We start from the raw sequence: 72,089 nt of genomic DNA on the forward strand, positions 1-72,089 counted from the left end.
TGCTCTGTGTTCTGGGAGATTTTTGTGGAAAAAAATCAGGTGCAGCCAGTCAGACTCATACAGTAGGTAGGAAGTTAGGGATGGGGAAGGAGAGTTGGGTCAACTTATGACAATGTTAGAGATGGAAGCTTTAACCCATCAAAAGTGGATTTGGGAACCTGTTTAAGTAACTGTATCCAAAGGAATTTAAAGCTGCCTGAGGAAATGTTTTCACACAACAATCTCAAGTGGCAGGTGTTTGTAGCATTTTGGCCAGAACTATTGCCTCACTCTTCTGAAAAAAAATTAGTGGGGACCAACAGACTTTCTAACTGCATATGTGGGAAACGGGCATCATACCAATTGTACTTCAAACATAAATTTTGGTCCTGTATCTGATGATTCTCAAGGTCATACTTATGTCAGAACATCATATGTTCTGGATGGAGGTTGAGCATCTGCCCATGGTAGGCAGCATGAACGTTATGGTCAGAGAGCAATCTTCACACAGATAACTTGAGATTATTCCATTCTTCTCTTTACTGTCCTCTTGCTATGTGGGGATGCTTAAAACTGCCACAGACATATAGACACACAACACAACACAACACAACACAACACAACACAACACAACACAACACAACACAACACACAAACAACATGATTTTAGGACTGAACAACTTGAACACTGACTGACTCAAACCCTGACTACGTGTGCCTTATGGAAACTCGATTAACTCCAGTTCCTTCAACTTTATTCAGTGTCCCAGGTTATAAGGGATGCAGACGAGACAGAAGTAAGGGGAAGGGTGGCGGGTTCTGATCTGTTAAAGAGAGCATTCAAAGCAATCGAGTTGATATCTATGAAAACACCCTGGAGTGGGTTTGGTGTTATGCTATGCCTAAAATGTAATTTGCTGTACTTTATCAACCCCCTACTGTGCCAATGTTTTCTTTGACTTTTCACTCGAAATTCTCAAATGACATGATGGTAAAGATATGCACCATGGGAGACGTCTTCCCAAAACCTTACTGGATCTGACTACAAATGAAGGAGACAGGATAACAAACTCATACAACTTAATCACTGGTCTTTCTGATCATAATCCAATCATAATACACTAGCTGCTAGAAAGGTGACAAGATCAGTCAAAATCAAATGGAAAAGATGCAACAAGCAACCCAGATCCAATTTACTCACACATTAAATTAAATATTTTTTTCATGGCTTTGCCAGTGACCTAAATATGTCTGCTCTACTCTCCGAGCCACAATCTCAGATGAAACAAGGAGGCAAATACATCAGCCCTGCTGGAATGAACTGCTGAGAGAGTAGCTCAGGAAGCACAAGACAGAGGATGATAAGGAAGACGATGAAATATTGTGGAAAACCAATCCCCTCCGTGGAATGTATCAGTGGCAGAGGAAGTGGCTGACGTCAAGAAGTCCTACCATTAGCAAGAAAAGGCCAGCTTGAAGGACAGCACAGAGGCTCTGATCATGGCAGCACAAGAACAGGCCCTAAGCACCACATCCATAGAGGCAGGGGTCTACCACAGCAGGCACAACCCAAGCTGCAGGCTGTGCAAAGATGCCCCATAGACAGTTAAGCACATAGTACCAGAGTGTAAGATGCAGGCTGGGACAGGGTACAGCGAGAGTGTATAGCAATTGGGCACTGATGCCTTCAACCATTATTATCATAGGAAGTCCAATTCACTAAAAATGTAGTACTTGAGTAAGTGTACTAAGGATGTCATTTACAAAAGATGCGGTGCAGTAGGTGCAGTAAATCAGGACAAACCAACATTCTCATTTCAAATGTATTTTTTGAGGAAAATCTGTAAATCGAAATAGATGAGCCTGGCATTTGTAATCTTTAATCCTTTAAATGGCAAGATTGCATCATACAGCTTATCAAATAGTAGTATGAAACCTTGTTTTATTATTTTATTACTTTTTATTTACTTTATTGTCCAATCAATGGCCTCTTTTTTCATTATGTTTTAATCATTCAGAATCAGCATATGAAGTTATACAGCAGCACTTCTTCCTCAGCACAGTATTTTGAGTGTTTTTACAGTGCTGGATGTCTGAGCAGGTGGCCAGTGTTTTCTTAGTGACTGGACAACATTGACTCTGTTTGGGTTGGGCTGGCTGAGAATGCAACTCCCTGTTGGGGGGCACAGCCAGGACAAAGGGAGGGCTGAGGCATCTCTGCTGGTGCAGCTCAGGAATGATTTCTTGGAAAGCAAAGTGTCACAGTATCTGCTTTTATGCAATTAATGTTTTTAAATAAAGTAACATCCAGTTTATAATCCATTCAAATGAACACTTGGCGGGTATCCATATAAGGCTACTCAAGCTCATTTGGTACGTCAGACAGTGACAGAGACTAGTGAGATGTTGAGGAGTTAAAGATTATCAGAAACCTGGATCATGGTGGCCTACAGGGTGTGAAATGTCTGTCTGTGTTTCATGTGAACATCATGCTCTGAATATGATCAAAACAAGAATAAGACTAAAAAACAAACGGTATACTTCTGATTATATCCCAGACAAGAAATAGAATTGATTCTTCTTCTTCTCTTTTACATTTAAGGCTTTAGTTCCCTCATGTCCACCTCAACATGACCAACACTATAAATATAGAAATATCATATAAAAGCGTAGTGCTTGAATACTTGTTCAAAAGTGTCAAAAGTGTTCAGTCTTCGACAGAGTGACCCTGTTGCCCTGTGTGAGTTGAGGTTAATTCTGCCATTGACAGAAGTTCGAAAGTTAAGAGGTCTCCAGTGGGTTGTGGTGAAGTTTTTTTTCCTTGCTCACAAGCTTTTACAAGTACCTCTGACTTTGTTAGCAGTGGCAGCTGGTTCTTCCTGTGCAGCAGATACAGCTCACTGAGCAGGTTAGTCATGAATAAATGTGTGGCTGGAGAGGTGTGTTCCTGGTCACTCCTGAGTGCCCCTCTGAGCTGCTGTCTCCTGCCCTGCTGCCCCTGCCTGTCCTCCACCACCATCACCTCACCCCTGCCCATCAGACAGCCTTTCAAGTTGAGAGTGGTCCCTGGTTGGTAGAGGGTGGAGGGGTCAGGTTTCAGCAGCAATCAGCCAGCCGTTGCTGCCCATAGAAGGAGCTGTAGCCTTAAGAGCGTTTTAATCTTGTGTTTTTGGCTTGGTTGCTGCGGAAGATGCTTTGTAGAGGAGGGGAGGGGTGTTCCTGACTGGAGAGCCACAATCAAGAGAGGGGTTTAAAGGACTGTAGTGGAGTTTTAGTTGAGTTCCAGCCAATCTTGATAAGTCATACAGCATTGAGGGTTGCACACCAGCACTTGCTAGTAGGAAATGTGTTCCTGAAACCTGTTTGCTCTTTACTCTCTATGTGCAAACAGTTGCTGTGTAAGACATAGTTTATTACTTGAGTGCTTTGAGTGATTTAAAAAGTAAAGGTACTGCAATCCAATATTAGTACACACCTTTACCTATTTTACTGGTAATGCTTTTGAAAGTCTGTCTTTTTTTCTTGCATGCACTGATTTTGGACTGTTCATCCACTCACAGAGCTTACTTTGATTTATGGTGTGAAATTTTTACTGGGCTTCATGGTGTGCACAGCAGAAACATTTTGCCCAATGTTGTTTTTACACTGAATATCTCCATCTCAATTTAAGGGAAACTGAAGACATTTTTTACTTATACATCTATGGACAAGAGCAATGTGTAGCATTCAAAAATCAGAACATTCTGTATTTTACCTCTACTTTCAAGACAAATAAATGATAAATCATCTGGCAATCATATAATTCAATATTCAATTCAATTCAATTCAATTCAATTCAATTCAATTCAATTCAATATTCCTTAATTATGTTATATAAAACAACAACAACAACAAAAACCATCATGTAATAATCTTTGTAGAGCCAGATCAGACGTGTTCATCTGTGTGGTGGGCCACCAGCTCGCTGTTTTCAGCAACCAGAATGAAGTTTGTTGATGTCCAGAATCTCTTAAGTGATTATATTTCCTGAATCACAACTTTATTTACATGATTACTGTATATTTTATTTAATTCAATTCAATTTAATTCAATTTTATTTGTATAGCGCCAAATCACAACAGAAGTTGTCTCAGGACACTTTCCATATAGAGCTGGTACAGACCAAGCTCTTTTATCTACAGAGAACCAACAATTCCCCCATGAGCAAGCACTATTTGAAGAAAGAGACTATCATGGATGCACTGGTGGAGGGAATGTTCTGCAGATCTGTGGTACGCAAAGTCATTCACATTGACCAGAGCAGGAACTTGGAGTCTCAGGAGATTGCAGCCATGTGCGGAAAACTGGGAGTCCACAATGCCAGACCCAAACTGAACCCATCTGTGGGGGGACCCTGACCCATACAGAACTGAAAAATGTGAGACTCAAACCCTACCGGGAGACATAGACCCAGTTGGCACCGATTTCACAACTGATTGCTATTAAGTTAACATTAATTTACAAAGTATCAAAACAAAGCTTTGTGTCTTACCTAATGTAACATTAGTGGCCTTCCCCCCTGTGCCTGGCCAATAATCCATCCTCCTTTCCAAGAAAGTTGGTAAAATACATCCAGGTTTTCTGTTATTTCTCCTGCTGATTGAAACAGCATGGCTAACTCCTTTTTCATCTTAAAAATCCACTTGCTGTCACAGTGACAGATGACAAAACTGACTTATATAGAATCAGCTTTGAAGTTTTGTTGCATCCAACACAAATCCATCTGTTTGTTATTTTGAATTGTAACTAGGATTTGCTTGTTGCCACAGCTGCTCATGTTAGCAATGCTAATTTCCTATCATCTGCACTATCCCAGACAGTCTGTTGCAGTTCTTGTGGTTTTTTTCACCTTATGTCCTGGCCTGCACTTTTTCACTCTAGTCTTGCAATGTTACAAGTTACATCACGCACACACACACACACACACACACACACACACACACACACACACACACACACACACACACACACACACACACACGTTGCGTTTATATTACTTACATAGACTTACATTCATTTCCTGGAGCCTTATTCTAACCTAACCATAACCACTATTTGCCTATTCCTAACCCTGTACCTAACCTAACCTTACCTAACCCGTAACCCTATCCTCAGTCTGCACCCTAAAATTTAATGATTTACATTAAGGGGACCTGCATTTTGTCCCCATAAGGGAGGTCAGTCTCCACAATGTGACTGTGTAAACAGATTTTTGTCCCCACAATGTGATAAATACCTAGTCACACACACACACACACACACACACACACACACACACACACACACACACACACACACACACACAGCACTGTCATGACCAGTGTGATCACAGCTTGGTCTTCTCAAATGCACTGTGTCACCACTGTGTTATGTTCAGCTAAGGTATAAAGGATTGTTTATTGCAGTAACTGAGTTTTCCAGGATCCAGTGAATGTGTGGTATGCTTAGAGGAGCTGAAGCATGTCAGTCATCTCAGCTGCAGTGATCTGTGTGAGACAGAATACCTGTAATTAGCAGCGTGTGGGATGACGGTTGTTGTTGTTCCTGCTAGTTTTGAAGAGTGTTAGTCTATGAGAGAAAGCTCAAGCTAAATGCAAATGCAGAGTCTATAGAGAATGCTCACATTTGCTTATGTAGACACTGCAATCATGTCTAAAAAGTTATGTGTCCGATACGTTCATTGTTTTATGCGTTTCATTGTCTCTGTATTGCACTCTGACGATGACAATAACGTTGGATCTAATCTAATCTAATCTAATCTAATCTAATCTAATCTTAATGTACGGCCGCCCTTCGGGTCTGTGGATCATTTCTTACATTGTGAACTTATGAAAGCCGTCGCTGAGTTGATTTTAATGCGACAGTAAGCGATCGTATGATGGAGGAGGGAATATGACACCGCGGGCTTTTAACACACACACACACACACACACACACACACACACACACACACACACACACACACACACACACACACACACACACACACACACATCTGGAGGCGACGCTTCAGTCGGCTCACACCTGTCCCGCCACAGGACGAACGGCAAGGCAGCTCCGCTCACTGACAGCAGTCAGCTCAGCCCCTCAGATCTGCTCTACGGTCGGTGCTGTCACTCTCTGACAGTGTCTCCTGCCATGAGGAGCACCGAAATCAAGACTGCGCCACTATGCCACAGGATATAACCGAGAAACCAGCGCAGAGCTCCGCAGAGAATAGCCAAGTGTGCGTGGATTACTACAGCGCTAGAACGCCAGCAGTTTGCTTTTTACACTCACGTCCATGATCGGAAGAGCGAACAAACTCCACAGAGGTAAGACTATTGATGGCAAATGTGCCGTATTCTAAACTGTCATACACTGACCTGAGTTCAGCTTCAAAGTTTCCGAAGCACGTCAACGCCAATTTAAGAAATAATCTTTTTCAAGGTTTTTAACAGCTTCTTTTAGGACAGACATGCCATTGTATAAGCTGTGACAAAAACACACAAACGAAGCAGGATACTCAATAAATGGTCAGATATCGAGACATAAAAACTGCAGTTAAATTAAGTTCAATTGCAGCTTCTCAAGCCGTAACTAGTGGTGGTCGCTTTCTCGACACCTCCTCATCAGTGATGCAAAATGCATTCAAATCATCATCTTATTTTATTCAAGAAACATCTTGTAGTTTAGACAGTTGGAGATAGCTTAATTGTGAGAGACATTTTGCTTAAGGGTTTAGTGATACAGAGCCTCTCCAGCCATATTTTCCTGGGCAGCTGTGCATAATCAACTGTACATTTATTGCAGAGATGAAAATGACATAGTGTGTAATCACAACAATTAATACAAAATGTCGAATTTTAATATTTTGATCATCATTATACTAAAGTAGGTGTTGCAGTGTGGAATGAGTTTGTTATTAGCAATAACTTCTGCTTAATATGTGAAATGACACGAGAAATCTTAGGCACATCTGGACCTGCTTTATTTCTTCTTTTAGATAACCTCTTTCTGCTATCTTCACCTCTGCATCTTCCAGCATGGACATACCACACAAGAAGGAAAACTGAAAAGAATTTTTTTATTTTACCATTTAATTTCTAGAATGTAAGCATTGTTTGTATCTGATGACTTACATTTTTACATTTTGTAATAGATTATAGATAATAACTCTGCATTGTCTTGAGACAGCAGATTTTGATTAAATGGAAGCTGAGAATCCATATGGAACAACATTACAGATAAAGATTTGTTGGACTGAGCTTCAGTTTAGCAATAACTTGCTTCTCTATCCAAGAGTCTGTTTTAAGTACATCACTGTAATGTGTTAAGGTAATATTTAACAGCTGTATTTATTAACAGAACCAGAATCCATTCGTCAAGAATATTACTGTACAAGTGGGAGGAATTTGACTTCAGATGCTTTCACTTGATAAGCTTTTATTTGGACAGGGTCACATATATTACATAAGTGACAAGCAGACTGGCAGGCCAGTTTTAAAAGTGCCACATGATTTTCTTTAATATCAATACACCATTAAAACTGTATGAATTGATATTTTTTTTAACAATGATGATTCAAAACACTATGTGTATCAGAGAAGGCTTGTAGGGAATAAGCAACCTCTGTAGCTTTAGGAGCTTTTTCATGTCTTCGTAGTTTATTGTTTTGGTTTTATACACCATGAATTTATTGCCATGGTTTAATCTCATTATTCAAGCCCTTTTCTGGCAGCGGGCAGCTGCTTTCAATAATCATGCTATTATAAACCCACTGTACATCACCCATCCAACACCAAACAGCAGCAATGGTAGATGGGGGAATCATTTTCGAGATGTGCGGTGGAGACAGGAATCAGATCAACAGGGTTTGAAAATCAGGTCTTATTTTGGAAAAACACTAAAACTAAAGTAGCCTACTCCTGCTGTAAGACAGCTGCTGATCATCATCACCATGGTCTGAATAGTTTACCATAATACGTTTTCCAGTTCATTTTAAATTTGTGTTTGAAAATAGATTCATTCTGTATCTTTAAGACCATTCGTCAAAGTAGAGTGAAGGTGTGCCATGAACCCATACTGTATACCACTACTACTAAAACCCCCAATTCCAACAATGTGTAAACAATAAATTAAACAGAGTGCAATCATTTGCTAATCCTTTTTGACACATAATCAATTGAAAACAGTACAAGGACAATATATTTAATATTTTACATATTTAATTTGAATATAAATGTACACACACACAACTAAAGACTGGGAAAGTTGTGGAATGTTCCAAAAACACCTGTTTGGAACATTCCACAGGTAAACAGGTTCACTGGTAACAGGTGATAGTGTCATGATTGGGTTTGAAAGAGGCATCCTCAAAAAGCTCAGTCGCTCACAAGCAAGGATGGAGCGAGGTTCACCACTTTGTGAACACATGATTGTAGACAGGATATCAGTACATGTGCTCAGGATCACTTGCAAATGATAACTTGCTACTGATACTAACCCCAAACCCTTCCTCTGTTTTGGGCTTCACCAGCTTCTTGAGAATCTGGCTCTTTACCTTGGTAGTTACTGATGTGTCAAACAGCCAGTAGATAACTATGAGTGTCTGCTATTTGGTGCTGACATGTAGAATACAGAAGGTTTGTGGTATGATGCATTCATTGTAGTCATCCAAGTGTTCCAAAAATGTCAGCCTCCTAGTTATAATTCAGAGGCAGAGATATCAGAAAGTTATGGCAAATATTTTAATCTCCCACTTAGCAAAAAGAACTACAAAAGTGTCAAGATACTTTTTGAAAAATTGCTGCAAAACCACCATTGCTGGCCGTGGCATCTAAAAAAAATCCAAAATTGGGACTGTTTATTTGTATCTATTTTCACTTGTCAAATATCATACCTTTATCACTTGTTTCACAAATAGAGTAAATTTAAGCTTAGTTTCTATTTATCTGGTGTGATTGAAGCTAGCAGTGGGGCTAGCCATCTTGGAATAGTATGTAAACATTTTCCCTTTCTTCCCATGGCACAAATGCAGCATAAAAGGGATTGATACTGATCCGCACAGTAAATGTTGCTAAAATCACGCACTAAGTAAATGGAAGCTAAAAGTGCATGCACATAGCAACAAAAATAGAAATTCATTTTCAATGATTTTGACAATGAAAGCTCTCACATTACTAAACTCTGTGAATAAATTACAAAATAATATACTTAAGCATGCTTAAAGTATATTTGAATATCGCAAAGTATGTTTCCAGTACATTTATATAAATGTGTACTTTTTTTTAAATACATTTAAAGAATACTTTAACAAATATACTGTAAAACTAAAACACTATACGCATAATAGTGTACTTCACATTAATTTATATAGATTAAAAGTATATTAACTTGCTTTGCTTTTATGAGGTAGTCAAATGTACTGTATATTTTTACTGGCTAGTCTGTATCTATCTACTTGTCATTCAGTGTGGCACATACAGATACATAAAAGCATGTACATGTTACGACCCCCTAAAAAGGCTCACCCAAGGAGGTCTAACATAATAAAAATGAGGAGGGTTTTTTTTAGCAGCAGCCAAAAATAAGTTTTTTAGTACAAATAAAAGCAGTCAACCAAAAAAAACAGGGAAAAAAAGGGAAGAAAGGAGCTCCAGACCAACCCACATAGCGCCGTCGGATCCGGGATCCTTCCTCTACCCTACAAACATAACAACTAAACCCTCAAAGGAAATAAAGCCGCGAAAACAGGACTACTGGACCCATCAGAGAAAAACGAACTGAACACAACATATCAACACAACTGAAATCTGCTGCAGCTCCTGCTGCTTCCCAGGAAGGAGAGAGAGTAAGACAGGTCCCGCAGCGCCTTTTAAGACCTGCCCCCAATCAGGAACCCTCAGTCTCCACCTTAAAAGGGGCGGAGCAAAAGAAAAAGGTTAGTCACCTTACAGCCCACCACCAGCTCCAGAGGAGTGCATAACAACATACAAGGCCTACCTCATACATAAACTTATTTCACACTTCTGTCTCAACAGACAATGCTAGGTGTCACATTTTTAAAGCTTGTTTTACTATCTTATCATCTCCAGAATGCTGTATCATGCTGTCAATGACAGGAAAAATAGGAAGTGACCAGTATTTTCCAAGAATCAGACAATAAGAGGTGGCAGATATTAGGACAGGCAGGCATCCATGCATATCTGAGGACATACGTGTACATCCTTAGTTTTAAAATACACTTATGTGTGTATGTATGTATTTTTATGTATACTTCAAAGTGTAATTTACATTACGTTATGAATGCATTTAGCACAGTCAGGTATATGTAATATAACTTAAGATGGACTTTTGTACAACTTAAATACTATTTAAGTGTAATAAGTACAAAATTAGTTGTTCCTACTTTGCACATTTTAAGTACACTATAGTCTGGATGCAAGTATACTTAAGTATGCTCAGTATACTAATATTTAGAATATTTTAGTGTTTGTTTTTTTTAGGGTGGGCATGAATGTGAATGCCCTCAAGCTTGGGGACTGGTCATCTGAGGGAGGACAATAATTATAATAATCCCTGCAATGTAGCTTGTGACCCGTCTACAGAAGAGCAAGTCTGCTGCATTTCCAGGGTTTGTAGCTCTGTGCCTGAACATGGCACGGAGAAGGAAGGCTTTCCAGACAGGCATTATGCCTACCTCCAGCCAGGAATGCATTCCTCCTACTGGGCCTCATACTACAGAGGACACCACTACAGAGGACAACACAAATGATGCTGATGCTAATGTGCTGTCTCATTTTGCTCCTCACTCTATTCTGCAAATACACTTATTACCCGGTGCAGCAAAAATTGTGGGCCTATAACCCCCCATGTCTGATGGAGAGACTGGAGGCTGGAAATGGTCACAGGTGGATGTTTCATTGAATCACAGAATCACACTTAAGGGAACTAGAGTACGCAGACTTTTTTTCATGTTTTCACAAATGGTAACTGCCATTGTGCACGAATCTTCTGTCACAGGTAAATGGGCAGATTTGGCACCCAAACCCAACTGCTCTGCACTTGTGATTCTGGCCTCTGCAATCTGTCTCTCAAGAACAAGACTGCAAGCAAGTCACTGAGCAATGCTACAAGCCTGTCCACTGCAACTTATTACCCCCTGGAGTGGAGAATCTTTTCAGCAGCCTATTCTGTACCACTTATGTTACATTTCCAACATTTCATGGGGCACCAATGGCCAGTCATTGGGTCGGCATCATTTATTGTGTCAATTTCTGAAGGGTAAGGCACCAAGCTGGGACTTGACTCTTGAGTTGAAATCTCTCACTGAGACCCCATATAAGCCTACTTTGGACGCACACATGAAAGCTCTGTCTCCCAAGAAAGCTTTTGGCTCTGCTCTGCTAAATGGGTTGGAGAGCTGTGTGCTCTCTCTGTTAATGATCATTGTTTTTGGTTGAGGGCAGATGGCAGGGTTGTCACTTTGGTCTAACCCTGACTTTTTGCCAAAAGTAGTTAATTCTCAGTCTATGAACCAGGTACTAAAGTGGGTTAGATTCAAACCTTTTCCTCATTGCAGGTACAGTTGCTCACCCTGTGTCCAGTGAGGGCAATTGATGCAAATGTATCTCATATTTAGCCTCTAAGGAAGTCTCATTCTCAGCTTTTTGTCTGCTATGGAAAGGCAAAGTGGGGGTTCCTGCCTCTAAGCAGTGTTTGTCACATTGGTTGGCTGATGTAATTTCCCATTCTTACATGGAACAGGGTTTTTCAGTTTCTGCAGGGATAGGACCCCACTCAACCGGAGGTGTAGCTACTTCATGGGCTGCACTAATAGGAATTCCATTAGGAGACATTTGTACGGCAATATCATGGTCTATATTATGTACATTTGCTAAATTTTTCTTACTTCTGGAACAGAATTCAAAAGATCTGGTTTCTATAAATAAGGTCAACAGACCTTTTTCACAACAGACATTTTGACTTGTCTAAGCAGGGAAACCACAGGTATTTAATCATTTTAATCATTTTGGCTCTGTAGCATAGAAGTGACCCAGTAAGACATGACAGTAAGCATGCACAATACCAGGATCCTGAAAATAGCTTGCCTAAATTAAATGCAACCATTATTATTGCTGTAATGATTAGAATACCCATAGAAACATATCTTTTCCATCAGATGCATGTGAGAAGGACAGCTGAAAAACACTGCTGAAATGCCTCCTATATAGATAGGCAAGCTGTGAGATAAACAGTATTTATGTCTTTGAGAAATATGAGAATTTTAAGTTGACTCTGGTCAAGTTAATCGTACATGCCCTTACTGTAGAAAAGTATTGTGACTTAAAACCATGCCGGTAGTATAGGATCTACTTTTCACTGCCTGTCCTGAGGGTATGTTTTGGGTCCATACTGAAGCTCTGTCTTCATCTTTCCAGTCTCTGTGACGTCTCTATATTGTACTTGTGTTAGATCTCCAGTAGTCTGAAAGATTGTGATCTGTGTAATCAGGATGTTCTGGTTTCATTACAGGTCGGTAAACATTACATTACCTAGATAGCCCTGAATGAAATATCTAATAAATGAAGATTTGGTAATTAGATGGATGAGCATGTACCTTCTTTGGTTTACTGTTGTGTCCCTGGCTATAGAATTGTATTTGTAAAAATTCTCAATATTGTAGATTATACAAACCTGAGTAGGAGACTTCTTAGCTGAACATGAAGATGCCTATCAAAAACTTAGCCTGACTACAGTAAGCTTTGCTGATTTATCTGCACGCCAGCCTTCTGTATTGATCTGTCAGAGCTTGTGTATACTATTTCAGATTCAGTACAATGTGAAAGCTGGTAGTAATGTCTGTGGTCCTGTGGTTGTTGGCTTTTTGCTAAAAAATAAGGAAAGCTTAATATGCAGCATGTTCTTGAAAATATGAGTTTGTTCAGTTTGTACAAACATGAAGTTGTGACAATGATGGCTAAAGGGATTTCTGTAACAGAGCCTACCTTTCTCAGACCACCTGAGATGGTCAGACTCAAGCTTACAGTGTCAGGACAATATATTATCAAACACTAGTAGATTTGAATTTGCTGTTTACAGCCACAATTACTTTTTAAAAAACTAACTTGACTTTTGAGTGAACACTAAGAAAAGAATAAGTTCCTGCCATATGCCTGGTGCTAAAAGCTGTCTGTCTGGTGCTGAGCTCACATCAACATCTGCTCCACTCCAGTCACGCTCACACTGGGAAATCCAAACAGCCCCCACTTCATTTATAAAAGCCTGTGTGATTGGATGTCAGTGTTTACACACAGTGTTAGGGATATTAAACTGACTTTGGAGGCTTTGTTGGTCACAATCACGCTTTCCCCACATTGGTCTTATTACCTGTAGCTGTAATTTTCCAGCAGACATTATTAAACACTGCACCTCTTGAATTTATTGTCATTTACATTTTATTCCCCCCCAAAATATGTGGACATCTTGCAAATCATTCAGTAATCTACTGAGCCACAGAGTGCCCATAGAGGGAAAAAGAAATATGTTGAGGCCACGTTTTATATCCAGTTCTCTAAGTGCTATTCTCTGTGCACAAGATACAATTCGTTACCACCGTTTTGGACATAAGAACAAGGTGCATCTATTGTTTTTCCAAACTACTATTCTGTATCCTCCGTTATGTAATGGGCCACCCTACATTTACCTATTAAACCCTTTTTTCAATAAACCTACTGTGACATTTACGTATCCCAGAAGCATAGTTCGAGCCTTAAATGATCCAACAAGGCCTTTTTTAAAGTACAGTGAAACTTTAAGTGTTTCCTCTTTCCATGATTTTTTATTAATATACATTTATGATCCCTAGGGGATAATTCTGGATGTTTTTGGTGGTCACATTGGCTGGATTTCCATGTAACATTATTGTGAACATTCATAGTCCCCTGGCCATTATTGAGAATCCCTTGACCTGGCACCATTATCAGGTAAAAATATTGTCTTGTACACAAGATATATGTAAATCTAAAAGGCAAATTGCATCGAAATTGAGTACTTGATGCTTTGCAGAGGATTTATTGTTATTCCTCTCAGTTCTTCACATTTCATGTTATAGTGATGCAATCATGCTTCAAGTTTGATTGATATTTGATTTAAATGACCCCAGTCATTGTTCCACTGCTGGCAAAGTGTGGGTGTAATATACTTTAGTAACTGGGGGTCAGGACATATATAAAGTTTCTAAAAGACTGTAGCTTTTCATTAGATATTCACAGAAGCTGTAAGGGATTTTTTTATGTATATTTAATGAATGTGTAAAATGATTTGGATGAACTTTAAAGTCACAGAAAGGTTGTAGCATTAAAGCATTAGAGACAGAATAGACTTAAAGTGTTCCAGAGGATGATGGTTATGTAAGTTCATTCATCGGAATGCAGAATGGAGACTAACATGGTCTCCCCCTGGTGTCATGGACTCAAACTCAAGCATTTTTGTCTGAATGCTCCACATTGTCTTTTTCACTGAGATGTATACAGTGAACAGGTTTGTGAGGGAAAAATCAACACTCATTTACTAAGTGTGTGTGTAACGAATAAGGTCTGGCTTGACTGCTTTTCCTGAATTATTCATTTGTTTTAACTAACTCTAGTTCAGATACTTCAAATGTTCCACAGTGTTGACTAGTCTCACTGTTCCACTGCATGTGTGTGTGTGTACTGCTATCAGAGAGGAATTATACCAAGAGATATAAACATGTACAAACATTCACGTGTGATGCCAGAAAGGTTTAATGTCTCACATGACCTGTTATGTAACATCTTCAACACTCCTGATGTTTCTTTCTGGATAATGGCTGAAGAGAAATTAAAATCCAAGAGGTAGGCTGTGTTTTTATCCTGTCTATGGATGAAGCTTTTTCTGATCCCATCCCTAGTAGCCAATTTCAGCGATTCAGGATATGAATGTAGATTAGTGATACTGATATTTGTTTTCTTCTAATGGCCTCCTGAGGGGATTCTTTTTCACTCTTGATTTGACTGTGTTCATTGTGCTCATTTTTGTATTTTATTTAGTCAGTTCCAAAATATGTCCAACATGTTTTGTCCGCAAGGTTCGGATTGGGTCTGTAAGATACATACAGGTAAACATATAGGTATGTATTTTTGGAGGCCCCTGGCCAAAAATGACCTGGGTTCCTATAATGTCAGTTCTGTAGTGATGCATATTTCCAGAGCTCTGTTCAGCCACTTTGGTCTAGCCATGAAATTTGCTGAGCATCATTCATGTTCCCCAGATGATAAAACTCTCCATGAGGTTATCTTCTTCTTGTGACACAAGATGTGTGAAAGCTCCAGAAGAAATCTAATAATGAGGCCTAGAGTTAAAAACAATTATCAAACTTATTTCATCCTACACTTTCATGTTGTGAACAGTTTAGCCTCAAGAGGCCACTAGGGGGCAATAGATTAATGAAGTTCCACTTCACCTTTGTCATCTCTATCCCAAGTCTGGTCTATTCTGAATTTTAGCAGCTGCTTGTAGTATTACAGTATTCATTTACACACTCATAGTCAGTGTTGCATAATCTGATCCAGATCTCCTCTTGTACCCTACTCTTCTTCCATGTCTGCTTCATTGAAGGAAGCAGACAGAAGCTGAGCTATTTTCTGAAACATCAATTAACATTAATTAAACATCAATTCTATTGCTGCTACTGCTTTCTATTCTATTGCTATTCTGTGTTTTTATACTTATTATAAATATTCTTATATTTTTAAGAATATTATTTTCTCTTAGTTTTATTCTCATCCTTATTTGTCTATATTGTATATATTCTATGTTTATATGCTTAACCTGCTGCAGCAGCAAAAGAATTTCTCAAATTGGCATCAATAAAATAAAGTCTAAGCCTGCTTTGTTGTGGTTATATCCTGTTGGACTTTTACAGGTTTTACAAGGTTCCACTACAGTTCAGATACTTTGCATTTCTTTCTTAACTCTAAGACCTGAATGTAATTTCTTATTATGGGGAGTGAACTTGAAAATCTGTGTTATTTTATTACGCTATAAAATGAGTTATAAGTTATATTAAATATTTTGTCAATGATGTTACATACATTGCTCATTTGTATGAGACCTGTCCATTGCTGTTTAAAAAACTTTGACCAAATGACCAGTTTTCTTCTGTGTGCCACCAGTTCTTTTGTGGATTTTAAAAGAATGTTGCTCTTCTACTACTAATACTAGTGGCACAGTTTCCTTCTCCCCAGGAAGTTGCCTTCTAATAACAGCTGGTGATCAATAACAGCAACACAATCACAAGCTACAGTACAACATATGATGCATCACTTCATTAGTCATTATAATTAGTGGCCACTTGTTGACAAGATCAAATGCATCATTTAACAATCTGGAGATGTGCAATGGATTGTGGAATGTTGACAACCATAAATAATACATTAGTTGTGTCAGAAGGTGTTTTTGAACTGTTGACTCTGTTGGAGGAGGGCCTTGAAATGGGACACAGATTACATTCAATACATTACATTACATTCATACTGTTATTGCTGTCATTTATGTCACTTTGTGCCAGCAGTTAGGTAAAGAAACATGTATTTTTTTTTACTGATTATTACTGTTTTCAGATGTTTATAAATGACATAGTGTCTACCTTGGTGTAATCCAAGTAACCAAGTGATTGGTCTGTGAATGTACTGTAAAAGACGTCATGATCTCACTCAAACATGTGTACTTATTGTAATACTGCCTTGGTTTGGTTGGTCGAATAACAGAATTTGTCACTAATCCACATTATTTTAGATATTTTGACATGAATCTGAGTTCATTTATCACATGTCCTTGGGTAGCACGGTGGCACAAGTGGTAACACTGTCACCTCACAGCTAGAAGGTCCCCGGTTTGAATCCCGCTGCGGGCGCTGGTGGCATGTCCTCCACCATGTCTTCAGTGACTGCTGCTCGAGGAAAAAGGGGCCTTTCTGTGTGGAGTTTGCATGTTCTCCCCGTGTTGACCCGGAGTTTCCACTGTAATAACCCCCACTAAAAACATGCATGAAGATCACCACCTGACCAATGGTGATGAGGAGGGATGGGTCCCCGGGCGCGGGCACCGGCATCGGCTGGCAGCTGGCAGCCCACCGCTCCTGGTCTGCCGCGGAGGATCGACAGACCGAGGATGGGTCAAATGTGGAAAAAATAATTTAATAATTATTTATGCATGTAGTGTGTGCAACTATGTGTGATAAATAAAGTACAGTTCTTCTTCTTCTTCACATGTGGGTTGTTGCGCGTCCTTGAGGACTCACTGTGATTCTGCATCTGATATAATAATCAGTTAATAACTGAAATATTATTAATATAATAATACGAAAACCAAACATCACAGGTTAATACAATACGGCCAGCTAAAGCAGGGCACAGTACATACTCTGCAGTGATGTACTATAATCTAGTTTATCGGCACCAATAAGATATGAATAGGTCAAACAGCAAAACAGCCTATAAACACACAAATGTATATGCAATAAATCAAAAGCAGACAACACCAGGCTGCCCGCAAGGCATCGAGTCCTCATCAATGGTTTAAATTACCATAGATGAGCACAATCATTTCTCTGTACAAATACATCAATGCAAGGGTCACGTATCCATAAACCAACCTATAACAACACATGCATGCATGCCATGAGAATTATAAATACCAACAAATAGGCAAGGCCACCTAGGGATCCAATCCTCATCAACACTCATCACATTCAACACAGTGCCAACAAAGAATAATACAATTAGGAATAGCCTTACCTTAAAACAGAAGTGACCACAGCAAAGCAACACTTGCAACTTCCAGTCGCAGAACTCCTCAATCGCCTCTCTTGCTGGTTCGCCAAGTGTTTTAGCAAGCCTGTACCTCTTTCTCTCCATACAGCATGAATGCATTGCATCCCTGTGGCCAGAAGTGGTTATCCAGGTGTTTCAGCATTTGCAGAAGGTCAAAAGAAGTTACTGTTTCTTCCGTTAACTCGGAATTGGTTCTTGGTTTCTTCCGTAAACTCGGTGTTGGTAGATTTTGTTGTGCAACTTGTTCTGTGCATGGCTGCTTTCATCCCCATTAATCCACTCTTCTGATAAGTGCGGGTCAATTACCTTGCATAATGTGCATCCTAATTGTCCACCTTTAACAAACAGCCATATATTACGGTTCTTCCATTCTCTCCACTGCTGGCTGGTCCAGTGAGGTGGGAGAGAGGGGCAGGTGGGGTCAGCATCATGACCGGCCTCTTCCTTCATGGAGCCTTTAGCCCCATCTCCAGTACCTTCTGTTGGCTTGTCCTGCATTGTCACCCCAGGCATTGTGCTGACAGCAGTCCCAGCAGCAGGTGTAGCATCAGTGCTGGTCAAGCTAGCATTTGCGGTCTCCAGCTCTGGCTGTTCTTTACAGTCGATTAGCTTTTTTAGTAAATCCAAAATTTGTGAGTAAACTTCCTTGTTTTTTTTGTCCCTTGACATGGTGAATATAAAACAGAGATATATTGCCAACTTTGCAGGCAGACTGAATGGGACCGTTGTTTTTCCTTCTGATATTTCACCTGTACCTGTTAACATGACTGAAATTTGATATTGTGCCACTACGCTTCAATGGTGATCGCAAGAATATGCACAACAGTATCTTTATTAGAGTTAATCATCCTCATGCATGAATCATACATCAATAATAGCCTAATAAAACGCATGATTAATGACAATGACAACACAGAAATATAGCAAGGCAAAAAATAGCATATTGCTATTTTTTCTTTAAAATAGTTTGACAGTTTTATAATATTTTAGAGACCCCCCAAAATTTCTCAAATCATGTTTTCGGGGGAGCTCATGTCTCATTAAGCTAAGGGAGCCAAGCTCCCCCTGACTCCTCCATAGTTCACCTCAAAGCAATCTGAAGTAAAATGGTTAGCACACACCAGAATTTTCCAGTCCTTCTGGGGAGATGGCTTGCCCTTTTCCATCAACATTAAAGTTAATTCTCTGCATTTATCCTCAGAAGGTGATAGTAGATGAAGATTGGTGTTGACAAATTTACTTAAGTTACTAGCTTTGGCAGTGCTGTAACATAGCATAATGCTATGTTGACATTTATTTGTTTAGTATTACAGGAGTACATTGTGTACTGTCACAGAGAATGCATTGCCGACACAAAACAGCTCCAGATTATCTCACCTTTCAAACTGATGTGCCATGCCAACTGTTACTTTACAGAGGACTTTGCAACTAGTCAGAGTTAGGTATAAAATTTAAGTTGCAACTTGTGTCTACTATTCAGCTGGTTAAATGATAGTAGCACATGAACCCATCCTAGATTAGAATTACATTCAAACTAGGCAACATTTGAACTTGCGCATATCTGGTGGAACCCAGTGCAGTACTGAATACTAAAAACACTGAACATCTAAAAATGAGTATTCCAGTTACTTTACTCATTATGCATCACAGCTTTCAAACAAAACAAGGATGAAATTATTACAAGCTCCACAGGCTCATTTACTGATCACGCATCAACAGATAAATGAAAAACCAATAAATCCAAAACTTGAGAAATTACAAATCACACAGGCTCTGTCCTTGCTGACTGACTGCTGACACTACAGTGTATTTACCACAACAGTTTCAGTGTCTAGACAAAAAACTACAGTACATTAAATGATTTCTTTGCTTCTCATACATACGCACAGCCAGTCACAGAGACATGTAGCCAGTGGTGTGGCCTGGTTGTGAGGCAGCGTCATGTAAAACAGAAAACATAACCACTGACCTCCACTGATCAAGTACACTACAAGGGGGCGTGGCTATTGATAACAGGGAGCCTTTGGCAAGCATCACTGCAGATGATAAAAACAGAATCAATAAAGTGATCAGAAAGGACTCAGTGATTGTCCTTACTCTAGACTCAGGGAACTGTAGAAAAGAGAAGGGCCAAACTGAATCCATTATACAGTGTTTTTAATGGACTCAGAGGCTCATTCAGTAACCGTCAAGTGATGCCTGGGGTGGGGGCGGGGGGTGGGGGGGGTGTCACTGTACACGCCATGCTTATATGAAATTCTCTCCTCCTGGCAAGTCCTTCCTCCAAGGCATACCAGGAGTGGTGGGCTGTTAGCCGACAGCAGCGCCCGGGGACCCAGTTCCTTTTGTCACCATTGGTCAGGTGGTGGTTTTCTTGCATGTTTTTAGTGGGGTTTTTTTAAGGAGGAAACCCCAGGTGAACATGCACACTCCACACAGAAAGGCCCCTTTCCTCAAGCAGCAGACACCAAAGGCATGGTGGAGGACATGCCCCTGGCGCCCACAGCTGGAATCGAACCCGGGACCCTCTAGCTGTGAGACGACAGTGTTACCACTGTTCCACTATGCCACAAAAAGGAAGTAGGGGTACAATCTAAAGAGTACAGTAACTGCAATAAACTGCTTTGTTACCCTGGGAGAAAGTACCAGACTGCCATAAAAAATTGCCCAGTTTTGTTAATTGCTGAGTTGGGGAAGCTATAGAAACTTTATGAAATCCTGTCTTAATGAAATTGTTAATCATTTGTTCCCTTTCTTGAATTCAGGAAAGTAAGTTTGTTCTGGCATGTTCCAGTAATGGCGTGTAAGCTTACTGTGTTTATCTGTGAAACACTGCCTATGACAAATTCTTTATTATTTGTCCCTTCTTATATAATTGGCACATAGGTGAATCCCAACTTCTATTCTTTGGCAGCATGAGCAGAATACTTGAGTTTGAAGGTGCCATATTGTCAGACTTTTTTTTAAAACCACTATATCAAACAAAAGCAGCATAATGATTGATTGGACAATTGTTGCAGCAGCTGCACCTATCCATTGACAAGCCTGCCATCCAGCATCAGAGAGATAATAGTATAATAACATAATATCCTGTGGATAGACCGTGTCACGCCAATACTGATTGGCGTGACATGGTCTATCCACAGGACTGTAAACTAACTTTAGTCTGCCTGACTGTGCTTGTATTACAATGCAGTTCATGTCCATTACTGTGTGCATGAATGTCAGAGGCAGCAGGAATTGATTAAATCTGTAGTATTAGGTAGCCTGTGTCTTAGCATAATATTAACAAAATATTTTTGTAAAGCTCTCTCATGGGACATTTCATTTGGAGGCCTTCTGGTGGCCACAAGGAGACTGAGACCAAGGCAAGAACTGAGATCAAAGAAACAACACAGTATCAATTAAATCTCAAACAACATAACAAAACATTTTGCAGTGTAACACATTATCATTGCTTACACCTGTAAATGACAGAACAGAATGGTGTAGATGACTGACCGACAGCGGAGCGGTCTCTCCAGTCTGCTACAAAGTACAGCAGCAAAGTTGTGACGAGAAAGTTTTAATTATAGCATTTACTTTCATTATTTATGATAAAACATTCTGTCTAAACTTTAATACTTGTCCATATAGATATTAGGCAGTATTTATACAAAATGCTTGTGTGACATGCTGTCAAAGGAAAGCGCATCATCCTGTCTGAGTGAACTGAATTAGTACCCAGGTCAATGTGGTAAACAGAGCATGAATCATCAGTGAAATTCTTTTGATTCGGGAAGATTTAACAAAAGAAAATGTTCTTTGTCATTGCCTTGAAGGAAAGCAAGCTTAGCAAGCTTAGAAAGCAAGTAATATTATTTTCTCTTTTTTTTTCAGATGGAAAAACCTGGTGGAGGCAGGAGGCGTCAAATACCTTGCATCGCTTGAAGAACTGGAAGGTGAGTATAAGTTTGTGCATGTAAAAGAATCAGAAGGAGGTTTTCACCATTAGTCAGTTTCCACTACATTGCCCATTTGATCTGGCCCTTAGGTTCCTGCTAGAAACTGCCGAGAAACTAATTTCATAAGTGATGTTAAAATATTAATCTTACCTCCACAGTGAGAAGGTGTCATGTGTCAATTAAGTAATTAAAGAGGTGCAGGTGATGGCTGCAGGTATCCCAGAAGCCCGTTGAGACAGGGCTTCTGAAGGTTCAAAGTCAGTCACAAGGAATCCGGACACAATTTCCATGTCAAAGAGCTGATGGAACAGGAGAGATCATCTTACCTAAGGCAGCTTTTAGTTTCCACAATGTATGTAACACTATATCACTAAATTAAATGCATATACTAAAACAAAGTCCAACTTGCCACTCTAGAGAAAGTTGGTGAAAGCAAGTCAAAGTTTTCAGCTATCTAAATAAATATCTCCCAATCTACAATACAAAAATCCACCGTGCATATGTTTCATTTGGAAGGAAATGCATTCAACATATTTGTGATAAATGACACATGTAGAATCACTAAAATTATTTGTTTTAGGGAGATTAATTACAGGCAGCATGGTGGTGCACCAGGTAGTGCGCGTGCCTCACAGCAAGAAGGTTGCTGGTTCAATCCCCGGGTGGGGCCTTTCTGTGCGGAGCTGGCATGTTCTTCCCATGCATGCGTGGGTTCTCTCCGGGCACTCCTACAGACCAAAAACATGCTCATTAGGTGAATTGGTGTCTCTAAAATTGCCCCTAGGTGTGAGTGTGAATGTTTGTTTGTCTTGTGTGTTGCCCTGCGATCGACTGGCGACCGGTCCAGGGTGTACCCTGCCTCTCGCCCGTTGACAGCTGGGATAGGCTCCAGCCCCCCCGCAACCCCCGAAAGGGATAGGCGGTATAGAAAATGGATAAAGTTTAATTTCCGTTGAGCCTTATGGTAGTACCAGCTACAAACAACCACAACATACACTCAACTGTGCCATTAGGCCAGCTAGGTCAGGTTCTCTTCTTATGTCAACAGTCATGCAAAGAACTCAATGGTGGTTTCAGTAGATCAATTAATAGATGCAGACAGAAACTCAACCAAAATGCTTCAAGGATGAGGGTGATCATAAAAACTTGCTCCGCGCACTTATCTCTATTGGCCTCTGCTGTCTGGTAGGCTCACATTATGTAAGACCCGTTGACATGAGACTGAGAGACAATCAGATATAACAAATGAAAGTCTGTGGCTTTGAGAGAATCAGTAAAAATGTTAACAGAACTTCATTTGTAGAACAACTCCACAAGGTACCTTCAATCACTCATGTAACCTTCACTGAATACCACCAGTAGGTTGAACATTTTGAGTTCAGTTATTTGCTTCAAAGTGAAATTATCCACATAATGCCATATAGGCGTTACTGGACATGATTCAAATGCAATAAGGCACCACCAGTCTATTGCATTTACATGTACATTTCACCACCCTCTAAAGTGGACAAAATGAAAAATGGTTTCTAAGAACTTAAAATGAATAATGAAGAAATTAAAATGAAAAGGCACTAGAATATGCAATCAGGGGAAACACCAACCCAGTCATATACATCACACTCTGAAGTGGACAAAATGAAAATGTAATCTGCCAGTCTGTAACATGGGACTTCAGTCGAAGTGGCTTTCTCTTTGGTGTGTTCCTCTCAGCAAAGTTGGCTCATTTAGTTCATACCAGTTTGATGGCATATCCCAGGTGGCCTCAAGAGACTTTAATTGCATCTATTGATATTCACTACAAACAAATATGCACGAAGATGGTTGTAGTCTGTAGTAGTAGTAGTCAGAGCAGTGTGACTTCCAGCTTTTATGGTTGTCAATATGATAAGGGTCTGCCAGCTTGAACTGAGTGCAGAGTCCACTAGTGGAACCTCACAGGTAATAGCTCTCTCCACTGTGCTCCTTGAAAATGAAATATCTAATGCTATTTTCTTTTTTAAGTTGTTAGAAAATTCCATCAAGCTGTTATCAACTATGGTGAAGGCATGAGCACTTTCGCCATAGTAAAATGGCAACCATCCAAAACCAGAAGCAGTGACCTCCATAGGGCATTCTAACACCTCTGTTCGTCGATAAAAGTGAAGGAGTAACTCTATGTGTGTTAACATGTAAAAAGTCCTGTCAGCAAGTTTAGCACCAGCACTATTTTGGCCACATCCAGAATTGCACAAAATTGCCTCATGTAAACAGAGGATATAACATCCCACGAATTGACATCAAACACAGAAGATAACAGTGCAGACTCTGTTGTCACAGTTTCCCCCGTTTACACGTCAATACTGCAAATGAAGTTTCTGAATCTCTTCAACCTGGATGGAGTTTTCCAAAAGGATGAAAGGCCAAAAGTCATGGAAAAAGCTAGGCCTTGACGAAACCCTCTGCATGTGTGGATTGAGCATTTGTTACAGAGTATTTCTACACTGTGGTATTGCTGCTTTTATTTAAGTAAATGACCTGTACATTTTCCTCCTGTGTCTATGTGGACTCCTTTCTTCAGACATCTAGGTTGTAAACTGTCAAAAGTATTAAAAAATGCTATCCAATTAATATTTTAAAGTCCCAAGGTTGACACGTTAAAATTACGACATCACAAGGTATATATCCTAGACAGAAACAACAGGTGATTTTAAAGAGGGATCAAGGAGGCAATCTATGTCAAAGTGGAGCAGCCCTCTCTGAACAGAGGGGGTTTGACATACGACCTGTCCTCAACTTACAATGCTGGGGGGGGGGGGGGGGGGGGGGGGGTGGCGCACTGCCATGACTGAGGGAATGTAGGGAATACCATCCCCTTCAGCAAGCACATGTGTCAGTAGTTGTGACTTTTAAGTGCTGATCATGTGACTTTTGGGAGCATATTATGCTGAGTCACTTAATGTCACTCTACAGTGGAGAAGGGTGTATCAACAATGGTGGTGGTGGTGGTGGTGGTCGTCTTCCGCTTATCCGGGTCCAGGTTGCAAGGGCAGCAACCTCAGCAAGGAAGCCCAGACAGCCCTCTGCCCAGCCTCTTCCACCAGCTCCTGCTGAGGGATCCTGAAGCATTCCCAGGCCAGCCAAGAGACATAATCCCTCCGGCATGTCCTGGGTCGGCCCATGGTTTCCTTACAAACAGAAATGCCTGGGACACCTCTGTGGGGAGACATTCAGGAGGCATCCTCACCACCTCAACTGGTTCCTCTCGACGTAGAGGAGCAGCAGCTCTACTCTGAGCTCCTCCTGGATGTCTGAGCTCCTCACCCTATCTCTAAGGCTGAGCCCAGCCACCCTGCGGAGGAAACTCATTTCGGCCGCCTGTATTCACAAATTCATTCTTTCGGTCATTACCAAAAGTTCATGACCATAGGTGAGGGTCAGAACATGGATCAAATGGTACACTGAGAGCTTCACCTTCGCTCCCTCTTCATCGCGGACCACTTGAGCACCTGCATCACTGCAGCCACCCCCCCAATACACCTGTCACCCTCCCATTCCTTCCTACCCTCCCTCGTGAACAAGGCCCCAAGATACCGGCTGAGGGCCATGGCTGATTCTCATCCCAGCCGTTTCACACTCGGCTGTGAACTGCCCCAGCAAGAGCTGGAGGTCGTGGTTCAATGACACCAAGGGGAACACATCATCCGTAAAAAGCAGAGATGAGATCCTCAGGTCATCAAACCCTACACCTTCCACCACTCGGTTGCACCTAGAAATTGCACCTAGAAACCTAGAACCAGTGACAAAGAGCAGCCTTGGTGGAGCCCAACTCTTACCGCAAACAGGTCCAACTTACTACTGACTACATGGACCAGACTCACACTCCATCAGTATAGGGGGCCTTCCAGTACCAATACTGTTAGAGCATCCCCCACAGGATACCCCTGGAAACATGGTCATAGGCCTTCTCCAAATCCACAAAAACACAATGGGACTGATTTGACAAACTCCCACAATCCCTCCAGCCTCCTAGCAAGGGTAGAGAGCTGGTCCAGGGTTCCACGGTTGAAAACCACATTACTTCTCAATCTGCGGTTCAACTATCGAACAGACTCTCCTCTGTCCTTAGTGGTTGCTCTTTTAATTGTCCAGTGTTTTTGCAAAACCTGTTTAACACAAAGGGTTGTTAACCACTATTGGAAGACACCATGCATGGTAGCCATACTTCTGGGTAGCACATAAGTACCACAGAATCAGGTTTTCTGCATCAAATGATTAGTGTTTTTACACTCCCTCCATTTAGCTGTTCCTGTGGAAAACATTTTACCCTGAGCGCATGTATCTTTGTGATTGCAAGCTCTCTCTTACTTGATGATATGTTTCACGATGAAGTGTAAGTGAATCTTCCAGTCTCCCTTACCAACCAACCAGCCATCATGCTGACCAAACGACACTATGTGTTCCTTGATATTGTCAGGTGATGCTGTGGGTGGTGGCATCATTGCTCACACTGGTGGAAGATGTGTTGTCTGAGGAGGACAACAAAGAGTCTCAGTCAGACCTCCAGAGTGTTTTTCATCAATCCTCCTGGTCCCCTGCAGAGGATCTGGAACAGGAGGGCAGCATTCATATACCCTGGACTGAGGTTTCTGGTAAGTATTTAATTTTATTATTTCATTAGCAAGGGATCAGCATTTATTATTATTGGTGGTGGTTTACTTTATTTTACGGTCAAACAATCTACTGTGATGATTAGTAATTTCTGGTAGTGCAGTCTGGACTGTCTGCACAATTTCTGCAAAGACTGGCTATGAATGGGGAATAACCAGTCAGTGCTCGGGCAAACCTTACACACCAATAATAAAATGATATGAAAGAGGAACAGATTTATTTTCAGAAATTAGTCATTTATTAGAGACCGTCCTATCAGTGTCATTTTGATTTTCTGTTGGTTCTCTGGCTCTTGAGGTTAGATGCCTCGTCAGTACAGGCTATACAAACTACTTTATAAACCAACAAGGTTAAATATTCATATATTTAAGTTATTATTAGAATGAATAACCTAAATATCATCTTTCATTTGGGGACAAAAAGCTGGTCCGCACAAGGTAAACCATGAAATTTTCTGATTTAGCTAAGACTTGGATTTTGGTCAAGGTTAGGCAAACCTCTAGCATTTCATAGATGGATCAGAGAGTCATGGATTGATTGGTCATGTAGTTGTAATAATTCTTCCAAACGAAATGGCAAGGTTACCTTTGTAGCTTTGGTATGGTTAGGTCAACTGTTTGGTTGAGGATGGGGAAAGGTCATGGTTTGGGTTAAAATACCTGCTTTGCTATGGATATTAAATCTTTGTGGTCAAAGGTCAAAAGAAACCAGTATTGACTGTTTTAGGTAACAGGAAACTAACAGTGGTCTCTAATGTCAAAGTCAAGTTTCATAGACCTATTCATCCACCCACAACTCCTGCCAGGAAGTTTTGTGGGTCTAAAACAATGTTATGTTAGTTCTGCCTTTGCACACACACAAGAGCCATTCTAATCACAACTGCCAAAGTTTACCATATGTTGTTTTAAAGGATTTGAAGACATGACTAATGTGGTCTACCTGACCTAACAAATAATCCTCTCCAATGGTACTTCAAAATGTGACATGTCATTAGAATTTCACATAAACTACCCCTTACAAAAATAGCTGTCTGAATGTAGAAATGTTTGACATTTAGTATTTTGGGAAACTTTAGAAGACATGCCCAGAGGGAATGCATAAAATATTTTCTTCCACTTCTGTGTAGGGACCATGTTAAATTGGCTGCTTGCAGGCATTCACTGCTAGGCTCTTATAAGCTGGGGAAGGGCACTCTTCATTGTCATCCTTCATTGAATAATTACTCAGCTTTTGTGCAGCTGAGATGCTGAAAACATACCCTCATAAATCTGAAGTGGGAGCCATGAAATAGCAGCATGTCACTCCTACATGACTGATGTAGCCTTTGGAAATTTGCCTGGTAGTTTTCAACACTGAGTATGGCCTTGGTCAACTGAACAAGGGCCCCACTGTACAACAGCCTAAAAATAATCACTCCAATGTGCAGGTTTCTGACATGCATCATAGTCCAGTTCATCACAGCTAGAAGAGAAATGAGATGAATGAATGTGGATTGTACAACTGTTAATTATGCCAGTTAGTTTGGTAAGTGGCCAAATTTCAGACTTTAGTCTCTTACACGATAAATAATACTTGTCTAATAATACTAACAAACAGAATTTAAAAAAAAAAATCTGAAATAAAAGAATAGTCGAACTAAGCCACCCCCTGACACACCACACCATGGACTGAATTATTATTGAGTCGGTTTAATTAATAATCTTTGTTTTTATTATTTGATGAAAAACAGAAATCTATATCTGCTTGCAGGCTGAGTAGAGTTTCAAATGTACAGGCTCAGTACAGTACAGCTCAGTGTTTAATTTTAATTGTGACTCTTGTATGATACAGACAAGGAAGAGTGAAATTTTGTCCATCACTGGAAGTTGCTCATCATTAGGATCATTTTAGTATTGTGGATGTTGTGACTCTACAGTGGCTTAGATTGGGGGAAGCTCTATTTAATAAAAGTCTGTAAAAGTGGTAGAATATCTGTCAGTCATATTGTAGACATAATGTGTTTTTTAATAGTTACCATTATTGAGAAGGATATCTTTGTATAATCCAGTAGTTCATTGGACATGCCTCCAACCCTATGCATACTGTAAGAACAGAGAATCCAAGAAGAGCTACTGTCCAGTTACTGCAGTGATTGAAGCAGTTACTGATGCTGTCAGGCAAACCTAAGTTCTGCTTTTCTTCCTTTTGAAGCTGTATTTAGGAAAATTGTGGAAAATGACTGACACTGACAAACATCACACACAACAATAATTATCTTTAGTACATTTACACACAAATACCTGAACATTGCCCAATTCAACTAAAACAAGAGAGAGCTGTATAATCCTGTGTAATATTGCAAACCCATGTGGCATCCTTTAACATGGCTCAATATGTTCCTGAGCAGAGTTGGACTGAAAGGGTCCTGTGCTCTTCACCTAGGAAATCAGTCAAACACATGGGCGAGGTCTGCCTAGTAGTAAATCAGAAATCTAAATTTGAAATGTTCCTGGCAACTGAGAAAGCATCTTCAATGACCCAGTATAGTGACAGTACTTTTTGCATCACTCAGCTGATAACCAAAGGAATTTCACTCCCAGTTTCAATGCTCATCATCTCATCATCTTTCTGAATCACCTTACTCAGTGACTGGTTGACAGGTCTGTGTCAGTGAATGTGAAATACAGGGTTCAGGGCATTTAATCATTCAATCATTTGTCCAGACAAAGTCCAAATTGACAAAGTCCAGTTGCGAATGATTAAGTGCCCTGAAGCTTACAATGACCTGGATGAATGAGAATATTCACAGGCAATGTGAAATACAAGATTCATCAACACCTGGACTGATGAATGGGATTAGATCAAATAAAATTACACTGAATGTAAAATTTAACTTAAACTAAAAATGGATTAAAATTGCATTGTTATCAAATTAAATGTATTAATTACAATACATCCTCCTTGAGTTTAACTAACCGTAGTTGTCATGCCAAAAATATCGACATACACCAGGAATTTGAGAATTGAGGTCAACGCTACAAGAGCATTTTAACATCTGTCAGTTCCTTGTTTTCTGAGCCCGGTCTTGTTGCCTTAAATCTAAACATCAACACACTGCCCCCTTCAGGTAGACTTGAGTCAGCTGTTGGTTCCACTAGATGCTGTCATAGATAGTCACAGCCACAACAAAGAGTATAGTGAGCAGCAATTAGCAGTTACTCTGGGGATATGCTGCCCCCTACTTGTTTGGAGTGATCCTCACTGTTTAACAACTTGTTTCAACAGGAATTGCATCTCATTAAGAAAGTAATGATAATGCTCTTAAATTCACATGAAAACTTAATTTGGGAAGCAAAAATGAGATCTGTGTCTGCAACATGTCTTTTCTGATACTGCCACAGAAGTCAGACAGTTTCAAATACTACACATGATAAGATAAGATAAGATAAGATAAGATAAGATAAGATAAGATAAGATAAGATAAGATAAGATAAGACTTCATTGATCCCACATCAGGGAAATGTAGTAGTTACAGCCATCAAGTGTTATAGGATAGTGTATAGGATACAGAATAGAAAAACATAAATAGAAGAATAGCTGTAATCTTGATGTTGAATTAAATAATTGACTACCCAGCTGTTACATCTGTTTTTTCTTTTTCTTGAAGAGTGGCTACTGATGCAGAAAGACAAAATCCAGCACAGCAGATGGCGGCGTTCCCCTCATGACCCAACTCTGGTCAGAATGTCAAGGAGGAACCACAAGAAGAAGAAGACCAATCACGACTGCCACTTGCAGAGGAAGGAGATGCGGGTGAGGGATCTTGGTCTCGGGTATGACTCGGATGAGATAATCCTCTTTAAGTACTGTGCTGGCACGTGCCACAGCTCCCGAAAGAATTATGACCTGGCCCTCAAGGCCCTGGTGGACAATGGAAGCATCTCTGACAAGAGGGTCAGTAGTCACCCCTGCTGTCGTCCCACCCGCTACGAGACTGTGTCCTTCATGAACACCCAGACTACATGGCAGACAATTAAGTGGCTCTCAGCAGCCAATTGCAGCTGTGTGGAATGACTGCGCAGATGCGTGGCTATCTGCAGTTCACAAACTCTGAAAAACTCTTGTGTGAAAAAGCAGAATGCCACAAGGCCTTTTCTCAATTGTGCGTGACTTAACCCTGGTTCAGTGCAGTGGCCAAGATCTTCCCTCTGCTAATTGCTGGGCAGTTGTTAATGGCGGTTGAGACAGATTCAGGTAGAGCCTGATGGCATCTGGATGTCTGCCACTGGCCTGGGGCAGTGGAAGGTTTGTTTAAATGCCACCAGTAATAAACACAGAGGAAGAAATCAGTACTGTTCCAGCCCGTAGTGGATTATATTTGTGTCCTTCATTCAGCCTATTGGCTTTCGGGTAAAACTCCCTCTGGCAGCCATGTTGGTGGTCTTCAGCTCTTTGGGAGACAAAGCTCTGATAACATTTCAAAGTATGCAGCTTGGCTATTTCACCAGAATTTAGTATGTTTTGTTGGTAACTTATGTGTTATTATTAAGTTGAAGCTAGCCAGAGAAGAGACACACTGCATGCAGATATTTGTTGTTGAAACTTAAAGACTTGAAACATTGCTATTCATTATCTTGTAAACTTTCAGGGATGTCAAAGATAATACAACTTTAGGCATAAAAGCCAGAACTCACTGGTACAAATCTGCTAATTTGTACACATAAATTCAAGTTTCAAAATGTTTACTCTTTATACATGCTGAATTTCATTGAAAACTTGTATCATATTGACCAGCAGGCTTGGCACACAGCATATTATGACAAAGCTAAAGTCATTTTTATTTGAACTCTTGCTGGGGGCTGAAAAAAAAAATAATAAAAAACTTAACGGATATTTGGATGCAATGCAACAATGCAATGACAACAATCCAATGACAGCACAACATGAAACATAATGGCAACTGTCAAACTTTAAAAAAGGGGGGGGGGGGGTTAAATTTCACGTAATGGCAACTGTAGAAAGGTACCACTACATGAAATGTATAATTTCAATTTAAAGTTGAAGGTGTTTGATGGTTTTACATATGGTTTGAATTGTGATTCATGAGCTTCAAATGTCTGCGTGTACACATATTAGACATTCTTATCTGTTAGCCTACTGATAACTTAGCAGGCAAACAAAGCCAAAAACTCAATCATTTGTTCATGTCACAGTAATCATTGTATCTGAAAAAACAAGTCTACCTAATCACTTTGAGTTTGAATGTCTTACTGTCTTACTGCGTACCCACACCACAGCACTGTTTAAATACTGATCTTTTTCTCTTGCTTGGTATTTTACAGCCTATATATACTTCCGTTCCACTATTTGCCAAAAGCCAGTTGTCCAGTGAACCTCCGTGATGGAGCCAAATGTGATTTCTGGATATTTCGGAATCAATTTCAAAGCCTCTGCTCACACAGCCTCAGTTCAACTAAAAACTCAGTTTAACCAATTTATAGACCAAATACTATGATGTGAAGACATGTTATTAAGAACTCAGAAGTTTTTTTGTGTTGTCTTTTGTTTTGTTGTGGAAATACAGCAGTCTTCATAAGACCAATATTTGCATTCACCATGTGATGTAACTCTACTTTTCCTTCCAGGGCAGCTCAATAACTTACTATCTGGTCAAGGAAAATTTAGAATGAAAGCAACTGTAGTCATCTTTCAAAGTCCTAAAAAGTCTATCTCACACACACACACACACACACACACACACACACACACACACACACACACACACACACACACACACACTTGGATTTAAGAAATACTAAAGAAGCAGCTGAAACCATGACATTCTGTCCTCTAGCCAACCTATGCTAATTGTAAATGCAACAGTAGCTCTGAAGTGCTTGTTTCAGCACAGCTTGTTTACATTTCTGTCAACAGTCTATTGTATGATGCCACTACAAATATAATCCTGAGCCAACCATCACTCTGAGTGACAGCTTTTCAACACATGGTCTATTTTTACGTCAGGCGTGACATGAACCAACCTCTAGTTTAAACAAAACAAGTCATTTTTAGTGCTTGTGTATCACTGTTACATGTACAACAGATAAGTGGCCGAAACAGTTTGAAAAGAAGCCATTTAGACTCTGACATTAATCACCAGTAATGTAACATCACACAATGTGGAATGCAACATAATTTGATAATTGGTGCAGTTAAGATAATAGGCTATAAACCTGATATTGTTTTAAACTGGAACAAAAAGACTACTATACCAGTGATTGCTAGAAAGAACATTGATTTTGGACCATACAGCTAAACCCCAGATTACTGTCACTGACAACACAAGTTAAGAGATTTGTTGTTTACAATATGTCAACATGGTAACACAGTATGGTTAAGGTTAGGGAGAGACCATGGTTATGACAAGTAAACTATGCTCAAAGGTCCATTTTGTAGGATTTAGTTGCATCTTGCGGTGAGGTTGCAGACTGCAACCAACTGAATACCCCTCATGTCACCCTCTTTACGGTGGCATGAAAAAAAGGACCTCTGTAGAGTCAGTGTGTGGTTTGTCCATTTTAGGCTATCGTAGAAACGTGCTGCAATAAGATTCCACTCCATGGAAGACAACCTACTTCCTCTGGAGAAATAAAGGGCTAATTCTAATGTAACAGAAACACAACAATACTTGTTTTCAGGTGATTATAAACTAATGAAAATATAATCATGAATATTAAATCCCATTTCTGCCAATAGATCCCCCCAAATCCTACACACTGAACCATTTAGCTATAGTTAGGGTTAATAAAAACTGACAATATAACAAACTGCCTATAATTGAAATGCTGAGCACATATTGCAATAACATTTTGCATATAATGAAATAAATTTAGATTTTAACCATATAAATTTCAGTAGCATTTTTAATGTAACAACTTAACATGCTGTATATAATGATCAAGTGTACTTCAAGTGCAAAAACCTAGGAATTCATCACTAGCTTCCCATCCAATAATAGTCTCAATAGAGTTGTCTGCCCGGCCTTTGCAGGGTTGGGCCAAATGATTAAATCCCCCCACCCAGTGAAGCAGTGAATTTCAAATGAATTTCATTTATTTTGGCTTATTGCTACAACATATGTTATTACATTAGATTTTTCATAAACATGTTTCCATTGAAATGACATTGTAGTAATCACCTGAATAGACCTTACAGCCAAGTTTTCAATTACAGCTTTCAATTAATCTCATGCTTTCATGACAGCAAATAGAGGCTGTACTATTTAGAAGCAAAACAGAAACTTGCAAAAGAAGTTTTAGACAAACCAAACACAATCCTATCCTAAAGTATTCTTTGATTTCAAATCAGTAGCCTTATATGGTTGTTATTTTGCATATCTGAGGCAATTGCATGGGTTAATCAATAAATTTTATTTTCTGAAAAAACTGCCCCCTCATAGTTTTCATAGTTTTCCTTCATAGTGGCCTATCGGACAAGCTCATTGTATTAGGACTATGGACTGTGATCAATCTATCAAAGTCAACAAACAAACTAAAAGGTACTCTCCTACTCTACTTTTCCACCCTGTAGCTTTGATCAAAGCTTTCATTTTGGTAATACTCACCTTCACATTACACTCTTTGTATTCATGGCCAGAAGCACCCTATAAAGAGACTAAATTGCTATCAATCTCATGCAGATAAGAAAATGCACAATCACACTGCTCAAAATGGTGTGTGTGTGTGTGTGTGTGTGTGTGTGTGTGTGTGTGTGTGTGTGTGTGTGTGTGTGTGTGTGTGTGTGTGTGTGTGTGTGTGTGTGTAACATATAGCATCAGCTTGTGTACAAACAATAGCTGAATGTGGTCCAATGCAGTATATCACTCACAACAGCTTTACTGAGGCCTTCTTTCACTGTTCACTTCTCTGTTAGATGCTATGCATCCTTGCCTTACTGTACATAAGACTATTTATTGTTTAAATTATTTTATTTATTCTTTATTTGCATTAAATCTGCTCTGAGGATGTTTATTAATGAAGTAGCCATGTATTTCTATTTTTCCTGTTTAGTATTTTTTCATATTTTATATAGAACAAACTACAACACTTTACCTTAAGTACATTTAGAGGCATCATGAAACCCATTACATCTATATCTATATAAATATGTATAATAGGATATATTCCTCAATGTATTTTTCTCGACAATGGATTCGATATTAGTCTTGTGGCAATCTTCAAGTCCCATAGCATGTTTATTATGAGGCATATGGAGTCTGGAGCATGCCACTGGAATAAGAATTAGACAGTGTTAAATTTAAATCATTTACCACCCCGGCAACACAACAACTGGTTGATCAGAGTTCTTGCTGCTGCTTGTACATCTTCAAATAAAAGAGCGACACATTTTATTGATAATCTCATGGATTTTTATGTTGTATATTTAATTTAAGAAGTAGGAGAATTTTTCAACTTTCAAGAAACACTGAAAATCTTGTGAAAATTTTAAAATCACTGGATTTGGAAATATATGTTTGCCACTAGACAGTGACAACATTAAGTGAATCAATTTGTAATCAATCAATTTCATTAATTAAATTACCATTAAACTACAACAAAGTCTGTAATTATTCTGTTGGTGCAGTCCAGACTCTATAGCATGAAGCCAGAGATGCAAGGAGTAATATCCAATTTACTGATTTACTGACAATTACTGATTTTCTGAAATATTTGACACAAAATACACAAAATACGTAATAAGTAATAGTAACAAGGAAAAACACAGTCCATTACATCCATCCTGTGTGACACAAACCAGTTTCACTCTAAAGTGGACCCATTTTTAACTATAGGCCTAAACATGCTTATGTCTCATAATCCCCAATGAGCAAAGCTTCAAAACGATTGTTACTGAGAAGGGGTTCATGACCTGACTCAGCTGTATCTGGAAGAGTGTGAAAGACTAGATTAAACTGTGACCTGGCCTGTCCGGCTCCATGTACTGCCAGGGAACACCAACAAGTGAGGAGTGCCTGTGCCTGGTACTCCTGTGGTCTGTCAGAGAGGCAATGCTCTGCACCCACAGACCTCTCTCCAATTCACGCTGTCAGCAGTACACTCCTGAACCAGGGCTACTACACTGCTTTTATACGAGGACTCTACCCTACCCTACCCTAAGTCTTCTCTCAACAGTTTGCAGTTGAAAACTTATGAAAAACAACTTTGTATAAGAAATGTTGATAATCCTCATATGCTGTCGTACTGTATTATCTCAAATATATTCAGAGTTTTTGACAGTGCAATCTAAAATGCCTTCTGACCACTATTTTTGTACATTATAAATAAAACATTCTAAAAAAGTCTTTTGTTTGTTTGGATTTGATAAGTATGCATCCATCCAGTTTTCATTGTAGAGTCTACAACTTCAGCAACACTCTTTCTACACCACTTACAATTATTATCAGGGCTCTCCAGGGTTTCTCTCCATCTGTCCTGCCTAATTTTTTTGTATACGGAGGATAGTCATACACAGAGGACACTGCCAAGTGCTTGCAATTGTTCTTCATTCAACTTGTTTCATAATTTAGCAAGTGGCGACGGGACTTTTCAGATTTCAATTATCTTCTTATAGAAGCAATAGCTTAAAAACTTTTGTTGTGCTCACCGTTAGCTTCAAGCCACAGCACATATTGAAGCTATTTTCCAAAGAAAAGTCTTTTCCTCTGCTCAGGTTTGGTCTGACATTTCTTTGTAGGTGGAGACCTACAAGTTTAGAATAGAATTTAAAATTCTCCTCCTTACTTACAGAGCCATAAATGGCCAGGCACCTTCTTATCTTAAAGAGCTCATAGTACCTTATTGCCCCACTCGAACACTGCGTTCCCAGAATGCAGGTCTACTTATGGTTCCTAAAGTCTCAAAAAGCAGAACAGGAGTCAGAGCATTTAGCTATCAAGCTCCTCTCCTGTGGAACCATCTTCCAGTCTTTGTCCGGGAGGCAGACACTGTCTCTACATTCAAGAGTAGGCTTAAAACTTTCCTTTTTGATAAAGCTTATAGTTAGGGCTGGCTCAGGCTTGTCCTGGACCAGCCCCTAGTTATGCTGCTATAGGATTAGACTGTCGGGGGACCTCCAAAGATACACCGAGCTCCTCCGTCCTTCTGTCCCCCTCCAACTGCACGCTTTCATGTCCTACCACGGCGTGTTACTAACTTAGCTCCTTCCCCAGAGTCTCTGTGCTTTGTCGTCTTGCAGGTTCCCATGGACAGTGGCTGAATCTGGATTGTGGATTGCAGCTGCGTCTCCTGCCTTGGCCCTGCCTGACATCCACTGCAACTGCTACTGCTGTTATTACATCCACTGTCACTGTTACTGTGACTGCATGTCTGTCTCTCTGTCTCTCTCCCTCTCTCTCTCTCTGACTGCATTTCTGTCTGTCTGTGTCTGTCTCACTCTCCGGCCCAATCCCAAACCAGTCCCTATCACCTAACCCTATCCACTACCCCTCCGTTTGCGCGTTCACGCACAGTTCCGCCATATTAAGGGCCATCCCAAACCAATTATCACCGAGTGGAAGTGGCTTGTCAAGCCCTTAAATAGCGAGTCTGCACAGGTGCAGGCTCCCCGGTGTGTGCAGCGGAAATCACGTCCGGAAAATGGAAGAAACAACATTCAAATGTAAGTTCCGTCTACTTCTTCCAAGTATTTTAGATCAAACACAAACATTTATCTCCTTGACACTGACTTTAGGCTACATCTCAAACTAAATAGAACATGTGAAAGATCACCAACAAATAACAGAAATTAAAAGGAGATTTGTGATTTGATTAGTCTTTATTTCGAACATATTAAAAAGATGATCACATTATCCCTAAAGCCGCATGTAGCAAACGCACAAATGCCTGCGTGCATAAATGAACGTCATCTATCTCATATTTAATGTTTTGAAATATTATGTGTTTACAGGGACAGTGGAGCAAACAAAACGGCTCATAGAGCTCAGGATCACAAACGACAGCCTCTTCACAAAGAAGAGAAATGCAGCAAAACAGGCATGGGAGTAAGTATCAATTTCACATGTAAATCCTGTTTGTAGAAAATAGGTTAGGTTATTCTTTTGATGATATTGTAACTCCTATATTTACTTTTGTTATTCTTGAGTTAACCATTACAATTCCTATGTAAATATTTTGTCCGTCATATTGCACTGTTTTGCTTCTACCTTCTGTCTTCATGTCTGTTCTGAATTTATATAAAGCACTTTGAATTGTCTTGAGTTTAAAATGTGCTGGACAATTAAAATAGCCCAGCTTTACCCTGCTTTTAATGGGCTAGGTTCTAACAACAAAGATATCTTCCTCTCTCCGTTTCATGTTGTGTTGTGCAATAGTTGTGTGATAAAGGAGATGGGGCTGCAGGACACCGTATCCCACAAGCAGGCTGCCAAAAAGTGGGAAAATCTGAAAAAGAAATATAAGGTGAATCATGTTATCTCTGGTTAATCGTTAGTGTTATCGCTGCTGAGAGCTTACCCACAGGAAATAAGAACGCCCCCAACAGGGTCAGGTACTGACCGGGGAGAGGACACAGCAACCACCTGGCCTTATTATTCCGAAATGCATGAGGCACTGGGGGCCAGGTCTGCAATATCCCCCCCAGTGCTTGTGGCATCATGCTTGCCAGACCCCACCATTCTCCCTCACCTGCAGAGAGCAGCCCTGGACCCTCACGTCCAACCAGCCCTCCTCAAGCCTCCTCAACTCCAGCCCATACACCTGGCCCTAGCCCCTCACCTGACTCTCCCCAGCCACCAGCCTCCAAAAGGAGATGTGAGAATAGCGTACTGAAATTTCTAGAATAGGAGTCGGCAAAAGAGGACAAGAGACAGGAGGAGTTTAACAAACAGAATGAACGTTTACTTTCAGCATTTGAGAAAATGGTAGATAAAATGTAGCTTTTTTTCTTTTTTGTATTTTTATTTTGTAAATGAAATATGCTGGAATTTATTTTGACACAGTAGACACTTTTTGTTTTACTCTTCTTGGAATTTATGTTTTTTGTCCAGTAAATTTAAGTTATTCAGAGCAAAAATAAAACATTTCTACTGGGATCTTGTTTGATAGACTGGTTTATTTGTCAGGGACAATGCAAAAAAGGAAAGTGACACATTCTAGATGTGCTTGGATCAGTACAATGGGTTACATCAAATCAGACTTGCTTTATATAGCACTTTTCAGAAAATAAAGATTCAACACAAAATACTTGACAGAATAAAACAAAGCGCTCCAAAATGTGGAGGTTACAACACAAAATACTTGACAGAATAAAACAAAGCACTCCAAAATGTGGAGGTTACAATGACCTTGTTCAAAAATAATCATGCTCCTGCAGGTGTTGTGGAAGGCGGTCAGGTGCAGACAGCTGGGCAGCTATCCTTTCCCTGATATGATTCCCAGATGTCTCAGCTCTGTCAGGTGTGACATGGACGGGAACTGGGTGGTCTTCAGCAGGTTCAATGTCCTCCATCTCCAAGATATCATCTGTCTTCGGGCACAGATTATGCAGGAAGGCACAACAGGCAACAATATCTGGTGCAAAGGCAGGACTGACCTCCAGTGCCTTGAAAAGCATGGCCCTCCATCGTGCTTTCATCATGCCAAAGGCACGTTCAACTACTGAACATGCCCTTGAATGATGGGTATTGAAGCACTCCTGCATCCGACCCTGAAGAGGCAGCTTGTAGGGTGTGATGAGTGCTATCGGTTTTTCCAGACAAGTATAGCCACCATCTGCTAGGAGGAAATAGCCCGCTGGTGGGTAGAGTGACTTATTAAAGATTGGGCTATTTCTCAGGACCCTGGCATCATGCACAGACCCCGGGTACCCCACAAAAATGTCCAGAAACCTGCCAGTTGCGTCAGAGATGGCCTGCAGATGAATATATGGAAATAACTTATAGTTTATGTAATCCATGCGATGTTGGTCTGGTGGTTTGATTCTGATATGGCAACCATCGATTGCACCAGCAGCACAGGTGAAGACTGGACTTCGGGCAAGCTGGCAGAAACCCATACCAATGTCTGGTAGCATGTCTTGGGATGGCAGTGAGATGACTGTACCCAGTTTGCCTTTGATTTCTGCAGCTATCCGATGAATTACCTGGTGCACAGTGGACCTGGGGACCCCAAAGGCACGGCACACCACTGACAGGGAAAGGCCATGTGCCAAGCAGTATAAAAACATGAGGACCTCCAACTCTTGGCCCCAGCCATGGTCCCTCGGACTATGGATGATCCTCAATAAAAGGTTCACCGACTGTCGAGTGAGCCGGAGGTCTCTTTTCAGGCAGCTCTCTGGATTGTTATAAACTTTGAGGATTGGAATGTTGGGGTTCAGCTGCATGTACATCCCACGTCCCTAGGAAAATACAGGACAAATATTTTCAAAACTTCATCTCATCAAGTCCCAAATCACAACAGATAACAGATTGAATTAATACATCCCTTGCAAAATAAATAAATAACTGCTTCCTATATTTGATTTATTTAATTATATTGCTTGCTGTATTGATAATGGACCTTACATCAAGATGTAGAGTGTTAATAGCACTGTCAACAATAGCCAGGTTATATTCATACAGTTGCATGTCGAGAAAATGATGTTAAAGAGTTCAATATTTTCTGTCAGTTATTCCAAGAAAGAATAAGTAGGATACCTCTACTTATCAAGTGTAATTAATATACAGTGAAAGTTTCACTTTTTTAATTAAATTAAGCTGTTATAATTAACTTTATACAGTACAGTGTGTATATATATATATATATATATATATGTGTGTGTGTGTGTGTGTGTGTGTGTGTGTGTTTTTGATGCATCTGTGTTTTATTGGTCTAGTATCACTAGCAAAATACGTCAATGATACTACCTGAGCTGTGGAAATATATTACAGTAATTGCAGTTCAGTACGCCAATTACCTCTTGCTCATACAACAATGCAGCGACACGTTGTAGACGCCTTTGTCTCATGCGAGACACCATTCTCGCTCCTCTTAGCCTGTTAAACAGCATGACAGCTGCGGCACAGGCAACACATCTGTCCATCTCCACGACAACTGTTCTTTCCTGTTTCCGGTAAGGTAGCAAGGGCATCCCACTTGTTTGGCTTCACTTTTATACCCTCCCCCTCAATCAGGAGTGCCCTCTGCAGCTGCAAGTGTCACTCCATTCGAAGTGACACTCGGTAGTGAAGGGGCAGTGAGTAGGGACTGGTTTGGGATTGGATGTCCCTCTCTCTCTCTCCCTCTCTAACCCAATCGGTCGAGGCAGATGGCCGCCCACCCAGAGTCTGGTTCTGCCCGAGGTTTCTGCCTGTTAAAAGGAAGTTTTTCCTCACCATTGTCACCAAGTGTTTGCTCATGGGGGAATTGTTGGTTTCTTTGTAGATAAAAGAGCTTGGTCTGTACCAGCTCTATATGGAAAGTGTCCTGAGACAACTTCTGTTGTGATTTGGCGCTATACAAATTGATTGATTGATTTGAATTGAGACGCCCAAGTCAAAAAGTCACTGTTCTAGCCCCAGAGAGAGGGCCTTGAGATTATCTACTATTGTTTTAGATCAAGAATTTGTTAGGCTTTCACCACTAAATAGTGGGGACCCAATGATGCAGACAGACACAGGACTTATGAAAACAAAATGGTATTTATTAACAATAAGGAAGAACAAAAAGCGCATTCAAACAAGTGGGAAACAACTAACTAAAAGTGCACGCAAAAGGAGTGGATAGTAACAAAAGGAGCTCCGACTAGGCGGGTATGAAATTACGGCATGCGTGGAAGCAGCAGGTAGGCACTGAAACAAAGAAAACAGCACACTATAAGTGGCGAAACAAAAACAGTGGAACATTAACTGTTTCTCAGAAGGAGAGGAGGACAAAAGAGACGTAGTACTCACAGCAAAACAACCAGACACCGTCATGGGAGGATGAAGAATAATCCGGCACAGGTAGGAGAGGGCTCTCTCCTTAAATACTGTGCCCATCAGGAACAATGCCTCTCAGGTGAGTCCTGAGGGGGGCGGAGCTGACTGAGGTAAGGGGACACCCAGCCACAAAGACAGGGGAGAACAGACAGACAACAAACACTAGCAAAAAAAGGGCAAGGAGACACACTAGGGGTGCTTTTCATTTGGTAAATTGGTCTCCTCGTCTCCTCGACTCGCTTCCTCTCCTCGCGTCTTAGCTCTGCCCAGCAAGGACATGAAAGAGGGATGTGAGGAAGAGATGTGAGGACGGAGGAGACGAAACTCCGAAATGAAAAATCCTCGCTCCACAGACTTCTGCGTAGGTTACGCCGGTGTATCCTCACTCTGATCTCCTTCAGAAGCCTCCTCTCTCCTCGCTCCTCGTCTCCTTCAGGTGCATTTAAGCAATTGGAAGATCCTTCATCACGGTGGAGGGGAAACGACTTCCGGGTCGACAAAGGAGAGAGGAGACGAGGAGGCACAATTCAACGTAATGAAAAGCACCCCACGAGAGACAGGTAAGCATGTTCCTAACAGAATTAGATCTGTCACACGTGTAGTTTGGCCAACAATAATAGTTTACTTATAATCCTAACAATGTCAAATTTAAAAATCGCAGCTAAAAGTGAGTTATTACTTGCAGGCTTTTTCAGGGCTCTTTGGTACTTAGTTGCCCTATTCACTTCACCATGATACCCCTGGGTTTGTATTACCGGTTGTGGAAAGTGTGCTCACTTCACACAGTTTGAGGCAACTAAATTCTTGAAAATTGTAAAATTTTGGCACATTTACACTGTTGCTCTTAGATCATTTTGTAAAAGGAAATCATGGCTACAGCAGCGGAAAAAAGGAAGCAATGCTTTGAACATATCCATCGATCCATTTTCTATACCGCATATCCCTTTCGGGGACGCGGGGGTGCTGGAGCCTATCCCAGCCGTCGACGGGCGAGAGGCAGGGTACACCCTGGACCGGTCGCCAGCCGATCGCAGGGCACAAACAACAATTCACACACACACTCACAACTAGGGGCACTTTTACAGTCACCAATTAACCTGATGAGCATGTTTTTTTTGGTCTGTGCCCGACCCGGGAATCAAACCGGCAAACTTGTTGCTGTGAGGCACACGCACTACCTGCTGCGCCACCGTGCAGCCCCTTTTGAGCATATATGCTGGTCTATTCAGTGTTTCACAAGAATGAATGCTGCCAACCTCTACGCTGCAAAGAACACCAAAATCAACCTTTACTTGCTGCTGATATGGTCATTTTGGTTTTAGTTATTGTAATACAAACTGATAGTTTGTGTCACGGTTCGTGCAAGGAATTTGCCAGGACCCAAATGCAGAGTACAAAAGAACAAGTTTATTTTCCAAAAGTAACAACAAAAAAATCAACATAAAGGGAAAACACTCAATCTGAGGACAACCAACTGAAATTCACCTTGAAGGGAAAAAAATAACAAATAAAAGTCAAATAGAACACAAGACAAATTACTTACAACAACAGAAAACGTCCAGGAGAATGCTCAGACTGGAGAATGACAAAGTACAAAGAAAATCTATAGAGACTGGAGCGAACGATGTGAGGCAGGAACTAAGCTCGAGAGCAAGGCACATGAGAGAAGCAATACGCAAAATTCAGATGGGCGCCAGCAGCGCAAGTGGATTTTCGTAAACCGTGTGTAAACCGAGTCGTGCGCTCTGGTCACCAACACCTCACAGTCAGGTTTCCACAGTGTCTGGCATTTCACTGCGATCAATTATTAGCAACAGCCGCAATTCAATGCAACTATCTGAGTCAGCACATACAGTCAGACCTAAATTTATATATTTTGATCCGTATCTCATCTGACCACATGGAAAGCGCGTTTGGCACGCGTAATGGTCATTCAACCTGACTGAATGTACACAGGTGAAACAGGGATGTCTGATGATCTGTGACTCAAATTGCCTGGTGACAAACGTATATGCCACTTTCCCCGGGTCGGCACATGACTCGTTCATCGTGGCGAATTCTAGCATCCCTACAGTCTTTCAGGGGGACACCCCTCTGGATGGGTGGCTGCTAGGTGATAACGGCTATCCACTGAAAACGTGGTTGATGACGCCATATATCACACGGTCAACAAGACGGCAGCATGGTTTTAACAGTATTTTCAGCAGTGCTCGGTCAGTCATCGAACCAAACTGCGATCAATAATTAGCAGCAGCGATGATTCCATGCAACTGTCTCAGCACATACAGCTGGACCTATATTTTGATCAGCATCTCATCTGACGACATCGCAAGCGCGTTCGGCACGCGTAATGGTCACTCACCCCTGACCGAATGTACACAGGTGAAACAGGGATGCAATCTAATCGGTTAATGTCGCTGTGCCAACAGAAACAGCCATGACATCCTACAGAGCATATATACTGCATCTACCTCAGAGCACTCGAGAGACAGAGAGAGACAGACACATGGAAAAAACGTGGAGGCGTGGAGTGGGTTTGACACAGCTGAGTCCAATCTTCACCAATCACACCAGCTCCTGGCCTCACCCTTAAAAAACGCTGCTGGCGAGGCACATGGCGAGTTTCGAGGATGACTGAGCCCACGCAGGAACCTGTCTTACACCCAAACTTCTCCCAGGAGGAGACTGACGTTCTGGTCCAGGCTCGCAGTGGCTGTATCTACGGCCTCACGAAATTTATTTCAATACTGTCTGTCTGTTTAGTGTCTGTTGATCATCAGATGTTTTTTGAACTGATGTAACCACGTTTAATGACAAAGCTGGGCAGCGAGGCACTCCCTCCTCTCCTGTGCTCTCCCAGTTGACACGGCAAATGCAGTTCGGCCTCTACCCATCTTAAGTCCCTTAATGTGTCCTCCGTTAGTTCATAGTGACATCCAAGTCGTACAGCCATGTTGTGTAAAAGGTAACATTCCATGAAGAATGCACCCACACTCTGAGGGCTGCATGTTAATGAACCACCTGTCCGGTCCAGACATCTAAAATGCATTTTGAGAACCCCAAATGTGCGTTCGATGACTGACCGAGCACTGCTGAAAACAATGTTCTAGGGATGCTAGAATTCGCCACGATGAACGAGTCATGTGCCGACCCAGGGAAAGTGGCATACACGTTTGTCACCATGCAATTTGAGTCACAGATCACCAGACATCCCTGTTTCATCTGTGTACATTCGGTCAGGTTGAGTGACCATTACGCGTGCCGAACGCGCTTGCGATGTGGTCTGCCTATCCTTAATAAAAACCTGTTTGCTCCTCTGATATTGAACTTGGGAGAAATTTTTCAAGGTGCATAGCTTGCACTTTTGCCAGAATCTGTTCAGACCCAAACGCTGTGACTCAAAAAATAGAGGAGGGAGATGATGAAAAGTTTAAGGTGTTTAATGATCTTTCGAACAGAGTAATGCGGTCAAATCTGAGTGATCCAATCACTTGAGCAGATGGGCATTTTTGGATTCAGCAATTTACGAGGCAGACCGACAGGATGTAGGCTGGAGCATGAGGTAGACAACTGAGCACAGAAAACAAAAGTCAGGGAGGGAGGCAGACAGGCAAAACGGTTCTTTTGGTTGATCACAAAGTAACTATTTAGGTGAGCAGACGATTTGACAAATACTGGTTGGAAGGCCATACTGTGGTAGCTGATGGGTCTTGATTGAATAATTGAAGTCAGGTGTGGTCAGGACAGGAGGAGGCCAGACCCAGGCCAAGCAACACCCTTCAGTAACACATACCCACACAAGACAGTCAAGAAACAGAAGAGAAGGGATACTGCGGATCCCCACAGAACCTTGCCATCGACATTCAACAAAGACACAGGCCTTGAGGAGAAGCAGGATATCGGGTCCTTATTACTCCTTAAAGGCACTTTTACAGATACTTGGGGTAATGTTTAGGTAGGGAACCTTGTTCCAGAGATTCATTGTATACTGAAAGAAGTAATGGACTCTCTTTATTTCTGAAATTTAAAACAAATCCACTGAAAAAGGCTTTGAAAAAAGCTTTGATATTTTTCACAGCTTTGATTGATGTTACTACTTCTTACAAGCTTAGTCCAGAACATTAATAGCCCCAGGGTCTAAAGTGGGGCCTTAAAGCTTTTGAAGAAATAAGGTCATACCAGTGGTGTCAGATGAAGATTCTGAACAATAAAAACTTATAAAGCTTCCATTGATTTCTGTAGGGTCCGTGACCAGCAAGCCCGAAGAGTTCTTGATCTACGGGATGATACAAGATGCTGTTTTGGGTCTTGGTTCGTGTGCTAAGACCTTGATTGCTTTGTCTCCATGTTCATAATATGAAGGCCGAGTACGCAATAGAAGCTGCTCTGTGTCCTCCATAGTAATAAGATTGAACTAAAGCTGTAGATCAAGTCTGTTTGAATAGATCAGGAAATGGACGCACAATATATTGCCAATCATTGAGAATATTCAAGGTAAGTTTTTGAATCTGAATTTTATATCATTTTTTTTAATATGCAGAGCAGAAAATTATTTGTCTCTGCTGGTATGTTTTCCATGTTTCCAGTTGTAGTCATCAGAAATTAAACTGGGTTGAGTAGTGGCTATGAAATTGTCTATGGAGGTTAACATGAATACAGTAAATTTATTGTCAGCTAAGAGAAAAGGATTGAACCTCCAGGGTGATGAGTAGACCTAGAGATGGATATCTGTACAATGAGCTCCATGATTGGAGATGATATTCAGTAGAGTTTACTATAGAAATCAGAGTCAGAATCAGAATCAGAATTCCTTTATTGATCCCCGAGGGAAAATTGTTTTTTGTACAGTGCTCCACACAAAACAGAATTACAGATTAGAATAAAAAAGAGAGAAAGAACAAGAAGGAATAAATATAAAGGCAATATTAAGAAACAGAATATTAATACTAAAGATATATGTAAATAAGAAATATACAACACAAATTAAGAAATATACAACACAAAATATGCAACACAATGAAATGTACAATAATAATGCTGTGAATAATAATAAAAAAAAGTAGTCAATACGGGACTGGTGCATCCTGGGGAACAAGGAAAATTCTTTTGTTAATTGGTTATGAAATCTCCAGGGATCAACACACCTGTTTTGAATCGCAAATTCTAAGACTACATTGGACATGGAGGATTGAGTGAATGTGTGGGGGTTTGATCGCTCTAGTGTTGATCAATGACACTGTCCCCAACAAGAATCAGTAGATGGTCATTCATCAAGGAAAGGCTCTTGAACAGTCGATCCATAAAACTGGGATTCTTGAACTTCAACATGTATACTGTATATTCACTATCATCACTGGTGTTTGTAATAATGTGTCTACAATAATCAGGTATCTACTATTTTTATCTGCAATAACCTTTGTTGAGGAAAATCGGATCCCTTTGTTAATCAGTATAGCTACCCCTCTGATTGTAGAATTTAAAGTAGAATAAAAAAAATTTCTGGCCCATGGGCATATTAACCCAGCATGCTTATTGGCGTGTCCTCCACCATGCCTTCGGTGCCTGCTGCTTGAGGAACAAGGAGCCTTTCTGTGTGGAGTTTGCATGCTCTCCCCGCATTCACCTGGGGTATCCTCCTTAAAAAAAAAACATTAAAAAAATGATGCAAGAAGATCACCACCTGACCAATGGTGACAAATGAGAACTGGGTCCCCGAGCACCGCTGTCGGCTGGCAGCCCACCACTCCTGGTCTGCCGCGGAGGAAGGATGTGACGGGATGGGTTAAATGCGGAAAAATGAATTTCACAAAATGCATGGCGTGTGCAGTTTCCCCCCTCTGTAACTCTGTGTGTATGTGACTAATAAAGGGATGTCTTTCTTTCTTTCTTTCTTTCTTTCTTTCTTTCTTTCTTTCTTTCTTTCTTTCTTTCTTATTATTATAACGTAAATGGGTTTCCTGTAAAATGTTATGTGAGTATTGAAGCATCTCAGGAGGGTATGTACTTTTGATCTTCTGACAGGATTACCCTTACCTTTAATATTCCAACTTAAAAATTTAACAGAAGAATCAGTCTGAAGTTATTTGAAGTATTAGCAATTAAGGATGGCATCTATAGGAAATTTCACATCCTCACACATTTCCATCCTCAAACAATGGAAACCATTATATAAACTTCAGTGGGAGCCTTTTCCTTACATTTTGACCCCTAAAGTCTGGTGTAATTCAATATGATCAAAACAATAAGAAGAACAATGACCAAAAAAAATAAAGCAGGAGCAAAACCCTTAGGGTATAAATGAAAATTAACCAAGCGATCAAGCTAAATGGATGCAATTAAAACAAAATGTAGACTGGGCAAGACAGGCATTGAGTGCTTTTCATTATGTTGAATTGTGCCTCCTCGTCTCCTCTCTCCTTCGTCGACCCGGAAGTCGTTTCCCCTCCGCCATGATGAAGGATCTTCCAATTGCTTAAATGCACCTGAAGGAGACGAGGAGCGAGGAGAGAGGAGGCTTCTGAAGGAGATCAGAGTGAGGATACACCGGTGTAGCCTACGCGGAAGTCTTTTATTATTTAAGGGGCGTGTCGTATGTGGCACACATTTGAATCATGGCGGGAGCAGGGGTGCTTTTCATTACATAAATTGGTCTCCTCGTCTCCTCCACTCGCTTCCTCTCTTCGCGTCTTAGCAAGATCCTCGCTCCACAGCCTCAGTCCGAAGCAACGTCAATTACTGATGACGTTTGCACAGCTGTAAAAGCTGTAAAACGTGATATTATGGTCAGATCTGCAGTCAGACTGTTCTACTCCTGATTGCTATTGATGAGGTTTCAATTATATGCCGTTAGAGGCGTAACAGAGGACGGGTGTGTGGTAGATTAAACCAACAGCCTTGTAGCCTTGCTTTAAAAAAACGTAAATATATACCAAGAATTTTCATTAATTTCTTGGTGACAGATACAATTGTTAAAAGGACACAGTTGAAACAAGAATCAGGATTACATTTGTGAAGACCTGCTCCCACCATGATACAAACGTGTGCCACATACGACACGCCCCTTAAATAATAAAAGACTTCCGCGTAGGCTACACCGATGTATCCTTGGGGGCAAGGAGGGGCCAAGATGGCGCTCTAAACGCATGTGTTTGGATGAGCTCCGCAAACCTAGCAACTTTCTGTTATAGACTGAGTGAACGAAGAAGCTATTTTCACTTGTTTTGATGATAATCCTGCCTAGCTACTTTTGGTCAATGCCAAAATTCCAAAATGAAAGGCCCAGAGAAAAGAGAGAGCGAAGTGAAAAAGTCGCTAACCGGCGCTAACTCTTCTAGCGTGTTTGCTAATGGGCAAGCTGAAGCTAAGAACGCGCTCATTGACAACATGCACGACTACCTCGGAACGGATTCCAGCCCAGTAAAGGTAACGATGATGGAAGAAGACTTCCCTCCGCTTCCCGTTACACCATCTAAGCCTCCTGCAGTTAAACAGAGAAAAGTTGAAGACAGGGAGTCATCCACTCTTCACTCCCAGTTCGCGTCCCTCTCCCAGTTGATAAACAGCAGATCGGATACGCTAGAAAAGATGGCCAGTAACAACTCCAATGTGATTGCAGAAATGAAAGATGCAGTCAAGGAAAACGCCAAGCAGATTGCAGACATTAAAGAATCGTTTGACTTCGTCTGTGCTGAGTTAAAAACCATGAAGAACAGAGTTGATACCATTGAATCCCGCATCATGAAGTACGACACTCAGGAGAAACGCATTTCCCACCTGGAGAGTTACTCGCGCCGCTGGAATCTAAAACTCTATGGCTTGGAGGAGAAAGAAAAGCAAGATGTATGAGGAGAGGTCATCCAGGTGTGTCAAGCTCTTCTTCCAGATGCCAAGGATAAACTACCAGACGTCATCGATACGGTGCATCGCCTCGGCCCCAAGAAAGCGAGCAACGCCCAGCTTAGAGGCATCATCCTGCAGTTCACCTCTCGGATCTACCGTGATGCTGTGTGGCGCACCGCCAAAAACTCAACTTTCCTGAAGAATAAGCACTTAAAGCTGGCAGAGGACTTGTCTGCAGAGGACAGAGAGAGGAGGAATAAGCTGTGGCCCGCCGTCGAAAAGGCACGGAAGGAAAACAAGCTGGCTTTCTTTGTGGGAGGCCGTGCTTTTGTGAATGGAGCTGAAATATTTCCACCTTGGACATGGTTGGTATACCAATGTAGCATGAGGTACAATCAGAGTACAGTCCACAATGGCATTTATTACTTTTCACTGGACATTCATTCTCAAGTCAAATAGATGCATCATGCTTTATGGCCAAAGCTGCTATTTATTTTGAACTTTTTGATGACACAGTTCTGAATTTTAAGCAGCCTCTTTTAGTTATTCTTTGTCCTCTTTTTTTCCCTCTTAATATTTAAACAGGACAAAGAGAGAAAAATAGTACAATTATACTGGGAAGGATGAATGTCATTTTGAATACATTTTACTGTACTCCTGTTCACACAGTGTTATTTGGTATTGACCCATATGTTCACATCTTTCTAAAAAGGTTTGTTGCTCTCCTAGTTAGCACATACTAAAGATCCACAAGTTCTTTTAGGTGTATTACGACTCTTTAAGTCTAGCACTTTCTTCTTTTCTTATTCCTTTTTTGTAGTTGTCATGTCTTTGTCTATTATTTCATTAAATGCGAGAGGGCTAAGAAATAGCATCAAACATAAAGCTACATTCCTACAACAACTAAACAGTGACTTTTGCTTTATACAAGAATCTCACTCAACTGAGCAGGATACTAATTTCTGGAGGTCGCAGTGGGGCCCTGATTTGTGGCTTTCTCATGGGTCAAATCATTCGGCTGGTGTTTGTATTTTGAAAAATCGTTTCAATGGAAAAGTGTTGGTCTCTGACTGTGACAAAGATGGCCACTATATATTTCTTGTGCTTGAAATTACAGGCTCTAACTATATCATAGCTAATGTTTATGGGTTTAACTCACAATCAGAGAATAAATCTTATATTGACAGATTAGAAAAACGATTGCTCCACTCCATCTAAATTTCCGAAATCCATTATAATTCTTGGGGGCGACTTCAATACTGTGCTTGATAATAACATTGATAGGTGGCCTCCAAAAAGTTCAGACTCCTCTAGCTCTTATGTTAAGATGTTTATGCAGAAATTTAATTTAACTGATATATGGAGGGATACACATTTACTTGAGAAAACATATACATGGAGCAACAACTCTTTATCAAGTCAGTCACGCATTGATTATTGGCTTATTTCAAAAGGGCTAGATAATGTTGTAACTGATATCTCTCCATCACCGTTATCTGATCATAAAACTATCAATATTGTCATTCCATTAGTGCATCTCTCCACTATCTCTAAATCCTCATACTGGAAACTTAACAATACCATTCTTAAACACAAAGTTGTAATTGCTGAAATTGAGAGATTAATAAGATATCACTGGAACAAAGCACTAAATGAAGATTTGTTTAGTAATAATTGGGAGTTACTAAAATACGAGATTGCTAAATACCTTAGGAAATATGGTAGTGATCTGGCAAAAAAAAAGAAGAGCAGAGGAGACTGATACAATATTCAGAATTGCATGTTTAACCTCCAAGCCAGTAGATGTCCTTACTGAGTTAGAGAAAGCTGAGCTCATAGATCAGCAGCGTAGGTTGGATGAGATATATAAACATAAAGCTGAAGGAGCATTTGTTAGATCACGTAGGAGATGGCTTGAAGAGGGAGAGCAGAACTCTGCTTATTTTTTTAGGCTGGAAAGACAGCAGTCTAAAAACAACTCTATACAACAATTAAAAATTGATGGTTTGATTATTGATGATCAAAAGAAAATAGCAAACTACTGTGCTGAGTTTTACAGTAATCTTTATGCCTCCAATTACTGCCAGCAAACTGCCTCTAACTTTTTTGATTCTATTCCTAATATTAATCAATTGAATGTAGCAGATAAAGATTTCTGTGACAGACCTATTTCACTGAATGAGATCACTGATGCAATTAGCCATTTAAAAACCAATAAGTCACCTGGTGCAGATGGCTTTACTGCCGAACTTTACAAGCAATTTTCTGTGAGTTTAGCCCCTTTTTTAAAAGAGGTATTCGTTGAAAGTACTGACAGAGGTTCACTTCCCCCTACATTATGTCAAGGTCTTATCACCCTGATCCCCAAACCTAAAAAAGATCCCCTCATTCTGGATAATTGGCACCCAATCGCCTTATTAAATAATAATTAAAAAGTCTTTGCCCTTATACTAGCTAAAAGAATGAAATCTGTCTTAGACACTATTACTGACGAATGTCAGTCTGGTTTTATGCAAAATAGACTTATTTCCAACAATATACGTTTAATTTTAGATATTTTGGATTACTCAGATTTTGTTCAGGATGACAGTTTCATTCTTTTTTTCGATTTTTACAAAGCCTTTGACTCCCTAGAGCATGACTTTATGATGACTGCATTAAGCAAATTTGGTTTCGGTAATTACTTTTGCAAAGCTGTGAAAACATTATACACTAATGGGAACAGCTCTATTAAACTTAGCGGTGGCACATCCCCCAGATTCTCCTTAAAACGTGGGGTCCGACAAGGGTGCCCTCTGTCAGTATACCTCTTCCTTTTAGCTGCACATTACTTAATTTACAGATCAAATCTAGCTCTTTAAAAGGCATTACTATTGCCAATCAGGAAATAATCATCAGTCAACTGGCTGATGATACGGTCTTGTTTCTAAAGGATGACACTTAGATTCCAAAAGCGGTCAGCACTATTGAGTCTTTCTCTAATGCATCTGGGCTCTCCCTTGTAGTGTGTACTACCTTAATTTGATGTTGCATTCGTTGATAAAATGTTGGGGCACCACCTTCCTCAGCTAAGAAGAACTGCAGAAATTAACTGCTATAACACTGATAAATACTAACGAATGGACTAACAGTAAACCAGTCTGATAACCCTAAGTGTAAATTCTGGATACAGGGATCGTAGATATTCAGTTCAAAAGGACACCGTCTAACCAGGACTTAAATCAAAATATCATTTATTAAGCAGAATTGTGGATAATGGGTAATGTACCATGAATAATAACACAGAAGATGGGAGGTGATATGACAGAACACACAAAAAACTTATGGCAAAACAATGGTAAATAAATTGGCGATAGTGAGAGGCAGTCGAAAGGGAATAATGGGGACGCGAACGCAGAGTTAAGGGAAAGAACGATTAATGGAGAGAATTTGGACGAATTGACCTACTCTTAACCTCACGGACCAACTCCTATTCAAACCCGCTTAGCGTGCCTACTTGGTTGCTGGCGTCCCGTTGTGCTCTGCTCCGAACTGGCTCGAAGACGTTCCAGATGTTCGTCCGTGGCTCAATCTGCTTGGCGTTCTGGTGGAAGGCCCAGGCCCCAAGATGACGAGCTGGTGCTGAATGGGGCGTCTCTGGAACTGATTCGGCGGTGTCGGTTGCAGATGAGGGACTGCTCCGGATGGTTGTGAACCGGACCAAGGATCAACAGCTGGCCGCAGGGTTTGGTTTGGTTCGGTTGAGTCCGTGACGGACTATTTTAGATTTTTGTTACGATCCTGGCTTCTTGTCTCTCCCTGTGTGTCTCCTCTCCCTTATCCCTGTGTGTGTGTCTGTCTGTCTACCCCTGGATCCGTGGCTGGGCAGCCCCTCACCTGCTGCCAGCTCCTCCTACTGCTACTCACCTGCAGTCACTCTCCCTCATCTGGGAGAGTATTTAAGACGTGGACTTCCAGCTCCTCGTCGCCGGATTATTCCATTGAGCTCCTCGTCTTTGTTGGTAGTATGGTTCGTAAGTACATGTCTTTAGTCTCTCTCTCTAAGTCAGAATTACGTTTGTTTGTTGTCCACATTTTCTCCAGTCTCTAAGTGAGCTGTGTTTTCCTTTGTTTCAGTGCCTGCCTGCCGCTTCCACGCGTGCCTCTTGTCATACCCGCTTCGTCGGTGCTCCTTTTGTTTTCCACTCCTTTTGAGTGCGTCTTTTGTTTGGTATTATCCGCTCGTTGAGCATGTTTTCTGTTTCCCTTTTTATTAATAAATTTGTTTTGTTTTCACACAACCTCTGTATTCGGGTCTGCATCTCTGGGTCCTATTGCATCGGCTATACAGCCCCTTAACAATTTTAGATAGTACAAATTAAGAGTCTCTTCGATGGCCGGTCGAAGAAGGCTACAAAATTAGTATTACTTGCCTAAATTTACTGATGTTAAAAACAAAACGTTTGGCTAAAGAGAAAGTTAACTTTGAAGCTTACGGCAAATTATAAGAATACGTCCTCTGAAGATAATTTACGCTCCTCGGAATGGCTTGGAATAGCTCGAAGACGAAAACTTAAGGAGCAAAACGACTGTGCAAAACTTAAGACAAAGAAGTAAGGAAAAGAACTCAGCTGAGAGTAACTAGACGTGAAAAAGAAAACAAAAGAACTACAAAAACAAAACTAACTAACTAACTAACTAACGCGCACTACACGCAGTTTTTAAAGGTCGCTCCGGGGCGTGTCGAAAGGGCAGGCCATCGAATCACGTGAGACGGTCTGTGACGCGCGATCGCCTCAAGGAGCTGAACTAATCAATGATTCATACGAGGGGCTCATCTGCTTCTCACTATGGTCAATCACATATAATTTCAATGACAAAATTTCAATGACATTTCAATATTGTTCACAGCATGCATTAGACACTTACTATGGTTGGGTGACAACATTAAATGGTAATCATGGTACAGTTTCATCCCAACATGTATAATGATTCAATGTATAACTAATGCACAAATAAAGATACAGGAATAAAGAAGGCAGGCTATATTTGCCAAAAATGATTATCACGATTACGGTTACTTATCGATAAATGTGCCAAGTCAAGCATATTCACTCTGATGGTTAGGAAACTCTGGATGGCAGTATGGTTTTGTGGTGACAATTCAGACAAACTTTTATAAAACCGTTAAAATCACAACTTGGTCATACTTCAGGTCAGAGATACTGGAAAAGCATCAATATTATGCGTACAACGAGTCCTGCAAGTTGAAAACATGAAAAGTTAAGTTTAACATAAAATCTGGTTATCTTGGAGTGTTGAGGAAAATCACACAAGCATACACAAGTTGCTTCAATGGATGTTCGGTTTATGACCCATCAGCATTTGCTGATGTTTGTGGATGTTCCTCTGGAGCCTGGCGTTTGTCTCTCCAGACGGTTTTATTGTCCTGATCTCTCTTGGGGCTATCAGGAGCCATGAGAAACATAGTGAGGAGAAGGTGAGGAGAAGGCCAGCTTTGATGTTGAGGTGTATGTGTCCCTGGCTTCCCTGAAAAGAAAACATGGAGGAGATGTCTCTTGTCCAGACATCTTGTCTCTGAAATTAACACCTTCCCTGTAAACAGTTCAAATGGTCAATAGCTCTTGTAAGTTGGGATGCTTTACAACTCCATTTCTCTTGAAGGAATGCAGAGAGGGTAAGAGAAGGTCAGTTAGAGGCCAGTTCTGCTACACCCTCAATCTCAATAAATGTGAGTTGTTACCAGTGAATAATTGTACAGTAACCTCAATCTTTAATATTCCTGTCAGGAACTCTATTACATATCTTGGGATTCAAATTACCAAGGATAGAAACTCTAGATGTTCCTTAAACTTTAATCCAATTATTGAAAAGACACAAAAGGTTCTAAATCACTGGTTACAAAGGGACTTATCTTTAAGGGGCAGAGCTCTGCTGACTAAGGCAGAAGGTTTATCTCGTCTAGCCTACGCTGCCCAATCATTGTATGTTGATAATTCAACATGTAAATCTGTTGACAGGATGTTATGCAATTTCTTATGGAAAAACAAAACTCACTATATCCGGAAATCTACTGTTTTAAATGCTTACAACAATGGTGGACTAAATTTTATAGATTTCACTTCCCTTAACAACACATTCAAAATAAAATGGATCAAACAGTATTTTAAGAACCCTACTTCTATCTGGAACTTCATCTCTCACTATGTTTTTTCACATCTTGGTGGCCTGAAAGTTATTTTGCTTTGTAACTATAATATCTCCAAAATTCCATTTAAACTCTCAAATTTTCATCAACAACTTCTTTTAGCTTGGGCGCTGATTTACAAGCACAACTTCTCTCCACATAGATGTTATATTTGGAATAACTGTAATATATTATATAAGAACAAGTCATTATTTTACGATAAATGGTTTAATAATGGTATCATACTTGTGAGTCAGTTGTTTAAGGAAGAGGGACTGTTGTATAATTACTCAGAATTTCTTGCCAGATATAATATACCTATAACGCCAAAAGAATTTTCTGTTGTTTTTAACGCTATTTCACCTGGTCTGTGCATGCTATTTAGAAATATTGACTCCCCTCAGCCCTTGTCACTGCTGCCCCCTGACCCAACTCAGTCTCCTGTAGGGAAGGTTTGTTTCTCCTCTAACAAAGGTATAAACTCCAGATTCAGAGCTTTGTTTCAGGATGCCCTGGTCTCTATTCCTTCAGCAACATTTTATTGGAATAATTTTGTGAGTAATGTAGTTTGGAAGAAGGTTTGGTCTTTGCCACAAAAGTACCTTCTAAGAAATAAGGTTAGAGAGGTGTCATTCAAGTTGATTCATAGATTTTATCCGGTGAAGCATTTCTTACAAAAGCTGAGGAGAGACACAGATATAAATTGCTCTTTCTGTGAATTGCATCCTGAAACCTGCTCTCATTTATTCTGGTCTTGTAAATTTACATATGAATTCTGGAAAGATGTTAATGACTACATAACAGACAAGATCCTCACCGATTTTGCTCTCTACTATAAGGATGTTATATTAGGATGTTTCGAGTATCGAGAAAAAGATACAAATGCCTTTTTTTTAATCAATCTATTATTGCTACTCTGTAAATTCCATATTCATAAATGTAAATTTACAAACCAAAAACCCAAATTCTTTGTTTTAATGAAGGAATTGAAACAATATATATCTTTACTTGAGTCCTCAAAGAACAAAAAGGCTATCAAAACTGTCACTGTTTGTAATCAGTTTGGTATCTGAAGATGAATTTTTTTTTGTCACACTCTCGCTCACTTAATGTATTTTTATTTATTTATTTATTTTATCTTTTATTTTTTTATCATATGTTATTTATTTACTTATTTTTCTCAATAGCTTATGAGTTATTTTTCGTTCTCATTATGCTATACTCTCCAAATTATTTCTTCCTTATTACTTCTTTGTTGTTTGTTTGCTGTTCTGTATATTTCACGTTGTTTGCAAATTATTGAAATAAAAAAAAATACACCGGTGTATCCTCACTCTGATCTCCTTCAGAAGCCTCCTCTCTCCTCGCTCCTCGTCTCCTTCAGGTGCATTTAAGCAATTGGAAGATCCTTCATCATGGCGGAGGGGAAACGACTTCCGGGTCGACGAAGGAGAGAGGAGATGAGGAGGCACAATTAAATGTAATGAAAAGCACCCCAGGTCTTCACAAATGTAATCTTGATTCTTGTTTCAACTGTGTCCTTTTAACAATTGTATCTGTCACCAAGAAATTAATGAAAATTCTTGGTATATTATGGTTTTTTAAAGCAAGGCTACAAGACTGTTGGTTTAATCTATCACACAGCCGTCCTCTGTTATGCCTCTAACGGCATATAATTGAAACCTCATCAATAGCAATCAGGAGTACAACAGTCTGACTGCAGATCTGACCATAATATCACGTTTTACAGCTTTTACAGCTGTGCAAACGTCATCAGTAATTGACGTCGCTTCGGACTGACGCTGTGGAGCGAGGATTTTTCATTTCGGAGTTTCGTTTCCTCCATCCTCACGTCCCTTCCTCGCATCCCTCTTTCATGTCCTCGCTGGGCGGAGCTAAGACGCGAGGAGAGGAAGCGAGTGGAGGAGACCAATTTATGGAATGAAAAGCACCCATTGTGTCAATTATATGCAAGGCATTAAGGGATATGCTCTCAGTTTAACATGGATATCTTAATAGAACAGAAATACAACCAGCATTAAAATTCAGTTGTGTTATATATTACAACATAAAAATGGACAATCAGTATGTTCACACCAGTGATATGAGGATTAATCCACTTGAAAATGTACATCACATCAGGACAAATATATTGTCCTATAATGTCTGTGTGCTTTCAGATGGTTTTATAGCTTTACCAACTCAAAGTTGTCTGGAGTCTATATCCCAATACCTCAATTACTAATAAATACCATCTCTGTCCCCATCTGCTTTAAGTGTGCTGATAAATGCCTTGGCCTCGTTCAGTATTTGGAACTTTTTCCTCACTGCTGGCTGAGGATAGAGACTGCTCCATCTCTGACCATTTTTTTGGCCCTGCCAAATCCATATGAATTGCAGATATATTGTTGGTTTTCATGGCGTGTAGTCTGTTCCTGTTCCCCAAAACAGCTTGTTGAAGTTTGAAGACTTGTGCTATTTTGTTGCAGATTGGGGAGAGAAGTTCAGCTTTGTGGAGGTGAGACCCTAGCATGTTGAGTAGGTCACAGCTGTGTGTAGGACACATTTCCTCCTTTATTTGGTTTGGGGGCCATCTCCACAAGCAGTGTATCGAGTAAACCGATAAAATATCACCCCAAGTCTGTTGTGCCAGAAAGTTGTGGATGAAAAGGTGTCAAGAAAAGTTAGATGTGGTCCAATTATGCAGGAGCCGCTTCAGCTTTGTTTTGCAACAGTGTGTCAAAAATCATGTTGCAAATAAAACAATTTGGTAACCACAGAATGGTCACTAGGGAAAGCCAAAGGAAACATGTGGGATGGCCTATTAGGCTTGGGCCAACCTCATCTGAAGAGAAGCTCACATTAACAAGCTTTCTGGGATGCAAAAAGGTTAATCACCATGTCATTGAAGTCTAGTCATTTATGGCTGAAGTCCCACTCAATGGACAGCATAGCCATGTGTCCAGCCAATTCTGTCCCATAGTACCTGGGAAAAATTATTTCATGCTCTTAAGTGTACTTAAAAACCTCTCTGATTTTGCCAATGTAATGGGGGCTGTGATGATGGCTATTTGTGTTCATTTCAATGTTTCTGAAGCTTGTCAGTCAACATCCTCAAAAATGACATTGCAGACTTTAACCCCACAAACTCCACACTACTGTGCGTCACACCTCACCTTTCAGTTTCTCTCTGCAGATCATTGGCAAATGTCCAGCTGCCTCTGGGGGTAACTGGTCTTGAACAGCAGAAACTGTTCAGGGTCAACAAGTTCAAAAGACGTAAAGTGCCAGACTTTGTCAAAGCAAGCCTTTGTTAGCTCTAGCCTTATTTCACAGCACTGGGCGGTTACTGACACATCAGACTGCAACATCCTGCGTGGTACCTGTGCACCTGTGTGTCACTAGGCGTCACCTGTGGTCAGTTTGTCCTTCAACTTTAGAGCTGAAAAAAAAAAAAAAAAAAAAAAAAAATCTCCAGTGTTTGTTCCACTAGTTTTTGTCCATAAACAAATAACACAGTCAAGTAACTTGCGTATCATTGCAGTTGCCCTCAGTTGACAGGCGGTGTTAACTTTACCCAACAGTGACAGTTAATGCTATTTATTTCTTGCTATTAGTTTATGTGCTGCATTAATCTTTATTATTTATTTTGATGGACAAATGTTTCAAATCCACAATTCCTTGTTGGGTCCAAGCCATGTCATTTTTGGGGCTCCATAATTTATCCATAACAGAGTTCAAAAATCCAAAAACAAACAAGGTCCAGGGGAAATATGAGGCAAAAGTCCAAACACACAGGTGAAACAGGGAAACACTCACACATGTACAAGAGATGAAGCCACAACAACAAAGGGAAACACACTGACTCATATAGACAAGAGAGGAGAACGAATTTGACATAGATGAAAACAATCATACAATTACAGATGTGGGATAACACAGGAGAAAGACTTCAAAATAAAACAGGAAATCACATAACTAAACCGACTGGATCATGACACACCCACCTCATAATTATCTATCTATCTATCTATCTATCTATCTATCTATCTATCTATCTATCTATCTATCTATCTATCTATCTATCTATCTATCTATCTATCTACAAGGAGGAAAAGACATTCAGTTTTAATTTCATTTGTTAACTGATTTGGGGTAAGGGAGGAAAAGCAAAGTGAAAGTGCACAAACTGTATGATAAACACTGTCAGATGTAGTTGAAAGCTATAAAACCCCACAGGTGGATGTTGAATTCAAGATAAAACATTGTAAAATAAAAAGCATTTGTTTTTTTTACCCGACTGGAGGTTAAGGGGAGCATAAAGCTTTGGATTGCCTATACTGAACAAACTGAACTGCTTTATTTACTAGTGTATTTAGACCATTTCAGTGCCTTTTGACAGTTTTGGGGGCCCATTGACATACAAGGATACAAGGATGGATCAGATGCTAACTCTTCCGAGAGTAGTACTCAATAAATTGTGAAGTGACCCAGTCCAAAAGGATGAATGTAGGTGAACTCCTGAATGAACTTTGAACTCTGTGTATGTATATGTATGAGGGAGAAAGATTGAGATTAAATTATTGGTCAATCTTAAAGATAAAAACCGCAGCTTAGAAACTGAAAATTTAAGAGGGATGACACATGAATGAGGGAGAGGGCTACATACACAATGTCTTATTGTGTATACAGGTATTACAAACTAACTAGAATACAAACTAACCTGGCCATAGAACATTAGCCAAAAATATGTTATTGATGAATTATCATTGTCAGATTTACCAAGGGGTTGGGTTGCTTTCCTCATTACAAGTGTTCTGAAAGCAGTCCATCTTAACGCAGGTTTTACTGCATGTCGCTGTTCAATGTCGCCACCACCACCACTGTCATGGGCCACGGGAGCTGAGGAAGGCCCTGCCGTGGCAAACATATCAGAATTTTTTACGCAATTGGCAGCGTTAGCTAAGAACCAGCTTCTTCTTGTCTCACAGTTTCTCTGCACCTCCTTTTCGTTTTCTCTCCATTATTGAAACTCCTAACAGATTACGTTACAGATGCAAAAGGGGAAGTGTTTCATGATATGATTGGACGAGATGAGCCCCGTCACGTGTCAGTGAAGAAAATAACCTATAGGCCGCAGACCAGCGTGTGTCGAGGGCCGGTCGGTGGTTATCATAGACATAATATACATAGACGCCTCATTACGTGCTGGAGCGTAATCCAGCATCGCCGCCATATTGGGTGGGTCTCCGCTAGCACCAGAGCCAACCGAAGTCAACGTAAAGAGTGCAACAATGCCCCTATTTTATTTATTTATTTTATTTTATTTAGCTTCCCAGCCCCACTTACAAGCTTAACAGGGTAGTGTAAGACGCTGGAATGACCTGGACTTTTAAAGCTAACTTTTCGGCCTTAAAAAACAAAGAAAGAAGGAAAAAATGTACTGAGCAGGTATATATGGGAGCTTTGTATGTATGTATGTATGTATGTATGTGTTAAAATCAGTGTATCACAAACATCAGCAGTTTCAGTCCCGGCTATTATGGATCCTAAAGCTGTGAACAGTTGTTGTAAATTTAGACATGTCAGGCGTTGTGGTGTGTGTGTGTGTGTGTGTGTGTGTGTGTGTGTGTGTGTGTGTGTGTGTGTGTGTGTGTGTGTGTGTGTGTGTTTGAAAGCAGCAGTGGACTGTGGGCCGACACACATGATGAGTTGGCCAAAAAGAAAAAAACCTTCCTCGTTTTGACAGTTTGTTTTGGTGAAGTTTTATTCCAACACAAATGAGTATAAAAACTTACTCAAAGTTTAATGCGCATGTCAACAGGTTATGCCAGATGTCTGGTTTTTGTGCGTGTGTTGTGTGCGCGCACATGCGTGCATGTGCCTGTGCTTAACTTTACATTAAATAAACTCAGCGCACAAAAACAAAAATGAAGAAATTCTTGTGTTATTGGTGTGTACAGAAGGGCCATGATTGTGTGTGTGTGTGTGTGTGTGTGTGTGTGTGTGTGTGTGTGTGTGTGTGTGTGTGTGTGTGTGTGTTTGTGTGTGTGTGTGTGTGTGTGTGTGTGTGTGTGTGTGTGTGAGAGAGAGAGAGAGAGAGAGAAATCAAATGAACAATCAAACTGTTTCTTTATTAAAATCTAAAATTAATTCATTTATACATTTATTAATGTGCCATACCATATGTCTGTATTATGCTCTTTAACAAAGACAAAGTATTTCAGCATGAAAGCATTTGTTTTTAATGTATGACAGCGTCCTGTATCATAACTACATCTCTGACGTTTGTAACAAACCAAACCGTGTGAAAATCGGGTAAAAATTAGAGGAGTTATGACGATAATTGTAGCTGGACATACACCTTCCTCCGTAGATATAAACGCACTGGGGACGCATGGGAGACCCATCCAAGATGGCGGCCGCGCTGAACGTCAGCTCCAATAGGAAGCGTCAGTCAATGAGGCGTCTACGTGTATTATGTCTATGGGTGGTTATGAACAAACTCTTGCACTGACTTTTTTTTTTCTTTTTTTCTTTTTCTTTTTTTTTTTTTTTTTAGCTAATGCATGACTCCGGTAGGACCAAAGCGAAAGGGGTTGGTGTTTAACGATGTGACTGGCCCAGCCCAATGTCAGTCAGGCCGCTGATCAACTGTCTGGTATTATAAGCCAGTCAGACCAATCTTTAAATTACAAAAAAGAAAAAAAAAAAAAAAGTGGCCGAACGTCGGCCCAAATAGTAAGTCGGCCTACCGGGAAAATGCCCGGTATGCCAATGGTCAGTCCGTCCCTGATTTAAATATGTAAAGCATGTCCAGTGTGAACATTGGTGGCATGGATGGATGACAAACTGTAACGCTGTTTTAACAAAACGAATACGACGAATGCACTTCCCAATTGGTCATCTAGTCCAGCGAGCCCTCCGACAGAAGTCACATTGCAGTCTGTTTTACCTTTCAGGCTTGCCGTAGTGTTGTGCAACGTTTCGCGCGAACTTTAATACCAACCGGAAAATGTAAACCGAGGGAAATTGCAGTTGCCTGTAAAATAATGCTGTTATAAGTCTTCCATGGGACTATCATGACCATAGTTGACTGTACTAACTCGTGCTGACAATATTATATTTTAGGTCAGTGGTACAGTACAGTTAGTGATTTCTTTAAGTAATTGTAGAACAGTAGCACAGGCATGAGCGACTTGCTGTGGAAATGAAGCATGAGGAGCAGCGAAGCTAGCTGTTTCTGGGTAACGAGGAGTTTCAAACTAACACCCAGGTCGAAGAAACAAGGAAAATGGTAAGCAATTATTATTCGAGATTTATTTCATTGATGCTAAAGACTACATTCGAGTGGTGAATTTAATGTCACTATCTAATACCTCTCCTCTTCGTATAAAATCATAATCCCAGAGACGGAGTCTTGCTCCCAGTCAGGTTGCTAAACGGAAGCAAGCAGATGATTCCTCTGAAGATGATGACTGGACATGTAGAACTGTAAGTAGACCAGCATAACTGTTATACTCAGAGTTTCACTCAAAACTGTTACGTCTTGAGCTGACTGCAAAACAGCGCCGTCGTTTCGTCCTCTGTATGGACGGTGGCATATGCACATGCCAGGAAACAACAATAAACAGAACTTGTATAACTTGTTTTTAGACATCTTCTGAACCGTGAGCAGTCACTCTTACTTAGCAGTGTTCATATGTAGAAAAGGGCCACTTTGTTTTAATAGCTGCTGCATTTCTAATCCCCAGTTTATCGCCATCAAGATTTTAAGCACATACTTTTCAAATCACTCAAAAAATATTGCCATTAGTTTGAAAGCTTTTACATAATATTCTAACATGTATGGTCTGTGTCATTTATGGATAGGCAAGGCACAAACAAATAGACCTTTCGCTGCAGAGTGGTACTCAATGTTTTCCCTCACAATATGTCCGCCATGCCTGTTTTTTGGAAAATGGAAAAAACTATGGAGTGAAAAATGATCATATGTTGGTGAACAGTGGTGCACTTGGAACTGAAAAGTGTATCATGCTTTTTCACAGGAGAAAAGACAAAAAAGTGATAATGAGATGAGAGGAATCCATATCTCTCCCTTCAGAAAGCCTCTGAAACACCTGAACAACAGACCTGCATGTATGGATGGCAACAAACATGTAAGCAACGTTGAGTACTATCCAGTTTAATCTTTGTGTAAGTTTTGCTTGTGAATACAGTAATGTTGTAATTTGATACCATGGTTAGGCTCAGGTGTTTAACGTCTTTTTTACAGGAGGAATTTATTCGGAGTATCCTCTCCAAGCCATTTAAAATTCCTATTCCAAATTACACAGGTAATATTTTTTTTCTTTTCATTCTCACTTCTCTTTCAAATCTAGTACAATAGTTATAAAATTACTTCTGCTGCTCTCTTGATGAATTGCCCGCAGGCTCTCTGGGAATCCGTGCACTTGGTCTAAAGCGTGCAGGAGCAAGGAAAGCACTTCACGATCCCTTCTCAGAAGATGCTTTGGTTCTATATGAGCCCCCAGCTCTGAGCGCTCATGACCTGATCAAAGCTGACAAGTAGGTTCAAAACACATTGGACCCTTCCTGCATTAAATCTTTTACTTGATCTCCAGTGAAAGGGTTGATTGTTAAAGCTGCACAGGCCACATTTCTATGTTAGGTACTCCAAATAGGAGCACAGGTAAATGATTGAAATTAGTATGTTGTGAGAGTCCTGCTCCCTGCAGACACAGTGTTCAGGTCAGGAGACAGTTTGACTTTTTCTTTGTAAGTATACAGATATTATAGCACGATTTGAAGAAGCTCAGTAAGTTAATGGTTTTACTTAGTAAGAGAAGTCCCCATATTATATACTTCATAGGCTTTACTGGCATTGCTGTATCAGTGCTTGGAGTTTTTAGAATAAAGGGAAATGTTTGTTCTTTGTCCTGACCAGAGAAAAACTACCAGTCCATGTTGTTGTGGATCCAGTTTTAGGAAAAGTGCTGAGACCCCATCAGAGGGAGGTAAACCCAATATTTAGTTTTTCAAAATTTTACGGATTGAAATAAGAATGGAAGTGGTAATAGAAAATATAAAATGTATATATTACACTTATCATAACAATAATGTTAAGCAGTAGAGATGTAGAATCTTACATTAAGTGGCTTTACATCATTTCTTGTCAGAAACTTTAACACCAATTGAGAAGTAAGTTGTTTCTTGTCCTTGGAAACAGTAGATTGCCAAAACAAACTTAAAAGTTGGACCAGGATTTTCTGGATCTGTTAATCACTTCTCAGTCTTCCATACCATTAGGTGCAATTGTAACCAGTGAGTTAGTGGACTGTAAGTTACAATTTTTTTCCCCTTCTTTTTTAAATTTCTTGAGGGGGTGAAGTTCCTGTGGGAGTGTGTGACAGGCAGACGCATCTCAGGATCATATGGCTGCATCATGGCTGATGAAATGGGCCTGGGGAAGACTTTGCAGTGTATCACCCTCATGTGGACCCTGCTACGCCAAAGCCCTGACGTGAAGCCAGAGATCGACAAGGCCATAGTGGTTTCGCCTTCCAGTCTGGTTCGAAACTGGTACAATGAAGTAGGAAAGTGGCTGGGAGGACGTGTCACACCCGTGGCCATCGATGGAGGTTCAAAGGATGAGATCGATAGACAGCTAGGTAGTTAACCTCTCCCTTTTTTGTCAGTATGAATATCTGCAGCAAAAATCACTGGACCAAACTGTTGGTCAAGAGGAAACTTTAACTTCATAGTTGCGCAAGAGCTTGAAGGAGGAGGCCTTTATTTGTGTTTTGTAGATGCTCAACGTTTCACCTTACACCTTCAACTGGGCCAAACAAGCATAATGCATTGAAAAATCACTTTACATACAATACCATTGAAAAGTTTGGACAAACCTTCTCATCCAGTGGTTTTTATGTTTTTTGTAATTTTAAAGAACATGTAATTATGTAGTAAAGAAAAAGTTTTAAACAAAGGAAAATATGACATCTTAGATTCTTCAAAGGTGCTAATGATTACCTTGATGACAGCTTTGCACGCTACTGGCATGATCTCCAACCAGTTTCATGAGGTAGTCACCAGGTGTACCTTTTCAAAAATGAACTGATGGAATTTCTTGCCTTCTTAATGCATTTGAGACCTTCAGTTGTGTTGTCAATGTACTGTTGGTATACAGTAAATAGGCCTATTTGACCACTGTAGTAATCCATATTATGGCAAGAATTGTTCAACTAACTAATGAGAAGCAACACTCCATCATTACTTAAAGACAGTCAATCAGTTAAGTTATTTTTGGCAAGGTGTCAAAAGATAAGCTCAAAATCTTCTTTCTCATTTAACATTTAACAACTGGTGGCACCAAATGATGTTGCTCTGTGTCTGCTGGATATCTAAATTGGACCATTCACTCAAACAACTCACCCAACCCATCTGCAGAGATTATTCATAGTCTTTTCAGTAATTGGTTTGTGTTCTGTGATTTCTAGTGAACTTCATCTCTCAGCATGGTTTGAGAATACCGACCCCTATCCTGATCATTTCATACGAGACCTTTCGACTGCACACAGAGGTTCTGCACAAGGGCAAAGTTGGACTTGTCATCTGTGATGAGGTACTTTATCTCATCCATTGTACTTCAGAGATACCAAAAATTGTTTTCATACACGATGATGTAACATTAATAGTTACCTGTGCTGTAGGGCCATCGGCTGAAAAACTCTGACAACCAGACATACCAGGCCCTAAATACCATGAGTGCCCAGAGGAGAGTGCTGATATCAGGCACTCCCATCCAGAACGACCTGCTGGAGTACTTCAGCTTGGTCCACTTTGTTAATGCTGGGATCCTTGGTAAGCAGCTCCACATACACAAAACAACTAAAACACATGTGAGTTATTTCTGCTATTTGTCTGAATCCCCCCTTTTTTTACACTCAATGGCAGGTACAGCCCAGGAGTTTAAAAAGCGATTTGAGCTTCCCATTCTCAAGGGTCGAGACGCAGATGCCAGTGATAAAGACAGACAGACTGGAGAGGAGAAACTCAAGGAGCTGATCAGTATCGTCAACAGGTGAGCTCAAAATATTTTGTTTTTTTATTTTGTCTTTTTATTTTTGGCTTATTACTCTTTTTTACTAGCCCAAATGTTTGTGATGTGCTTGTGCTCTTCTGCATTACAAACAAATAAATTTAAAGCAAATATGTACTCCACTTCACTTTACCTGCAGTTGTACATGCAAAAAAGAATCACTTAATCCATTCAAGAATCCACGGCGCTGCTGATTTTTTCTTTTAATTCTGTGTTTTAAAAATATCACATTATTTTTTTAACTAAATTGTGAGTGGTACCAGTTTTTGAAACATCAGAATGTTACTATAGAATATTGTTAATAGTTTTCTGGTGCCTTTGGTTCAATTTTCAGCTGCTTAAAATCTTGTAATTTGAGAAAAGAAACAGAAAACTACACCTTTGTAAAATGCTGAAGTCTGACAGGCTGACAATGAGTAGTTTTTATCATAAGCTGATTTCTGTTCTGTCTTATATAGATTTTAGTTAGTTTAGTCTATATTTGGCAATATGACTACAAATAATGTGAGATAATAGAAATTTGTCAACCACCCGAGAATTTGTAGTACAGTTAATATCGGGTTAACACTCCCTTTAATGTCTGTGGCCATATTAAACTGTTGTGGGTCTGATTTGGAGAGATAATTTGATTTTTCTATTAAGTATATATCAATTTGATGATAAACCTTTTTCAGGTAATGAATTGGCAGGATTACCAAAAAGACATTTCTGTCTAGTTGTTTCGTCCATAAACCGTTTGTTAATTGATTTTCCAGAAAATTACCTCTTGTGATACATATTGATTTTGTCCAGATTGATAGATAAATGATAGATGTCCATATGACCTACAATAGACTGGCCCAGATCATTGGTTGATACATTGGTGTATTACTTAAATTTGTCATCAAATGTTTGTTTGATTACTTGGGCACCCCACATGACAATCACTCTAACAAACCACTTAATGCTGAGTGAGTCATAGAAAAAGAGAGACATCCTGCAGATAGAAACAGTCAATAGATCATTTGAATAGTTATGATGATAACTAGAATAAGTTCTCTCTCAAATCAGACATTTTCAGGTATGAGTGTGAAGTGATGTTGTTGCAACTGCATTAAAAACACTATGGACTAAACAGTAGCTTAACCATGTCATGTGATCAGCCACTTAAGTATGCTTTAAGAACAAATACTTGCAGATATAATAGAGTGCTGGGTGTGAAAATGTTTTGATTGTACTAAACTGTCTTTTAAGTTTAACATCCCACTCTGTGTTCTGCCTCAACAGGTGTTTGATAAGGAGAACATCTGATATCCTCTCAAAATATCTTCCTGTGAAGATTGAGCAGGTTGTGTGTTGCAGGTACGTTAATTCACTTGCTTTTCCTTGAGAGGTTTGGATGTAAAAGCAGAAATGGAGTATTTGAGTAATTTTTGTCTCTTCTAAAATTGTTGACTGTTGGCATGAACATAGATTTTAGGGTTGGATTTCACAAACATCTTCTATAGTTTCAGTGCCAAAATTGAACTTTTTTCATTTAATTTGAGCAGAAACATGTTTTTCAAAAAAACCTTTTTATTTACCAAAGTAAGCCACATTTCTTAAATACATTAGTGTAGAATGGTGTCTCAACACAACCAAGACCTTCATTTATCTCGACTTGATTTAAATCAGAAAATATTTTTACAGACACATCTCAGTCCATTCTTAAAACTTGAGCATCAACCATGCTCTCAAAGTAATACTTCATATTGTAATAGTTTTGTATATTATTGAACAATATGTTAAGATATTTCATGTGAACATGTAGAAACGTCATGAATGTGGCTGTGGCTGTTTCCCTGCAGGTTGAGTCCGCTGCAGACAGAGCTCTATAAGCACTTCCTGAGGCAGTCCAAACCCATTGAGACATTACAAGAGGGCAAAATAAGCATCTCCTCCCTGTCTTCCATTACATCACTCAAGAAACTGTGCAATCGTAAGTGCTTAAGCCAAATATAATGCACTCTGTGAAATGTTACTGCTGTGACCATTATAGTGATCCACAGTCTCACTTTCTGAAGCAGTTGTACAGTTAACTCAAATACAACCCCAATTCCAAAAGAGTTTGGGCGCTCTGTAAAATGCAAATAAAAACAATGCCATCATTTGCAAACAAACTAACAATAATGATTTTACAAAGTGTTACTGAGCCCGTGCAGTAATCTCCTCTACACAATCATGTGTTCACTAAGTGGTGAACCTTGCTCCATCCTTGCTTGTGAACGACTGAGCCTTTCCAGGACGCCCCTTTCATACCTGTTCATGATGCTATCACCTGTTACCAGTGAACCTGTTTACCTGTGGAATGTTCCAAATAGGTGTTTTTGGAGCATTCCACAAATTTCCCAGTCTTTAGTTGCTCCTGTCCAAACTTTTTTGAAACAAATGTCATATTCAGAATAAGCATATATTTACAAAGTGTCTTTTTTTGCCATTGGCGACACACAATCCATCTGATATGCTTATTTTAAAATTATCTGCTACTTGGTAGCAACACTAACCACTATTCTGTATCCCAGACCCAGCTCTCATATATGAGAAGTGCATGGAGGGTGAGGAGGGCTTTGAGGGGGCGCTGGATCTCTTTCCATCTGGCTACTGCCCTAAAGCTGTGGAGCCTCAGCTCTCTGGTAAGAACATGTACAGAAGAAGACATCCTTTATTGTCACACCACATAGTACATGCACACACACCCACGCCATGCCTGGTGAAATTTTCTCTCCGCTTTTGACCCATCCTGGTAGTCCTTCCTCCGCTGCAGACCAGGAGTGGTGGGCTGCCATCCGACCGGCGCCCAGGGACCCAGTTTCTTTGTCACCATTGGTCAGGTGGTGATCTTCTTGCATGTTTTTTAGAGGGTGGTTTCATTTTTTTTGGGAGGATCCCCCAGGTGAACACGGGGAGAATATCCAAACTCAGAAAGGCCGCTTTCCTCTCGAGATAAGGGCAGCAGGCACTGACGGCATGGTGGAGGACACGCCCCCAGCTCCACCGTGCCACCCAAATCTATGAGGGGAGAGCACGTACGCAGTCCCCCACTACCACAAATTATACAGTCGTGATTCTCACATGTGGGGGGAATTCACACGGGTCAGCACATCCCTTAGTGCAATGGATGCGCCTTGCCATGGGTGAACCACCTTGTTGATCATAGTATCTCCCCTGCCAGGTACAGCTCAGTACAGCGCTGACGTGGTTAAAAAAGCATGATGGCTCATGCTGACTTTACTTTGTACCTACAATAACAATAACTTAGAGCTGACTCAGTCTAGATGAACATCTTAAGGTGTGTGGCTGCCTCGTTAATGGGTTGGAAAATTGGTACTGCTTGCATTGGTTATGGGGTAGGTGCAATCAGATGGGGTGGTGAAGTGGATGGACAAACCCTTTTCCACACTATTTTGTTGATGCATGGTTCTTTCTTTAGGTGGGACATTGCATTTGGACAGATCTGTTTGACTCATTCACAACCTGTCATAACCTGGTGCAAGTAAACAACTATACTCAAAGGACCTAACAATATTTTTGAATGCTTAACCTATTACTATTACAATCATTAACCAAGGCATAGTGTAGTGTTTTCTTTTTTTCACCCTCCAGCAGAGTATGGCTCCTATAGCAGGTTTTAAGCTGCCCAGCTTTGTGTAAGGAGCCCTTGCACTCTGCAAAGTCTCACAAATTGAGGGCGCCAGTTCAGTAGAGAGTGGCCGACCCCTCAGTGGCCATTCTCAGAGTTGAAGGACACTTGGAGATGGATGCCAAGTCCTCTGTCCCACTTGGGGGGCCCATCCTCACTGGAAGCTTGGGCTGGGCTAATGACAAAAAATGAAGACAATTTTTTCCCTACTGAGAAATGTCGACATGGAACTGGAACATGTATCACATTTTTGTGATACACCTTTGTGCCCCTCAGCTCCAGTCATTATTTATCGTCCGTTTCAGAGAGCATCCATGTTCACATCGAACCTCTTCATGGGTCACTCAGACAATGCTAAGCTGTAGAAAATTGGTGTGTACATGCAAGCCAAAATCTACAGACCACGTTTTTGTTGTCGTGATAGGCTGTTTGATCAAGACATATTGAGTAATATTTCCAAAGCTTCTCATCGTCATTGCGTTAAATTTTAATACATTCTCCGATCAAGATCATTTTATCGCTTAGCTATACAGAAAGCTGCCAAAGATCCCTATCCAAAAGACTTAGGAGTGTGGAGAATCATCTTGGTAGCCAACTGGGCACCACTAGGACAACCTTGTATTGGCAAGAGCATTCATCCCAAGCAGGGCACTGGTCTCCACACTGATTTAGTTTTTATTATTGGGTCCTTTTCTTTTGGAGAGGAAGAGACCTTTGTTGCTACTTTGGCACCCGGTAAAAAATGATGAGCACTGAAGGAATCCTAACCTAAAAACAAGCTGAGCACCTAGAGACAAGCTGAGCTAACATTAGCGACAGCTAGGCCACAGCCACTCCTGACATCCTGTGTCCACTGTAGAATATCAGAGAAATACTGATTTTTAATATGAAACTGCTTTGTTTTTAATGGTTTTTGTTATCGGGTCCAATAGAAAGGGGTGGAGACCTCTGTGAATAATTCAGCTCCCAGTAAAAACCTCCTGAGCAATGAAAACTGAAGGAATCCTAACCTCAAAATGAAATGGCAGTGGTGGTTGTTTTACAATGAAGGCAATAATTCCCATGATTGCACGCTATTTCCTGATGTCATCAACCCCTGTATTGTTATTGTTTTGTAATGTAATCTGTTGAACCAGTTTCTCTGAGTCGGTTAGATGTTGGTCTGATCTTTACTCTCCACTACCACAAACAGCATCTTGTCTGCTCATGATATGCAGGCTGTAGCACAAATTTCTTTACTGTCTGTCATTCTTCTTTTGAGCTTAGCCAGGCAGCTGCTTTCAATCAAATACAGACCCTGTCATGCCTCTCTACTTCCTGTCAATCAACTACAAACATTTCTGACTACAAAAGGGCATGACTAAATGTGATTTCAGTTTGATTTTCACACACATTGATATCAATCGCAGAAAGGGAGCTATTAAGTAGATTTGCCGAAGTGTTGAACTATTCCTTTAAGTTCCAACTTTGCTGCAGTATTTTATGAGACTAGAGTGTGCTAGTGATAGTAATTTTCAACTAATTATTGTACCCTCTGAAACTATGTTTGTTTGAAGATCCAGTGTGTAGGATTTAGTGCCATCTACTGGTGAAGTTACCTATCGCTACCAACTGAACAACACTCAGCTGACCCTAACCAGTGGTTAGCTGCTAAAAATGTGAATATGCCAAAGACCCTCTCTAAAGCCAATGTTTGGATTGTCAGTTCTGGCCTACTGTAGAAACCGGTGCCATATGGTGAACTCCATGGAGGACGACCCACTCGCTCTGTAGATATACGGGACCTATTCTAAGATAACAAATACACAATTCCTATTTTCAGGTGATTATACACTAATGAAAACATAAATATGAACATTGTACTCCATTTCTGCCAGTCAATAAATCTTACACACTGGACCT

General features: G+C 40.3%; 3 protein-coding genes and 1 non-coding gene across 4 annotated transcripts in view; 2 read left to right on the top strand and 2 right to left on the bottom strand.

Moving 5' to 3' along the window:
- The first annotated feature begins 5,979 nt into the window (after window positions 1-5,979).
- LOC139329718 (neurturin) lies at window positions 5,980-31,287 on the top strand. Its single transcript, XM_070960081.1, has 4 exons — window positions 5,980-6,332; window positions 21,735-21,796; window positions 26,253-26,427; window positions 30,093-31,287. The coding sequence occupies exons 1-4, from the start codon at window positions 6,302-6,304 to the stop codon at window positions 30,497-30,499; spliced, it is 675 nt and encodes a 224-aa protein (XP_070816182.1). The 5' UTR covers window positions 5,980-6,301; the 3' UTR covers window positions 30,500-31,287.
- A 7,504-nt stretch (window positions 31,288-38,791) lies between these two features.
- LOC139330033 (uncharacterized) lies at window positions 38,792-39,832 on the bottom strand. The gene has a single exon (XM_070960761.1). The coding sequence runs from the start codon at window positions 39,830-39,832 to the stop codon at window positions 38,792-38,794; it is 1,041 nt and encodes a 346-aa protein (XP_070816862.1).
- Window positions 39,833-62,689: 22,857 nt separating this feature from the next.
- rad54l (RAD54 like) overlaps window positions 62,690-72,089 on the top strand; it is an 18,840-nt gene continuing 9,440 nt past the window's right edge. Inside the window, exons 1-13 of the mRNA XM_070961272.1 lie at window positions 62,690-62,725; window positions 62,839-62,922; window positions 63,477-63,587; window positions 63,704-63,764; window positions 63,861-63,996; window positions 64,376-64,445; window positions 64,811-65,099; window positions 65,928-66,052; window positions 66,141-66,291; window positions 66,385-66,511; window positions 67,796-67,870; window positions 68,356-68,486; window positions 69,070-69,180. Of these exons, the coding sequence (XP_070817373.1) occupies window positions 62,723-62,725; window positions 62,839-62,922; window positions 63,477-63,587; window positions 63,704-63,764; window positions 63,861-63,996; window positions 64,376-64,445; window positions 64,811-65,099; window positions 65,928-66,052; window positions 66,141-66,291; window positions 66,385-66,511; window positions 67,796-67,870; window positions 68,356-68,486; window positions 69,070-69,180 (1,474 nt within the window). The 5' untranslated portion in view covers window positions 62,690-62,722. The remainder of the gene's footprint in view (window positions 62,726-62,838; window positions 62,923-63,476; window positions 63,588-63,703; window positions 63,765-63,860; window positions 63,997-64,375; window positions 64,446-64,810; window positions 65,100-65,927; window positions 66,053-66,140; window positions 66,292-66,384; window positions 66,512-67,795; window positions 67,871-68,355; window positions 68,487-69,069; window positions 69,181-72,089) is intronic.
- LOC139330797 (U1 spliceosomal RNA) lies at window positions 69,561-69,727 on the bottom strand. The gene has a single exon (XR_011602162.1). It is a non-coding gene; the product is annotated as a U1 spliceosomal RNA (small nuclear RNA).

Source organism: Chaetodon trifascialis, chromosome 4 (assembly GCF_039877785.1).
Source record: "Chaetodon trifascialis isolate fChaTrf1 chromosome 4, fChaTrf1.hap1, whole genome shotgun sequence".
NCBI classification, from domain to species: domain Eukaryota; kingdom Metazoa; phylum Chordata; class Actinopteri; order Chaetodontiformes; family Chaetodontidae; genus Chaetodon; species Chaetodon trifascialis.

What these genes read in the sequence shown, in the direction of transcription:
- LOC139329718 (XM_070960081.1), top strand. Translation starts at nt 6,302, where the DNA reads ATGATCGGAAGAGCGAACAAACTCCACAGAG. An exon ending in AGCGAACAAACTCCACAGAG is followed by an intron (nt 6,333 to 21,734) that starts GTAAGACTATTG and finishes TTTTTTTTTCAG; the next exon opens with ATGGAAAAACCTGGTGGAGG. An exon ending in ATCGCTTGAAGAACTGGAAG is followed by an intron (nt 21,797 to 26,252) that starts GTGAGTATAAGT and finishes TGATATTGTCAG; the next exon opens with GTGATGCTGTGGGTGGTGGC.
- LOC139330033 (XM_070960761.1), bottom strand. Translation starts at nt 39,832, where the DNA reads ATGTACATGCAGCTGAACCCCAACATTCCAATCCTCAAAGTTTATAAC.